At 34.1% G+C, this 69,099-nt stretch overlaps 8 protein-coding genes and 1 non-coding gene across 24 annotated transcripts in view; 4 read left to right on the top strand and 5 right to left on the bottom strand.

The window, feature by feature from the left end:
- LOC130798420 (transcription factor BIM1) overlaps window positions 1-4,372 on the top strand; it is a 10,510-nt gene extending 6,138 nt beyond the window's left edge. For all 4 annotated transcript variants that reach the window (XM_057661397.1, XM_057661396.1, XM_057661395.1 and 1 more), the window contains exons 5-12: window positions 232-313; window positions 395-519; window positions 734-842; window positions 2,042-2,111; window positions 2,195-2,290; window positions 2,490-2,944; window positions 3,307-3,436; window positions 3,778-4,372. In XM_057661397.1, coding sequence (XP_057517380.1) covers window positions 232-313; window positions 395-519; window positions 734-842; window positions 2,042-2,111; window positions 2,195-2,290; window positions 2,490-2,944; window positions 3,307-3,436; window positions 3,778-3,879 — 1,169 coding nt within the window. In that variant the 3' untranslated portion in view covers window positions 3,880-4,372. The remainder of the gene's footprint in view (window positions 1-231; window positions 314-394; window positions 520-733; window positions 843-2,041; window positions 2,112-2,194; window positions 2,291-2,489; window positions 2,945-3,306; window positions 3,437-3,777) is intronic.
- A 2,777-nt stretch (window positions 4,373-7,149) lies between these two features.
- Window positions 7,150-12,079, bottom strand: LOC130798419 (rhamnogalacturonan I rhamnosyltransferase 1-like). The gene is made up of 8 exons (XM_057661393.1): window positions 11,046-12,079; window positions 10,450-10,517; window positions 10,248-10,336; window positions 9,662-9,827; window positions 9,285-9,574; window positions 8,975-9,179; window positions 8,708-8,865; window positions 7,150-8,198 (listed from the first exon to the last, which is right to left on the bottom strand). Exons 1-8 carry the CDS (start codon window positions 11,410-11,412, stop codon window positions 7,955-7,957), a joined length of 1,587 nt encoding a protein of 528 aa, XP_057517376.1. The 5' UTR covers window positions 11,413-12,079; the 3' UTR covers window positions 7,150-7,954.
- A 1,131-nt stretch (window positions 12,080-13,210) lies between these two features.
- Window positions 13,211-21,676, bottom strand: LOC130798418 (uncharacterized). The gene is made up of 4 exons (XM_057661391.1): window positions 21,324-21,676; window positions 15,190-15,242; window positions 14,989-15,066; window positions 13,211-14,685 (listed from the first exon to the last, which is right to left on the bottom strand). Exons 1-4 carry the CDS (start codon window positions 21,583-21,585, stop codon window positions 14,605-14,607), a joined length of 474 nt encoding a protein of 157 aa, XP_057517374.1. The 5' UTR covers window positions 21,586-21,676; the 3' UTR covers window positions 13,211-14,604.
- A 2,463-nt stretch (window positions 21,677-24,139) lies between these two features.
- On the top strand, window positions 24,140-34,518 carry LOC130798417 (protein MICROTUBULE BINDING PROTEIN 2C). Of its 4 annotated transcripts, XM_057661388.1 has the most exons (6): window positions 24,140-24,429; window positions 24,671-24,748; window positions 25,341-25,664; window positions 29,899-30,132; window positions 30,287-30,348; window positions 30,560-30,824. In XM_057661388.1, exons 1-6 carry the CDS (start codon window positions 24,253-24,255, stop codon window positions 30,624-30,626), a joined length of 942 nt encoding a protein of 313 aa, XP_057517371.1. In that variant the 5' UTR covers window positions 24,140-24,252; the 3' UTR covers window positions 30,627-30,824. The 4 variants fall into 4 exon arrangements, with proteins under 4 accessions (XP_057517371.1, XP_057517373.1, XP_057517369.1 ...); XM_057661390.1 differs by lacking the exons at window positions 30,287-30,348; window positions 30,560-30,824 and adding an exon at window positions 34,204-34,518; XM_057661386.1 differs by lacking the exon at window positions 30,287-30,348 and having other exon boundaries at window positions 30,560-31,076.
- On the bottom strand, window positions 30,961-34,223 carry LOC130798416 (uncharacterized). Of its 5 annotated transcripts, none has more exons than XM_057661382.1 (7): window positions 34,089-34,223; window positions 33,516-33,571; window positions 32,421-32,908; window positions 32,050-32,160; window positions 31,641-31,946; window positions 31,310-31,560; window positions 30,961-31,221 (listed from the first exon to the last, which is right to left on the bottom strand). In XM_057661382.1, exons 2-7 carry the CDS (start codon window positions 33,562-33,564, stop codon window positions 31,113-31,115), a joined length of 1,314 nt encoding a protein of 437 aa, XP_057517365.1. In that variant the 5' UTR covers window positions 33,565-33,571; window positions 34,089-34,223; the 3' UTR covers window positions 30,961-31,112. The 5 variants fall into 5 exon arrangements, with proteins under 5 accessions (XP_057517365.1, XP_057517367.1, XP_057517364.1 ...); XM_057661384.1 differs by having other exon boundaries at window positions 33,516-33,556; XM_057661381.1 differs by having other exon boundaries at window positions 33,516-34,223.
- Window positions 34,519-36,481: 1,963 nt separating the features above from the next.
- LOC130798412 (uncharacterized) lies at window positions 36,482-60,500 on the top strand. Of its 5 annotated transcripts, XR_009039049.1 has the most exons (29): window positions 36,482-36,724; window positions 37,920-38,645; window positions 40,711-40,819; window positions 40,958-41,055; window positions 41,251-41,382; window positions 42,581-42,649; window positions 42,939-43,061; window positions 43,133-43,282; window positions 44,053-44,181; window positions 44,302-44,381; window positions 44,556-44,650; window positions 44,789-44,856; window positions 44,970-45,071; window positions 45,164-45,213; window positions 46,557-46,664; window positions 46,921-46,996; window positions 50,149-50,285; window positions 50,371-50,530; window positions 50,643-50,822; window positions 52,602-52,718; window positions 52,976-53,131; window positions 56,296-56,457; window positions 56,551-56,663; window positions 58,154-58,277; window positions 58,639-58,734; window positions 58,834-58,896; window positions 59,163-59,431; window positions 59,635-59,717; window positions 59,821-60,499. XR_009039049.1 is itself a non-coding variant. In XM_057661376.1 (27 exons), exons 1-27 carry the CDS (start codon window positions 36,557-36,559, stop codon window positions 59,193-59,195), a joined length of 3,624 nt encoding a protein of 1,207 aa, XP_057517359.1. In that variant the 5' UTR covers window positions 36,482-36,556; the 3' UTR covers window positions 59,196-60,499. The 5 variants fall into 5 exon arrangements, 2 of the variants coding, with proteins under 2 accessions (XP_057517359.1, XP_057517360.1); XR_009039048.1 differs by having other exon boundaries at window positions 59,635-60,499; XR_009039047.1 differs by having other exon boundaries at window positions 59,163-59,717.
- TRNAI-AAU (transfer RNA isoleucine (anticodon AAU)) lies at window positions 60,442-60,515 on the bottom strand. Its single transcript has one exon. It is a non-coding gene; the product is annotated as a tRNA-Ile (tRNA).
- A 95-nt stretch (window positions 60,516-60,610) lies between these two features.
- LOC130798415 (isoaspartyl peptidase/L-asparaginase 1-like) lies at window positions 60,611-62,690 on the top strand. Of its 2 annotated transcripts, none has more exons than XM_057661380.1 (4): window positions 60,611-60,813; window positions 61,330-61,563; window positions 61,643-61,729; window positions 62,028-62,690. In XM_057661380.1, the coding sequence occupies exons 1-4, from the start codon at window positions 60,643-60,645 to the stop codon at window positions 62,493-62,495; spliced, it is 960 nt and encodes a 319-aa protein (XP_057517363.1). In that variant the 5' UTR covers window positions 60,611-60,642; the 3' UTR covers window positions 62,496-62,690. The 2 variants fall into 2 exon arrangements, with proteins under 2 accessions (XP_057517363.1, XP_057517362.1); XM_057661379.1 differs by having other exon boundaries at window positions 61,640-61,729.
- Window positions 62,691-63,107: 417 nt separating this feature from the next.
- LOC130798413 (hexosyltransferase GAUT11-like) lies at window positions 63,108-67,495 on the bottom strand. The gene is made up of 2 exons (XM_057661378.1): window positions 66,765-67,495; window positions 63,108-64,940 (listed from the first exon to the last, which is right to left on the bottom strand). The coding sequence occupies exons 1-2, from the start codon at window positions 66,957-66,959 to the stop codon at window positions 63,492-63,494; spliced, it is 1,644 nt and encodes a 547-aa protein (XP_057517361.1). The 5' UTR covers window positions 66,960-67,495; the 3' UTR covers window positions 63,108-63,491.
- Window positions 67,496-69,099: the final 1,604 nt, after the last annotated feature.

The raw sequence follows: 69,099 nt of genomic DNA, 5'->3' as shown, positions 1-69,099 counted from the left end.
GATGGATAATAGTTAACAAAGACTTCCTTGATTCTTGACAACTCCTTTTACCCATGGAAAGCAGTGTATTTCAATGATTGGCATAATGAAAAGATTATTGATTCTAGGAGTATTCTAATTTTCATCGTCTGTTAATAGATATTAGGGGGATGGTTACTTGATTCTCTTTGATTAATTACAATTTATTCGCCTGCACTTGTCACTGAGTTATCTCCTGTTTTTGATGGACAGAACCAACAATAAAAATGGGTCAATGGCCATCACAGTCGTCTTCAAACCACCCCAGCAGTGTCAGTCCTCTGTCGTCTGCCCAGTCAGTGACTTATCCCATTTCTTTTTCTCTCTTGTTCACCCGCTAATATGATTAACTGAAAGAATGTTGGGATTTTATTAGGACACATGTTCAGAAGAATCCAAGCTTTATGGAGATGATCAAATCTGCCAAGGGTCCTCATCTGATGGATGAAGAGGATGAAGAGGATATGAGCATCAAAAAGGAAAGCAACTCTTCTCAGAAGGGTTAGTATTCTTTTCACAGTTGGAATTGGGTTCTCTTCATCAATTGCTTTATCTTTTGGTTATTTTAAAAGAAAAAGAGGCATGCTGTAGTAGATGGAATTTGGCCAGAAACTTCTGTTCTCTCTTGTGACTTTGCTTTTCACAGTCATAAAATTAAGTAATAGAATACTAAATACAAATTCCACTGAAGTCATTTGGATTGGTGATTTTACAGGAGAAATACGAGTAAAAGTTAGTGGACAGAGCAGTGATCAGAAACCTATTACCCCTCGGTCCAAACACTCTGCAACAGAGCAGCGAAGAAGATGTAAAATCAATGACAGGCAAGTTTACATCAATCTGTGAATAGATAGATAGGCCAACCGATTTTTGCTCTTACTGTCTGCTTGATCTTTTGATATCTTGTATTTGGCTGTATGTTGACTTTTAACTGACGTTGTGCAATCATGTGTTTGATAATTTTACTCAGCATTCAGATAAGAGAAATGGAGTATTCAATGAGAAACCCATAGTGAAACACTCTATGTACTTGTTTTATGCACACAATGTGTGTGTGTACTATTTCATGACTTGGAGTGTCCTTTACCATCATCAAACATGTGCTTAAGGTTTAGTTAATAATTTTGTTACTTCTAATTTTTAAGCTAAAATTCTTTTATACTTTAATTGTCATTTAACACATGATTAATTGATATAAGACTCAAGTCACACTCTTTCAAAAAAAAAGCCAAAGCTTTTGCTCCAAATAAACGGATCCATGGGACGGCATTTAGAACTAAGTTGAAATTCGTATTGCCCTATTACTATCGATTTTTTTTTTTCTTTTTCTGTTAATGTCAATTGACTACCACTTGTAGGATCGTATGCTTTCGCAAATCCAATTTTTTCATATTCCTTTCCACTCCCAAGTGTTCCAGTCATTATTGAATATAGGAAGTTGAATATAGATCTTTGAACCAACAATTGTTTGGTGCTGGTCCTGCTGGACCTGAACTTTTACCTGAAATCAACCTCACAAAGGCATTCATGTGTGTGAAACAAATCAATTGAGACACTTGTTAGGTGTAATCTCTGGTAATATCTTTAGTGTGGAAAATTATACTTACCCCTTATAGCTTCATTGAACTCTTGTCACGTAAGAGATATTGAGGACTTTGCCTTTAGCAGCACAAACGGCAGGTAGATAGAATCATAGAATCTTTATGGACAAGTCCAGCTTGGCATGGATGTTACTGGGAATTTTCAAAAGTGTGAGACTCATGGTGGCCCACACATTATTAAGTTTTATTTTTTGATTGTTTCTGTTGATTTTTAGGGGTCATTTTCATTTCTTGCAGGGGTTTGATACCTGCGGTATAACGTATATATTGCATGGCAGGTGAATATGAGTAGGCATAGTGTCTAGCTAGTTGGAAAATATGACCCTTGAGAAAGTTTCTTGCAACTCTATTCTAGTCTTACATCAGGCATCTTTTAAAAATTTATTTCTTTGGTTATTGATGGGTATATAGTGCCTTTGCAGATTTCAGATGTTGAGAGAACTTATCCCTCACAGTGATCAGAAGAGAGACAAGGCGTCATTTTTGTTGGAGGTAGAACTCTAGAGATTATAACTCTTGTTTGATTGCACTCTTACTATATCTATGTCACTTACTGATGTCTGATATGCATGTAGGTCATCGAGTACATTCATTATTTACAGGAAAAGGTTAATCGATATGAAGGATCGTACCCTGGATGGAATAGTGAACCCCCCAAGTTAAATCATTGGGTAAGTTTCTTTTGCCTGATTCTTCTAGCAATATGACCTTGCTTCAGAACATCAGCTTTACACAATTCATTCAAATTATCAGATTAGCTGGAGTTTTCACATGCTTGCAGCATTCAGGCTGCTTTCCTTCTTTTTTTTAAAAAAATGTCTAAAACTTGAACAAGGATTATATTGATTATTTTTCATTTGTTTGATACAGAGAAATAGCCATGTAGCAACTGACAGTTTTGTTGATCAGTCTCGAGTTTTGAATGGTATAAGTCCTGTTATGATGTTTGGTTCCAAAGTTGATGAAAAAGCCACAGCTATTTCATTGAACATACCGCGTAATTCCCAGAATCTAGCAGATTCTAGCACAACTAATGCAATCAATGTCAAGACTGCTCATCAACAATCAATAATAAGTAATAAAGCCGGGTCTGTTTGTTCACCATTGCAACCTGATATCAATGTTCCTATCGTCAGTAGTGGTGCTATGCCACAGCCTCCTTTGAGGCTTCCATCTGAGGGAGGAAATGCTTCTTTTCCTCAGCTACAACTATGGCAAAGCAGGAATTCTGCATCTGAGCGGTCTGTTACCCCTGATAAACTGAAGGATCAAGAGCTGGCCCTTGAAGGTGGCACCATTAACATCTCTAGCGTATACTCTCAAGGGTGAGTTTCATACACTTTCTGTGGATCTTCTGTTTTCAAATGAGAATATCTGTCCTAACTCCTATGACATTTGAGATTATAAGTTCATAGCTAGTGTTTCTTTGCGTTAAAAAATCAGACTGGAGGATTCCATTTTTGACACCGGAAACTGTAGGATAAACCAACATTAAAAAAGCCTTCTCTTAAGTCATGAAATATTGTTTTCTAGTTTGGAACCCACTAGATTGCCTTCCTATATTCCGATACGATAACCCTTTCAAAGCTCTTAACTTCTCTGCGGCAAATTGGTAATTGATACGTTTAAACAAACGTTTGAATTCCTTTAGCTTGTACTAACTTGAATGGATGTTAAATTTTAACAGGCTGTTAAGTACACTAACACGAGCGCTGCAAAGTTCTGGGGTAGATTTGTCTCAAGCAAGTATTTCAGTTCAAGTTGACATAGGAAAGCGAGCAAATAACGGACAAAACTCCCATGAAGCTGCTGGAAAGGTACACAAAACCTTTTTCTCTGTAAATATCCAACAAAATTTCTATTGGCTAATGCATCGTATCCTTGATTCGGAACCCCTGCAAAATTTAAGACTACAACAATACAATAATAATGTCGGAACCTTAATCTCAACAAACTTAAAGAAAAAATAAAAAAACTGCGTACGAAATTCGTTAATTGGTATATTGTAATATATTTCTGAGGTAAAATTAACAATAGTTGGTAACGAAATGAAAATCCGAACATCCTCTTGAGCGACGAATTAGATAAAACTAGAGTGCCATTTCAAGTATTGTGATTAAAAATATAAGTGAAATGACATATTATTCTCTCTAATCAGGGCGCTGAAGCTTCCATTCCTAATCAAAATTTGCTTCATGCTAGAGGCGAAAGCACCAGCAGTGAGTCCGATCACACTGTGAAGAGGCTCAAGAAAGGCTAATGTTATTTGAGAAGTTGCGTAAATTCTTTTGCACTGTGATTAGATCATTTTTTGCGGAGCACTCCTGGCTCGCTGGTAACTCATTCATCCCTGCCGCTTTACCAGCTTAACCAGTTGACAGCTCGAGCCACATTGTACATGCTATTAAACTTGAAAATTTCAATTGCTTTTGGTTAGTCTTTCAGCAAGTTCTAATGAGTGAATAGGTAGTTCAAAGTAGATTATTCTTTTGTCTTAAGTTTGGTTTTGCATCTTTATGTAATTTATAAAGGCCACCGAGTGCGCATATAGGAGCTGTCTTTTGCTTATGAGCTTCCATTTTAAGAGAAGCTTTTGTTAAGTTTTGTATTACATAATACCTTAACTTGTAATTTGTATTTTAGGGGGGCTATACATTGATGATAGGAGTGCTCATTTATGTTCCTTGCTAAGGAAAAATCGACATGTAATAACATATTCTACGTTTACTCTTCAAATGCTAGTTTTGCTCTTATTCATGAGCATCAAATTATTGACGATTTGGCATACATATTAACAAAATGATTAGAATTCGATTGCCGATCCGAATCTGAATAGATTTAAATCAAAATACATCTTTGATTGCAATTTAGATTTGCTAAATTTTCTTGGTGGCAATGAAATTTAAATCCCTTATCATTACCTATTGCCTATTGGACTCTCCAATTCAAAAATTTAGGTGAAACCTAAGTGAGTGGAGTTGGCACAAAATTTTCATAATTGAAATACTTGGAAGTTAACTTTGAAGCAAAAGGTTCTTGTATATTTCCTTGTCTTTTATGTATCTATTGACTTCCACAATTGAGGTGTGTAGTCATAATCCCACTTGTGATAAGACCTTCAACACAAGTTTGAATGTTTGATAGTAGCTTATTACCAATACCATTATAATAAAAGTTCATGCATTGCTATTTGGTAAAACAAGTTAATCCATATTCCTCATTTTCAATGAAATATGGAAATTACCTTTTGTAAGTTGAAGTTGAATAGAAAATAAATTCTTGTCTCATTTAAATAAGTTTATTTCTTACAAATAAATTTAGAGTTCGGTTCTCACGTAACACTTTTAAATTACCGTGTAATTTAAAAAAAAAGGTAATTTAAAAAAAAATCAAATTAAATAATCCATCTTACTAAAATTCAAAGTTTATCCATTAGGTTGTGTGTAGGAAAATTTACTCAGCTTGCCTTGCTCTTACCCATTTCCCCATTCGTCCTCCCATTCCCACATTTTAAGACTCAATTTTTATTAAGATAATGGGCTTCTTTAACAATATAAAAACATATTTTAGTTGGCGAATATCAACAATTTTTTTTTGACATTAATTTGTCTTCGCTCTTATAAGTTCTAATAGGAGTTTGATTTTCACCACCTATAAAAAGATTTTATTTCTTTTCTCCCTTACATGTAGATGTAGGATGTCTCTAGCATACCTCAATTTAAAAAAAAAAAAAACTTTTATAAAGTAGTGTTGGCCTTATTCTTGATGGCCAATGGGCTCGAGTTATAAAGATAAAACTAGCTTGAAAGGAGAATCGAATTTTGTTTCAATTAGAACAAGTACTACTTTCTCAGACAAAGATCTTAAATTTAATTTTCACCGACTTTTCTCTTCTATTAGCCTATCCCATAAAAAGACTAGCTTGAAAGAAGCCAAATTAAAAGAAAAGAGGATGACAAGTAACAAAGTTGAGTTTCCATGAGAACCATACAATTCTAGAATGACGATAACTTATTTATGCATGCTATTAACAAATGATAATAGTACAAAATAATATATCAAACACTAGAATATATATGTACATTACAACACTCCTTTCTTATGTAGTAGGTATGTATGTTTGTTTTTATGGCCGCCCTATGTCATGATGTAAACCATGTCCACAGGGTTCCCATAAACAGATTTGACATATTAAAGCTATCACTAATACTTTTTGAGTTCCACAACTTTTACAACAAGTATATATTTTATCCAATTAAGGAGCAAAGGATAAAAAAATATACTTAAAAAAATGAGAAGACTGCATAGATGAGATAAAATGATAAATTAAATATGTAGATGATAATTTAAGAAAATATGAGATGTAACAAAAAATGTAATAAAACCTATACTACTTCCTCGAGTTCATACAAGTAGTTAAATTTCTTTTTTAACAATATTCAATGCATTATTTTAACTAGAGCTGTTCATGGGTGGGCTACCCGTCAGACTCGACCCATCCGACTCGAAAAACGTGTGGACTTGGATAACATTTTTCAAAAAAATTTAAGTTTAGACGGGTAGTATCCGTCCGCTAAGATAAATGGGTGCATAGCTACGCCAAAAAAATACCTACAGGTATGTCCGCCCGCCCGCTAAGTTTAATATATTTATTATTAAATAATTAATTCTATTGATTATGAAACTAGTAGTATACTGTCTAGTGCTACTAGTCTACTATATACCCAACTTTAGTAATTAGAGTCCATGCCTACTTTAATAAATTTTTTAATTTATTATGATTGGAGGGATATATGTCTGGACTTCGTACTCCATAGTAAGATAAATTGATAATGCAATGCTTTTGTTGGATTATCCAACATAATGTTTATATTCATGTAATTTGAGTATTTTGAAACATTTTATGTATTTGGAGTATTTTAGATGATGTATTGTATTTTAATTTTTATTAAAATTTAAATTAATAATTTGTATTATATTTTAAATTTTTATACAATAATACCCGTCTACCCGCGGGTCCCGCCCGCTTTAAAAATGGGCGGATAGCAACAAAAAAATATGCCTGCAAATGCGGACGAGCTTATAAATATTTGAGCTTGCGGATAAATTTTTTAGGTACTATCAGATCCGCTACCCGCCCAAGCCCGCCCATAATAAATAACTCCAATTTTAACCATCAATCTAAATTTCAAATAGTACTTTTTGTTATTATAAATAGCACTCTCTTCATTCTCAAGTGATGAACATAAAGAATATTTACAAAAATTTTAAAAAATAATATCTTTATGATTAAAGTAATAATAAAATAAATATTGAAAATATATATTAGTTTAGATTATAAGTGAAGAACATATAAGAACCATAAGAGTTGACTATTGAGTTATATATTAAAAAAATACGAACAATTTTGTCCAAACATACATATGCAATAATAAGGGTTAAATATGATCAAAATAATGGAATGAAAATACAATTTTTTTTTTATGAAAATAACAAATAAAAGTGTATAAAATGACAAATAGAAATATAATTAAGAAGGGAAGAAATAATATAGATAGAGTACATTTAATATCCAAAGTGAAAAGGCGAAAAGGAAAGTGCCTCATGAAAATAAATGAAATTAATAATTGATAGTACCGTTGGAATATTAGATAAGACACACTACAGCCGTGAACACCACATGCATATGCCAATGCAATTACCGCAAGCTTAGGATACATCACAATTTGACAATGCTACATAATGTGCTACAACCATATTCTCATCTAACACTTTCTCTATTTATGATTCCGTACTTTCACATCTAGGATCCCACCTCAATAGTCGATACGAACCTAACCGCCCCTAAATTCTAGTGAAAATGAAGAAATCGTAAAACCGATATCCAAACAAAGATTATAAATGTAACAATATTTATTAGAAAAGAAGCACAAAAACATCGAGGATGAGCGAGTTATATAAATCTACCTCAAACTCCCTGAATTTAAATTGAACGAATCTACGTGGCATTTACTCCATGTACATCTGATGCATCTATCTTCACCCCCTGTAATGGCAGGGTGTGTTCTATACAACACTTTTTCACTTATATGATCCTCTCCTCCCACCACCCGATCGTTCCACTTTTTTTCCCTCAAAAATTGGTTGCTCGATATATATTTATGTTTATACACGCAACTGCCATAATCATCATAAAAAAGGCAGCTAAACCGAAGCCATTTTTTCAGTGTAGCACCGTTAAGTGTGGATCGAGATCCCCGAGTACCTCGTTTTTGCTACGACTAGTCGTTCCAGAAGAACATAAGGGCATAAATCTTGTTTTCGGGGCATATAGGTCACATGCTACTAAGCTGCTCATCGGATTGGAGACACTCCTGAGGATTAGAGTAGAAATAGTCTTCCTCTTTTGGTCTGTCGGGTATTACCAATCTCTTAGTTAGTTGTCCATTGCGTTGTGCGTGAGTTTCCTTCACAGCAGCTGAAAACTCATCCCAACTTAATGACCCAACATTATACTTGTCTATCAAATCAACTAATAGCCTTCTATCCGGCAAGATAGTTTGTTTGTATCCAAGGTGCCTGAAATTGCATGAACCACTATATTTCAATTCCAACTCGACAAACGAGTAAGAGCATAACTCATGCATAAACATATTTCTAAACTGAAAACAAAACCATCAATGGTGATGGAATGAGCAATTTGCAGTTCACAAGTACTTTTGCTCCGGTTTAACATAATTCACCAACTAATTGCTTTTTGAATTTGCATTTCGCACAAACGGCTCATACATAGTCTAAAACCGGCCATAGTCCGCTTCTTTCGATTTACGATTTGCAATCACAAGCTGATTAACGAATCACATGACGTTGTATCGCAAATCCAATCATCTCCTTGCGAATCACAAATCAAATAAAGCGAATTATGGTCTGTTTTAGGGTATTTTAGGGTCATTTTGATTGAATCGCGAATTCAATAAGTAAATTAATTAGCGAATTATGTTACACTGGTTCCGTTCTAATAACCGAATCTAAAAGCATGTTTATGATGAAGCAATAAAAACAATATATTGATAAGCACATAAAAGTACCTGCGATGTCCCTCAACAACTTTGGCCATATTTCCATCGTAAGTGGGAACAAAGATATCACTCTCTAATGATACAAGGTAATCCAATGCTGCCATCTGGGACGAGTGATTCTGAAAAAATCTCAAGTCCGCAGGATTCAATAATGTCTCTTTTCTGACCTGTCGTATCACATGTCGAGAGTTAAGCAATACACAATATAACATAATAACGATAGTCATATTTGAGTGCCAAAATAAAGTTAGACTATTGTCGGCTTCCATAACTTACCAGCTTTGGGTAAGCTTCAGCAAGACTGGCCATCCTCCTCTCACCACCATATATTTCACCAGCCGCAATGTATATTTGATAACTAGGATCAATGTCCAATGCCCGAAGCGCCAAAGCAGTTTCCTCAGGTGTCAAAGGGCAAAGTCCATCTTTCCTTTTCAACGACGAATTTATAATCTTCTCTTTCCACCATGGATAGGCATATCTATCAATTCAAATTAAGAGGCGCATCGGAAATTGAGAAAATCAATAGAGAACAAAAGATGAAATATAGAATCACCTTGTAAATAGTAAAGAGTGTCCAAAATACCTCATTCTAGTCAATTCTTCTACTTCGTCACTATTGCAACCCTGAGTACATCCCGAAAAGGCGAGCATGTCCATTTCATATCGTAAATGAAGAACAAGGAAGGGACCATTTTGACGCAGCAGCTTAACAACCCTTCTTCCGAGCTCCTCAATTTGTGAAGTAAATTTCAAAGCACCGAAATTTACCCTACATCTAAGCTTTTGAATTTCTATAGGTAGACCATTATTGGCAAGCCGGGCATCCGTTCTGTTTAAATGCACGATCTTGTATTTCTGTATCAAAGGAAGTATCTGCAGAAACCCAATAGAAAGAAAGATGTTTTGAGGAGAAAACAAGCAATAATGTAGTAGAATCAGTAACCACAACACTAAACTAACCTGATTGTTATAGTAGGATATATCAGACCAACTAACAGGGGCCATAGTATGGACCCTTCCTAGCTCCAGTCTTTGCTTAAGCCTAGGGGGAAGCTCCTTCAGAATCCTAACCTCATCTCTCAAGGATGCAATAAAATGATCCACATCAAATATATCTTGAAACTCACTGCCACATGAAGAACTAGAATTAGGCTAACTTCATGTATTGCAGAAAAAATTAAAGGAAAAATTGACATTAATAACCCGCCATTTCGGATGCGGGTCAGCGGGTAGACCTGTCAGGTCAAGGGGGTGGGATTTTTTTGGACACCCCTAGCAGTGAATAATCCCACCTTTGGATTATTTTCTAATAATCTAACCTTTGTCATACATTTGCCCATAATATATCAAATTACTAATAATAGGTAATAATTGGGTATGTTAAAAGCAAACTAAACTATTAGAAAATAATCAAATAGTGGGATTATTCATAGCGGATGAGCAAAAAGTTGGATTATTAATGTCAATTTTTCCAAAAAAAAAAAGACAAAATATAATTTTTAGACAATAGCACACAAGAAAATCTGATAGTAAGTTATTAACATGCCTAGGATCAGCCCAAAAAGATGTTTTATCCAGCTCAGGAACTATAAGAGTGACATTAAGGTGTCTTGCAATGGCCACCATGTCACATATCTGCAAAAAATGAGTCAGAAATCGAATTATTTCATCCATTAAAGCACCTCATTAAAACACACAAGATCACAAACAATCACCATAAATCAATAAAAACATAATTCAACACTCACTGCTGATCTCATCTGATTAAGTCCTCCATTGCAAGAAACCATCAGATAACCATTGTTCTTATAAACCCCTGGCAACAATAATACACTTACCATCAATGGAAAGACAAGAAAAACGCGGTTTAACCTAAGAAAAAGAGCAAAACTACATAATTCAATGATAAGAGCAAAGTGCAAGGACATTATAAGCAAGCAAAAGATACCAAAAGTCACAAATAGAAAGGACATAGCCTCCCTATAAAGCCTTAAATGAAAGTAATTGAATTTACAAGACAATACAACACATGAAAGACAAACTTCCACCAACATAGTTCCTTAATTCCTCACTAAAAGTTGGTATTGATCACCAAATTCAGCTGACAATGAGAGGCATCAATACATATGATTATATGAATACATCAAAATCAAACATAGAAACAAATTTAAAAGCACAAATGCATAAACAAGTGAAGATTACTAAAGGAGGCAAAATCTTATCCAATCACCAATAACTACTACAAACAAGAGAAACTTCCTAAAACACATCAAAATTACCATAATTTAACATACACTTAAAATTTGCTACAATCCAGTATAACATTAGGAAGAAAAAAACTCACTTTTGGGGGGAAGAACACGAGGAGGAACAGAAACAGAAGAAGGCAACTTAAGATCCAAAGCAGCTTCTTGAGTAAAACAAGAAGGCCAACCCTTTAAAACTCTAGGTCCCCAATCATGTCCATAAGAGGTTAAATTAACAACACAAGTCCATAACAAAATTGATGTTGCTGCTTTTACTATCCACATCTTCATCTTGTATCTTGATGATCCAACACCATTATTTGAAGCTAAACATGTTTTGGGTTTCTCTTTTTTATCATCACTTACTACAACTTTAACCCCCATACCAATACCAATCCCCCACCACCACCTTCTTCTTCTTTCTCTTACTTCACAATTACTATTACTCTTTTCTAATTTACACATATCCCACTTTTTGTTTTGTTTCTCAATCCTATCATTCCAACTTCAAATCCCTAGTCGCTAGTAAGAATATATCATTAATGTAACAAAATTGATTGTAATTTGAAACATCAATAAGCTAAAGATTTTGGTTTTTTGGGGATTTATCAATCAATGCTGTTTAGAATTGGTCGCCAGATTGTTGATTCTATAAGATCTGTGTAAATGTAAAAACCCAAAATGAAATTTAGATAACCCACAAAACTGAAATCAAAATCCAAATATGGAAAATAAAATGAAAATAAAAAAGCTACCCACAATAGAACTAAGTAGAATCAATGATACCCAGAAAAAAAGAGAGAAAACCCAAGAAAATAAGAGATCTTGAAACCCTAAAGATGAAGTAAAATGGAACGTTAAGAATGTAGACAGGATCCGAGAAGAAAGGAAGAGAGAGGAAGTAAGATAATGGTTGCCGGAGAAAGCGGGAGGAGAAAGAAAAGAGAAATGGAGAAGTTAAGCTATGAATATGATCATGGATTATGGGTAAGTAGCAGCAGATTGCAGGGGATAGAGAAGAGTAAAAATGGAGGAGAGAGTATGATAATGGAGATGGAGAGACTATCCTTGTCTGTCTGTTTTTATTTCACTTTCTTCTTTTTTTTTGTTTTCTCTCTCCTTTGCGGTGGAATTTCACGAGCCGACATTCGGTGTCAAATTTGTTGATTTCACCATTATTATTACTCCACAAACTAACTTTTTTTTTTTTAACTAAAATACAAACCAACTTATATTTACCACCAAATTTTTTTTGGTAAAATGTTGAAATCTTGAAAAAATGTTGAAAACTTTTGAAAATATTTATGTTTGTTCGTTAGTATTTTTGTTTAAAATTTTATTTTTTTTATGAATTTAGCTGATATTATTATTATTATTATTATTATTATTATTATTATTATTATTATTAGAAATATATAACATATAGCTTTGAAAATAAAATAAAAAAAATAAAAATAGTATTGATAACCTTAAGCTCAAAATTAAATTTGTAATTGATCACTTAAGTCTGAATTAATGACTTTAAAGTCGAAATTAAAGACTTTAAAATAAATTCATTTAAAAAATATAAGTAGAAATTGATCACTTTAATGTCAAGATTGATTAAAATAATTTTATTATTTAATTAATCTAATAAAGTTTACTAAAAGTTTGAAATAAATCACTAAAATGATAGAATTGATATCCTCAAAGTCAAAATTAAATTTATTTTCTTTAATTTTTGAATTTTAAGCCATTATTATTTTTCAATTTTTAACTTTTGGGCCATCACTTAGAAATTATTCCGACTAATTTTAAAGCTAATTTGGCAGTTTGCTATAAGTTGATACAATTACTTGATATTAGCATATTTAAAAGATTTTCCATGCACGTAAAGCGAATCATGTTCTTAAATGAAGAGTTAAAGAGAGGTTTTCTAGAGTGATGAAATGAAATTCTTAGAGATGAAATAAAACGATGACTATGCTTATGAAAGTCTTTGTATATATGCATTTTTGCATCAATATTAAATATTTCGTACTTCATTGGTTTTTCTTTTATTTGTAACATGTAGATAAATATTCTTATGATATCAGTAAAATAACATTAAAACAAGAAACTCATTATTATTATCATCTTCATCATCTTACCTAATATATTCCGTTCTTAGAAAACTAAAACCAGGACTGGGAAGGAAAAGACGGCGGCAACTCATACAAGAGCGCGACCAAAGGAATCCCCCGGCTCGAGGAAAATAACGAGACGTGATTAAATGTGAAAGATAACATAGAGGCCTATAAAAGGTAGAATCACTACAAAAGGAAAACAAAAAACTAATAGAAAAGAAAGGATACAAACAAGAGGTTAAGGACACTAAAAGGTAGACTGAGAGGACATCAGTACTCTAAGACATGGATATGGTGTCTCCAACTGCTCCTATCCCTAGTTAGGTCCGCAAAGAGGCTTAACTCATCAAATTAATTTTTATTTGCTCATCCCAAGTTTTCCTGGGAATTCTTCGACTCCTTTTACCTTCTACTATGATGCTTTCTACCCTTCTCACAGGGGCGTCGAAAGTCTTTCTCTGCACATGACCGAACCACCTCAATTTATTTTCGCGCATTTTTCTAGATATAAGGGTTACCCCTAGTTTTTCCCTAAACTCTTGGTTTTTAATTCGATCCATCAATGTGAGCCCACACATCCACCTCAGCATATGCATTTCTGTAACTTTCATCTTATGTTCGAAAATCTTCTTTACTGGCCAACATTCGGTCCCATATAGTAGAACAGGTCTAATTGTTACCCGATAAAATTTTCCTTTTAACTTGTTTGGGAATTTCTTATCACATAGCACTGCGGTGGCTGCTCACCACTTGAGCCAACTCGCCTGTATACGATGATTTACATCTCCGTCAATCTCCCCATCCCTTTGAATGATCGATCCTAAATACTTGTACTTAGCTATACTCTTAACAACTGTTTCATCTATAGACACCTCTGGTTCACCTACCGGTGATGTCCCGCTAAAGTCACAGCGCAAATACTCGGTCTTCGTACGGCTAATGCGCAATCTTTTGCCTTCTAAAACAAGAAACTCATGTTCTCATATTTTATATTAATTGAACTATTTAATTCATGTATAAAGCACATCTTACAGTAAAATCATCTCATATAGCAATTCATATTTGCATAATAGAAGTACTTACTAGTTATATTCATTTTCTAAAGTAAGGGTGTTGACAAATAATTATTAACAATTATTTTTTTAGTTGACTTGTTAAACTCATCAAAAAACACAACAACAAACAATTAGAATCTAGCTGATAAAAGAACAAAGAAAATATGGTTACCCACTTGCCCAAGCTTAGCTAGTGAGTACTTTAAAAAGTGGCTTTTATAAGGGAGGAGAACCAAACCACCCCATTCTTTTTACTCCAAGCTCCAAGTATTTACAATGGTACACAAATGATCCACAGAAATGTACCAAAATTTGGCAAGAAATATACCTACCTACCCAACTTACTAATAGTAATTCAAGACAAATATTCAAGACATACGAATACCCATACGTACAACATACCCCCAACATAACGCCTTTTCGGAAACATAATATGATAGAGGAAAATAGACGAAATACTTGTACAAACGGATAATGAAATTTACCAAGAATGTAAACTATTCACTCAAAATTTTGCTTATGCCATTAACTTCGGAGTTTCTATCTTGTTGCGGAACCAAGTTGCTATGCTCATCGTCCTGTCAAAAGCGACATTTTCTTTACAATCAGGTGTATAACACAACTTCTGAGCATATCATAGACAGATTCACATGTTCAGTTAGCTGATCTGACTAAATAACTAATATTAAGTTATCAATCTAACATAGGACAAGCATATTCACCAGATGTACAACTTGATATGCCGGTTTATGCATCAAAGCTTATCAGGAGTTCAGTAGTACTCACCGAGCTTCAGCGTGTTTTTCGTATTGAATTACGATCCACAACAGCAATAAATATGAAGCAGTATTAATGATGATACTTATGAAGAATTTACGTACCAAACTCTCAACTGTTTTGTTAAAGTCATCATCAAAGGCATCATCTCCATCATTTGTACAATAAGTAATCTTCATTATCTGTACAGTAAATTGAAGTATGAAAGAAATGAAAAAGAGAGCAAACATAGTAAAATTTTGGATGAGACCATGATTTCATAGTCAATGAGGATGGTTTTGCGTGTGTCACGACTCACGACTTACATTGAGGTCACGGTAATCGTACTGCAGAATATCGAATATCGTCCACATCGCAACTACATTGTAAAAGTTTTAGATATGATCACAACCACAATATAAGACATGATAACAGCGAAACCATTCAATAGTTGCAACCGCTAGTGTCATTTTACACTATCGCGATAAACTCAAAAGCTTTGCAACTGGGTTTTCTTTCAATACTAGATGATCACCCGTGCTAAAGTACGAGACATTTAGAAATTATTATCCATAAATAATATAATCGTTACAAACAAATTAAATAGAAATTAAGAAAGAGAACTATGAATAATAATTTTTAAAAATCACAACAAAGAAAATTGAATAATAAATAACAATATTTACACATTATTAGAACATAATTGTTGATTACTCGTGCTAAGCACGAGCTATTTAATAATCACCATATATTAAATGTATGTATGTAATATTAGTTGATTACCCGTGTTAAGCACGATATATAAAAAGTTATTTTATCAAAAATTGAATAGACTATAAATACTCTAACGTATGTAATAAAGGAGATACACAAGAAAAATTGAAGGATAAATGCTTATTTTAATTTTTAGATTAAACAACTTATACAAAATGAAAATAAAGAGTACTTGTAAGATAGGAAAAATATATTCTTGAAAAACCCAAAACACAAAATCTCTCTCTCCTTTTGACATTCGAACAAAAAATCTATTTCTTACCAATTTCCAACTTATCTTTTAAAAAAACTTCTTCTTGAGATACCTTAAACTTCTATACCATATTTAGTTTTTAACACTTCTTATTCAAATTCAACTATACTTAAAACATACTCCCTTCATTTACCCAATTTAGTTTTTAACATTATTCCTAACACTCTTAATTTGAATTATTCCAAATATATAAATTAAATCATAGCCAATTGAAATCTTATTTGATTCGTTATAATGTAATTTATTAATATCAACTTTTTATAATTTATAATTATGCACATTAAGATGCATTAGAACATCGATTAATATATTTGAAAATTTGCACAAACTAAGTGAGACAAAGATAGCGAAATCATCGTATCATATCATACAATAATCTAAAGAAAGACCTCTTAATTTTAAATGACGCTTTTTCAATGACCGAGTATTTGATGAAATATAATCAACATGGTAATATTGTAAATGTAAAGAAGAATTCTAAACATAGAAAAATTATCAAATTACAATTTTATCTCATTTGCCTTTCTCTTTTCTAAGAGACTTTTCTTTTGAACGCAATATTTATTTCTGGTGTTGATAAATAGGAATGATGTATGAAAGTCATAATCTTGCAAATGACGACATTTTATACACGTTCACTTTGCTACTCACCTCATTTGATTAACTTTAAGCCTTTGAATTACCCTGTTTATTTTTAATCGAAAAATTTGATATTAATAATCAAACCTTTCATCAATCCGCTGTGAATAATCTCACCTTTAAATTATTTTTTAATAATTCAATCTTTGTCTTTAATTTGCTAGCAGCATCTTTTACTTTTTAATAATTCAATCTTTGCCCTTAGTTTGCTATTAGCATACCCTATAAGTATGCTGACAGCAAACAAAGGGGAAAGGTTGGATCATTTAAAAAATAATCCATAGGTTGGATTATTCACATTAGATGAGTGAAAGGTTGGATTTTTAATATCAAATTTTTCGATTAAAAATGAAATGGATAACTCAAAGGCTTAAAGTTAATCAAATGAGGTGAGTAGCAAAATGATGGTGTATAAAATGTCGTCATTTGTAAGATTATGACTTTCATTCATCATTCCTATTTATCAACACCAGAAATAAATGTTGAGTTCAAAAGAAAAGTCTCTTAGAAAAGAGAAAGACAAATGAGATAAAATTGTAATTTGATAATTTTTCTATGTTTAGAATTCTTCTTTACATTTACAAATATTACCATGTGAAAATTCATTAAAATATATCAACAATTTAATTTACTCAAAGCATCTGCACTCTATTTAATTTACTCACTCCTCCTCCCAATTTGCCAGATTTTCCAATTTTTTGCATGCGCAACTTAAGGCCATGTAAAATTCAACTGATATTGTAACTGATTTTTATTTATTAAAACTGATTTTTACCGATTATAACTGATTTTTACTGATTGTAACAGATTTTAGTTATTTATAACTAAGTTTCACTGATTTTTACTTATTTTGACTGATTACTTATTTTTAAAGGTGTACCAAACTGCGCCTTAGTTAGCTACATTTTCACTTACACTTTTTCTAATTCTCATTCACACCATTGTTTTCTCTTATTGTATCATCCACACAGTTTAACATCTTAATTTTATTTCCTCAAACCTCAACAACTAAACTATTATTTAATATTTGTGTCAAACTCTTGGGTAGCAACACTAAATTATTATGTATCTTACCGAACATATCTCATATAGTCACAAATTTAGTAACTAAAAGAGTAGATGAATGCTATAGATGAAAACTAGCAGATCAGAAAAGGGCCACAAAAAACTAAAATTGTCAAAATAGTTACTCCAAAGCACCTGATCCTTCGTCACTGTCTCCAAGATCTCCCATCAGAAAGACATCCAAATCTTGCATTTTAGGCACAAAAATGCTTTTAGCAGCTTCCTTTTCCTTCTCTTTTAACTTTGCCTCGTTGTATCTTTGTCTCAAACTTGATTATAAGAATAAAATATAAGGGACAGCTGACATAGAAGAGAAACAAAAGCGTATTGCTGTCTTCTTGTGCACATTTCAAGCTAATACGGAATCAAGTATACATTTCATAGTGTAAAAGCCATATAATTTAATTCCAACATTTTCCATGGGTAATAGGAGAGAAACTGATAAGTTACTTTGTAATCAAATTATTGGGAAACGTGAAGAATGCTTCAAAGGCCTCACAATTCCACCCTCTATGTAGAACATATGAAAACTGGGTACGAGTTAGCAACCACTTATAAATTAGAATGATGCAAGATAATTAGGTCCATAAGGCTATGGTGAATGCACTGTTAATTGTTTAGACTGCAGACTAACAAGGTAAAGGACATTCTTGGTGGCATAGTCAAGGTAGAGGGGTACTATGGTATCAGCATACTATTTGGTTAGAAGTAGCTTGCAAGTTGCACGAGAAGATATATAGTTAGAGAAAACGAGAGATAGGAAAGGAATCAAAGGATAAAGAGTTCTAAGAAGAAGAGAAGAAAGGAAAATATGGCATCGGAATATTTGAGGTTTTTGGTAGCGAGTTTCTTAAATCATTTGGGAAAGAAGAAAGCCTCTCGAGAGCTTGTACCTATCTATAATTTATGCCTGTATCTGATCTTTATATCTACATCTTCCTCTTTTCTACTTCTCATCTTCTTCAAAAGGTCAGTTTTTTTTACACAAACTTCAAAACCCCACTATGTCCATCAAACCGAGATACGGAGATATTTGCTTTTCTTCCGAGCTTATCTACCATTCTCTCTTCAGTTGTTAATCACACTCAACAAAAGCATGAAGCATAGAAGCCATCACGAAATATGATTGACGAAGTCAATTATTATGTGTATATGCAATGCCAAAGAAAATAGGAGAAAACAGAGGAGAAACCTTTACAGTTGACAGCATAAGAGTGGCATGTCTTGCCTGCCACTCCGTAAGGTCCTGCCATACATTTGAGACTTTGGGAAGATTAGATATTGGAGCATCATCTGGTGAAAATTGCATTACTTCATATTAGCACATACCAAAACTTTAGAGTTCTCCCACATCACTAAGACAATCCAACATGTACTGTTTTCTCACGCAAAGTGAACTCTAGTTCTCTTCTCCTCAATCCCCTCAGCCAAAAATGAAGCACAACAGCAAGCTCAGGGAAAGAAACAAAGACAAGTAATGTTGCGAGGAGAGGTGTAGTAACAAAACTCAGCAAAAAGTGAAAATTTTCATTTATGATGAAACCAACTGGCCAACAATGGCAACTGCAAACCCCAGAAGCAATAACAGAATATCTAGTATTAAACCCAAAGGAGCATACCTAAAGAAAGCATAACCAAACATTTCTTGTCACTGAGATTTTAAATGTCAAAGGAATAGGCTGGACTCTGGATAAGAAGAAGTGTCCTAACCATATTACAAAATCCATTTACACTGATCAATTTCATTTTACTTCATCCATCATACAATCATGTTTCTTGTAACAATTTTGCAATATAAATAACATTTTTCTTTTAAAGAAGTTCATCATCCATCACATCGACTCCTTCATCATTATACTATCTTTAGGTTTTCATTTGGGTTATCGAATCGGTTTTGGGTCTGATTTTTGGTTCGCGTCAAAATCGGATCTTGTGCTTATTGATTAAAGCCACATCTATTTTGATCACCTTTAACTATCTCATCATCCAGTTCCACCTACTTTATTTTTAAAACCATACTTTTAAAATTACAACCAGGGTCAAATGGAACTTCAATGTAGGATGGAGTAAGTATGTACACATGAGAAGATACCAGGAGGAAACAAATCAGAAAAGAATGACCTACATATTTCAAATTGTCATATATTAAAAGAAATTGACAAGTTGGCTCTTGGACATTGCATGAAAGTAGTACGAAGTAAGTTATTGTTTATATATATATATATCTTGATGTACTCCCAAGTCCTTATGTTTCATTAAAATCTCAATCCTCGTCGATTTCATTAGCAAATTTCACTCAAAAGTTTTTCCCACCTCATGTAATTCAACAAAGCAACAATGCCTAAGCTTTAATAATCCCAACAATATGGGCTCGGCTACATTAACTAAAACAAATCAACATGGGAAAAGCAGGTTATACTTTATTCAGACCTATCTAATACTAATCAACTAAGTCCCCCATAATCAAATTCTTACGAATCCTATTTCACTAGCACCATTCAAGTCTAGCTCTAAGCATTCAGTGTACTCTGGAAATCTCCAATTCTTAAACTTTAAAAGAACTGCCATGGTTTTACTATTCACAGATTTCACATCCAAAAATTCTCCTATATATGCTTCCACGTAAGTAAGGTTTAGGAGGTCGAATATATACAACTTTAACCTTATAGTAACAAAGTTGTAAAGTACACGTGAAACTATAACTTTTCTAATCTAATTACCTCCCTTTTTCTTGAGGGAGGGAGGATTCCTCATGTTTATCTTGAAGCTTTTACAAATTCGTATTATCAGACTATATTATTAGACCTTACTCTAGGTTACACTTAAGTTTTGCAAGCAACACATTGATGACCCCTTCTTTCTTACAAATTTCACGTCCATTATTATCACACGATTTATCAAAAATGAAGATGTGAGTTTACTTGTAAAGAACTCCGTGATGGAAAGGTTGCTCCTCACATGATCTATCAAGAATACTAAAGAAAATACCACCTCCAATTTTTATGAATTGCAAAGCATAGTTTGACCATACATACAAATTATTATCAGGTTAGATTCATCTCAATCCACATCTTCATCCTACCAAATTCCAAGTCTCCTCAATTATCACAAGGAAAGAGACTACCACGGAGCATTATGGTTAAACTACATCCTTGCTATATAATTCCTACTCATGAGATTCTAATATAATTTCATATGGATACAAACAACACTATATTAGAAAGGGAAATGCTAAACGGCTTGAGAGTGCTATAGATGATTTATTTATCCCTTCATTTTAAGCCTAGACAACCTAATAAGTAATGAGCATGGAAGCAAAGAAAATTTGAGCCTATTCTTGAATATGCCATCTCCATTGCATTACAAGAATGACATTAATTTCAAATAGACCCTCTACTCTTTTGATACCAATCTATCCAATCAAATACATATTCTTCTAATTCAATTATTAACATTCTTCCTTTTGCCTTTCCTCAATACCACGTGAAGTTACAGCCTCGAGGAACAAAGATAACTACTAGTATTAGATAGGCATAGGCTATTATTCTATGTATATCAGAAAACTCAAACTTCAAAGTTTCAAATTTACTCAGCATTCAAACAACAAAGCAAAGCAATCAAAAATCCCAAATTCAAATATCCAAAACATAAAACACCCACATTTTCAAATTAAAAATTAACATATGGAAAAACAGAACAATCCAGATAAAAAGAATCAAGAATACATACCAAGAAGTGAGGAATCCTGAAAAGTAGTCATAGTAATTTCCTTGACAAATTCCCTCAATTCACCATTAATCCCAAACCTCTCAAGCTCTTGAGCGGAAACCTGCTGCTTCTGATCAGTGGACAAATTAAGAGAATCAAGGAGAGAAAGAGACTTAATCTGATCAGCCCGATACAATACTTGAGCAGCTAACCCTTGTGGGCGTTCATGTGATCTTTTTGCAGCTTCTTCTGCGAAGCTTGTTACTTCGCTCCAAAACTCCATTTTCTTGATGGGTTTGGGTTTTTTATTATGGTGGTGAAATTTGAATGTAAAGTTTCTAGAACTTTTTCGTTTGATGGGGAAGGTTCCTTTATAGTTTATGTCCGATCACACTTACACACGTCGTTAGTGATTGGAGGCGTTTATAAATTATAATTAAATAAAACTTAATCAAAATATAAGATTTAATTTTAGACTGACTCAAACATTTGATAATCTTTTTCAAATGAGTTTTCAACATCAGATCAATGGAAAGACAACTAAAGACCGATAAGGCGATAAGCAATTGAAATATTGTACAATACGTCTATAAGTAAATTATGTACAATAAGTCGATAATTAAATTATTTTTTATGTTGGATGACTTTATATATAGAAGCAAAATGTACACTAAGATACTTTAAATTGCAACACGTTTTTTATAAAATCTAAAATTTATAAAAACTTGTGCTCAAATGTAATTCATGATTATTTATGACTTGTAAATTGAATTTATGAAGTTTAATGACCATTGTTAAAAGTATCCTTTAAAATATTGGATAAATCGAGTTGTAATTTAAAAATTTTTAAAAATTAAAAGATGATAAATATTTTGAACGATCTTATTAAGTAACAAACTTTTTTTATATATAATAGAACGGTTTTCAAATAATTGGGTATAGTGTAAATATTTGTGCAAGTAAATAAATTAAACATATAAGGAAAACCACATATACTAATATTATCGGTAATAATTAAATATTTGATTTACAAAATGTTTTTGGTTTACAGAAAATATCTCACAAAACTAATACATCAAAATTTCTTTTTTATTTTAATAATTATTTATTAATAACTAATGTTGACAAAAAGTCACCCGGATTTATTTTGATTGATTTGGTGTCACTATTAGGCTATCACTAAATGTTGGGTAAAATAGAGAAATTTCTTTTAAAGCCAATGGTCGAATGCATGACCAACTATTATAATAATCCTTATTAGTTTATTTTAAAACTAAGAAATTTACAAATTATCAAATAATTGGGTATACCTAATATTTGTGTATGTAAATAAATTAAGCATATGAGAAAAACTATGTATACCTAATATAACCAATAATAATCAAATATTTGATTTACAAAATCTTTTTGAGTTACGATCTTACAAGAAATATCTTACAAAACTATTATATCAAATTTTTTTATTTAATAATTATTCATTAATAACTAATATTGACAAAAAGTCACGCAATTTTATTTTGATTGATTTGGTGCCTCTATTATTAGGTTGGAGTAATACTAATATAATAATTTTAAAGCTAAGAAATTTATAATTTTATTTTTAAAGACTTGTCATATAGTATTGCTTTTAGGTTGGAGTAATACTAATATAATTATTTAAAAATTCTTTTTGGAAAAAGAAAAAATTTCATTAATCCGGAATAAAACAGTACAAAAAGTACCACTGACAAGAGAACCATTTCCCTACATCAGCATGAAAGGAAGGCACACCTTCTAGGAAGTTATTTATTTTTATTGCTATTATTTTTATTGTAATTAATGTATATTTGTATATTAGCCACTTACTCAATAAAGTTATTTATCAATCTCATTTAGTAAACATTTTAGTATATAGAATGATGACAAATAATATACAGTATAAATAAAGAGGCATACTCAATTTAGAGGTAGAAAATATCACAGTGATTTTTATTAATATATAGAAGCTAAATCTTAAATAGAAAATTTATTTTCAATCTTACTAAAATCACATCTAATATTCCAATGCATATAAAGGGAAGAAAATTCGTTTTCAATGTTACTAAAATTACATATATATATTCCAATACATATAAAGATATAACTTTCCTTAGTCTTAAATAGACAAAATTAATAGTTAAACTTATTTCAATAACATGTATTAATGTATAGTAATCTTGTCGTAAAAGCTACAATGAAGTTATAAGAAAATGTATGTGAAAAGCTAATTTGAGCGAGAAATTTTTTTACCAGAGACTAACAAGTGTCATTAGGTAGTCTTTACTTTAGTACATAGAATGATTAGTTCGATCTTGGTAGCTTGTTCAATGCCAAAAACACATTAATATAAATGACTACATCTAAAGAATATGAAATGCACAAGTTGAATTTGAAGACTAGTAGGTTGAATAAGACACTTAGATTTGGGTAGAAAAAAAAATATCTATTCGGATCTCGAAATAAACTTCAATTCTGATAGCCAATAATTAAAATGAAAAATTATTAATAATATAATAAATTTTATTTATTTGCTGAAAATAAGCCACTTATTATTTATTTTTATATAAACTCACTTATTAGTTATATTTGTTAAAAATAAATCCATTTTATAATCATCTTCAAAGCTTTATTAAGTAAGAAATTAAAAATAAATAATTATTAAATTTATTTTAAATAATTATAGAAAATATGTAAATTTATTTTAAAATGTATAATAAATTGAATTTATTTTTAGCGGATCACGGAGTTTTATTTTTGACAATTTTCACTTATTAAAATTTAGTTTGCGATTAATTTCAGGTGGAATTCAAAATGACATATCTACCCTCACGCCATCGGCAGCCAAGAATCATCAAAAATTCAATCCCTCTTTCGCAGCATCACTCACACTGACACTGTTACTTCCAACATTTCTGGAAATTCAATAGAAAATATGTACTCAACAGGAAGAACAGTAAGAGGACGAGAAGACTACGTGCAAATCAACGAGAACTCTTCGGGAACCTACAATTTCAATGGCGACCGCCTTAACAAATCCGGACCCAATGATCTGGATCCGGTTCTCTACAATGACCTCGTTCAAATTGTTCCTCTCGTTCAATCTCTCATTGTAATTCCCCCCGCTTTCCTCTTTTATCTTTTTTGAATTTGTGTTTTTTCTTGAGGGAAATGTGGGGGAACAAGATCAATTTATTATTCATATGGGGAAATTCTCGAGATTTTGTCTCACATTTTGTGGCAATTCTACCGTGGTATCTTCCCTTTTTCATTTAATTTCTTAATGCATTTTAGATTGCTTTCAATTATGGGGAGTTTTGATTTGAATTGGGAATTTTTAATTTGATTTTTAGGACCGGAATTCTGATAGATCCATCACAAGAAGGGCTTCCATAATTTATACCAAAACTCCTTCTAGAGATTCCAAAAAGGTATTATTTTCCTTCCTTTTCATAATTTCTCCTAGTTTTGGTAATTTCATGAATTGATTTTCGAGATAATGAATAATTATCACAGTTTGATTCTTTTTTTTTTACTTCTGTATTTGGTTTAATGAACTTTCTGATCATGTATGATTGTGGTCTAAAACAAAATGCAGACTAGAATTTGATAATTTTGCAATGTATTAAGTTTTAAACCAAGAATTTGGGATGTTCCATGCATGGAAAACTGAAAATTTGTATTAAATTTTTTCAATTTAATGATAATTTAAATCACATTGCTTAAGATTTCAGAAGCAAAACATGATTCGCTGTTCACCTTTCGAATTCGCTATTTGCGCAAAATGGTTCAAAAGTAGCTAAAAATGATCATAATTCGCTTTTTCCAATTCGCAGTTCGCGACGTGATTAGCGAAGCATGTTACACTGTTCAGAAGTAAAAGATGATGATATGCTGGTTTATTTTTATCAACAGGCGATGCTTATGAATTAAGAAGATTATTATCCAACACAATTAGGTTGTTGTGGGTGAAAATGACTGTTAAAGTTGTGTGCCTGAATTGAGTATTTTTGCTTCCTGCAGAATAATAGGAATGGAGTTAAGTCTAAGCATGGAGACAAAGTGCAAGGCAAGCATATTAAGTATGATGGAGATGAAATACCAGATGACCATTCAACTGTTTCCTCAGCTAGTATGGCTGCAGAAAAAGAAGAGTTGAACTTTCTTAGGGAACAACTGGAGGATCTACACCGGCAATTATCTGAAAAAGATGAACTTTTGAAAGAAGTGGAGGCGGCTAAGAGTAAGATCAGTGCTATGCAATCACAAGTTGATGAGCTGAAACAATTTGCTAATGAGAAGGTTTCTCTTACTAAATCAAGTGAATCCCAGCTTAATGATGCAAAGGTATTCCTTTTCTTGGTTCTTTACTTGTCAAAATTTATGTGTTTTTGCATGTTGCTTATATATTATGCGGTGTTGAACAATTGCTATGCTTGTTAACAGCTAAAGTAAGTTGATGACACTCTTAATTTATTTGCTTATCGTTTTATATTCTATGAAAAATTCACAAATTGCTAAGGTTTGTGAGCACTTATGTTATTTTTTTTTCTGCTGGAGTTGATGAACTGTTTACGCTGGTTAGCTCTAAGGCCAAACACTAACATTATAAGGGTTCTTTTGCGTTGATGTATTGATGGACAAACATGGATCTATGTAGAGCAAAATTGTGATATCCATGCTAGACACAGGCTTGTGTCAAGGTGACCGGCTGTCCTATTTTCAAGGACTTCATTGTTTTCTAAAGACTAAGCGCATTTTAGTGTTGGTAAATCATACCCATGTCAGAGACAAGGATTGAAATTGAGGTGAAATGAAGAGTCTCGTTAAATGGACATGTATTATAACAATAGAAGTTGTTGTGTAAACTTGGTTTTATTTTGAAAAGGCGGTTCTATTTGTTGTCCAAAGCATCACTTAAGTAGGGAATTGAATGCGGCATTTCACCATTTGATGGTGATTCCCTTGGTTCATAGTATTTTGAACAGATATGGTCTTCAATAGACTGACTGGATTGCTTGGGTCTCGGTTTCTTTCATGAGCCTCTTCCCCCTTTGAGCTCATGTGACAAGCTTCATCTTTGGTCATGTGCATGGTGGTTACTGATTGAGAACACAATTTATTTTGGAGGATTGGTGATAATGGAGGGCTTTTCTTGTCAGGACGATCAAATGTTATCTTGCTTAATTCATTAAAGCCTTACAACCCAGGCCCCAAAACTGCTATTCAAAACTTCTGTATCATTGTTTGTTAGTGGAACTCTTTTTGTTTAAAGCAAAATGTGATAATGTGCACATTTTTTTCCTACAAATTAGAGACTATGAAAAAACCTTCGAAGTCAGATTTGATGGAGTTGATTTGTGAGAAATCTGGATTCTGTTTTCTTTGTCAGAATCCTACCCAGCAGAGTTTTGGATGATTCTATGGGTTTTTATTCCTGGTTTTCTTCTTATGATCTCCTCCAAAACACTGAATTTCCGTCCTCATTCTATATTCATTTATAATGCTAAAGTTCAAAGCTAATGGAACTGTTAGCTGGGGTTGATAACTTAGGGAAGCTTAATAAGGGTCTATTTGTCTTTTGATATTCACCTATTTTCTGATTTTGCTAAGGTTGATTGAAGGGTTTATACATAGAGCCTTTGTTTTACCTCACGTCTACGTGTTTGATCCTAGATACTTGGACATGGTTGTTATAGACCGACACTTCATTTTAGACTATCATGTATTTTAAAAATTTCCATCATGCATACTCAAGTTCACACTTGTACGGAGTTCTACCCCATACCCGTACCCCTTTCCGAGTAACATAGGCTTGCTACTTTAGACGAAAAAGTGATGAAAAGAATTATGGTAATTTTTAGCAAGCATCAGAACAAGAAAGTTGAAAATGTATGCAGGACGGAAAATTTTTGCCACCAACATTATGTTCAATTGAAAAGGTCTTTGTGTCTTGATATATATTATATCCTGTATTTTTCTCAGAATATATAGCCTGTAGGCTGTAACCTACGATATGAAGTGCACGTACAGATTTTGGATCTGTAATCAATGACAAACTTTTTTTTAAAATGTGTGCCTAGGCACAAGGCCCTTGAGACTAATACTATGTTTGGATAAAATTTTGAAAGGAATGGAAGGGGAGGGGAGAGGAGGAAAGGAGAGGGAGGGAAAGGGATGGGATGGGATGGGAGATTGGTGTGTTTTTCTTTCAATTATTTCAAATGTTGGAAGGATTTGTTTTGTTTAGAATGTGAAGGAGTACTTCCTTGTTCCTTCCAATTCCTTTCCCTCCCTTCCCCTATTGGTTTTAAAATGAGGGAAATGCAATCCTTCCATGTCCTTCCCCTCTCTTTCCTTTCATTTCCTCCTAGTGTAAGAGTACCTTGAACAAATTAGGGTGGGGTGGTATCGTAAAACATAGGTGGGCTGCGAGAGGTACAACCAAGGTGCAACAAAGCTGACTTATGAACCAAAAAATGTCATGTTTTGCCTCATCTATGCTGGTGCCTAGGCGATGCATATCGCATTGCCTTGGTGCGCCTCGGACTTTTTCTACTTAATATGCAATAGAGTCGAAGATAGATGAGAGGTATATAGCTGAACCTGCTACTTAAGTGCTGTTCAGAATTTGAACACTCCCTGTTTTCCACAACTTAGTTAGTTCATTTCAATTTAAGTTAACTGTTTGCCTACCACTTTCAGTCTCACATATCTCCATGTTTAATACGCTGAGTTTGTTTTACTTCGAGATGAATTTCTCTTGAAGTTACTTTTTCCTAAAGTAGGGATTTCACTATTGCTGATTAGTTCCAACTTCTCATAATATGTTTGCCTTTTTAAAGTGCAACATTTTCGCCCAAAGTCACGGTAGTAATTTTTTTTTTTTTTTACACTTAAAAGGATAGGGAGTATATTATAGAGAGTATTGGATTTATGTATAGGTGCTTGATGAATACAGCATCACAACAACAATGCCAAAGTCTTCCCAACAATATGAGGTCAACTACATGAACCAGAACAAATCATAACGTTGACAAAGATTATTCATCCCTGTCTATACTAATAATTAGTAATCTACAACTAACAAAATAAGTTCCAATAATTGTTTATGTATATGTTCTCCTCCTCTAGTCCTCCCTATTTTTTGTCATATGCTATTACGAACTCCACTTTTTCACAGTATTTTTTACTCTATTTATTGAGGTAAGCTTCGGCCTACCTCTTCCTCTTCTAAACTTCTTAATATTACAACCTTTTGCTCTTGTATCGATGCATTTTAGTTTGATTTGCACATGATCAAACCAACTTAGGCGGTTTTCTTTTGCTTTGTCCTCAAATATGTGGGACTCCATGCTCTTTCGTATGTCAAATGCTATCCTTTAATCCCACTCATTCATCACGCATCTCAACTACCCCTACGTTCTCTTCTCTGAAAGCTCAACTTTTTGATCCCTAGTCTAATGGCAATTTGTTATAATTTTCCTTATAACTTAAGTGGAAAAAGAATTGATGGATGAGAAAAGTTTTAGCTTTGATTATGAAAAAGAAAGTATATCATGTTTGATTTATTATTGGTTTGATATCCACTTGGGTGAGCAGATTGTTCTAGTTTTGTTGCAGATGATGATTTGGGATTAAACAAAACAAATGTTGGGTTGGTCTTCAATAGCATAAGATGTCATTAGCTAAATTTACAAGATTTTAGTAGCTCTGTTGGTGTTGTTTACTCATTAAACCTTTGCATGTAATGAAGTAAGTTGATGTTGTTTTGTGCTCTTTCAGCCGATTCTCTAAGTTATCTAAGAAAATTTCGAAATTTACAAAACCTAATGTGACGACCCAAGTTGAACTTCAAAAAGGATTGATATAATACCCATATAAACAAGATGTATCTTTTTCTCAAGGAGCTCATTTGCTAAGAACTCAAAGTAAGAATGCTTCGTGGGATCAATTTTAGGATGGTGACCTATTAGGAAGTTTTCCTGGGTGCACATGAGTGAGGGCAAAGTGCGCTGAAAAGACTAGTGTTGGTCTTGGGGCCACTCTACATCCTCCATGGGTAGTCATCAGTGGTGTAATGGGGTCGAGATGTTACAAGTGGTATCAGAGCAATCCCGTGGTCGTGACTGATAGTGTGTTTAGTGCATCTAGCGGAGAAAAAATCCTAAAACTAAGGCGCAACGAGGACGTTGCATTCTTAAATGGGAGTGAGTGTGAATGTGTGATACCCCGGGTTGAACTTTAAAAATGATTGATAAAATACCCATATAAACAAGATTCATTTTTTGTTCAAGGAGCTCATTTGCTAAGAACTCTAAAGTTAAGCGTGTTTGGTGGCGAGCAATCTTAGGATGAGTACCTCCTGCTCCTGAGAAGTTTTTCCGGTGCTCACAAGTGAGGCTAAAATGCATTGAAAAGACTTGTGTTGGTCTGTGGTGCCAGTCTACATCCTCCAAGGGTAGTCATAGACGGTCTGATGGGGTCGGGGTGTTACACTTGAAGTAGTTGTTCAGGAACGTGTATTTTGAGCTTTGCAATATTTCGTTATTTGAATATCATCCTGTTTTTTCTCTCTCAGATAAAGTTAGCAGACAAACAAGCTGCCGTCGAGAAGCTACAGTGGGAAGCCAAGACATCCAATCAAAAAGTGGAGAGGCTTCAAGCTGAACTGGATTCTATGCGTTCACAAATTTCATCAATGATGCATATATTTGAAGGCTTGTCCCAGGAATTGGACGATGCAGTAATATTTGTTGATGACTATGATGTCACATCATTCTATACGGATCATCTCCCTAATTTAGTATGTTTGGTAAGTCCATCGAGTGTTCATCTTATTCAAAGGATGTGCTTCATGTCTTTGTTGGATCCTTATGCATATCTTGTTTGAAATTTTATATGATTCATATATTGTGGCTGCCAAACTTACATTACTCCTAACTCAAGCCTCTTTTATTTAAGTGAAGTTGATGAAAATGTTTGCTACCAAGGGTCAATCGAAAGCAAACTCATTGTTATCACTAACAAGGTTAAGATTGCGTACATCTGACTCTCCAAATTCTGCCTAGGTGGGAGCAATCCAAATGGTATTGGGGTAACATAATGTTATATTAAATTAGACCAAACCAAACCTATTTGGATGACTCCTCACCTTCATCCTGATATGATATGTGATACTGAAAATGCTAAAAACACGTTTCTAGATGTTCTTGATTCTCAACCGATAGTGATTTGTTTAGGATGATATGGATGACAATGAGATGCAAAAAATGGAGGAAGCCCGAGAAGCGTATGCTGCTGCAGTAGCTATGGCTAAAGAAAAGCAAGATGAGGATTCACTTCTGGCTGCAGCCAAAGCACGATTACATCTTCAGTCGTTTGTTTTTACGACTGAAACCAATGCTGAATTTTAAAGTCCAAAGCCGTCAAACCAGATCTATTTTAATACTCCATGGAGGCAATCTAGCTTGTGGCCATCACATCTTTATCATGCAAGGCACACATGGAGAAAGCTTCAAAATTGTGCTCCAAATTGTCTTTTGCAATCAGATAAAGCAGCTTCCTATTGTTTGGCTTTTGAACTAAATTTTTAAAATTTCTCTAAAAAAATGGAATGAGCAAAAATTAGCACAAGGCAGTATTTGTTGTAGGTATAAATTGTGCGCTTTGATTTCTTCAGGAGATAATGTCTAATAGATTTGTTAGCAAAAATGTACTTGAAAATTCAATTATTCATAATTCCCTGCCAATTTTCCATTCCATTGGTTGAAGAAAAAAAATGGATACATTATTTCAGAATTTACAACATCGAAGACACGCAGGCCGAGATTTGTATCTCCTGAAACGAGCACTCCCTGATTTTGGCCATGTCACTGGACTACCGATCCAATCCCATTCCAATCTACAACATTAACACACATATTCATCTTAACAAGATCATCACAAACATTATCATCCATCACAAATTTTATTGGGGGTGATCAACTTACACAGGAAACTTAAAAGAGGTTGAGCTCCCATTTGAGTGATTTGAAATACTTGATTTAGCAGACTCGGAAGCCAGTTCTTTATTCACCTTGAGTTGATCATCGTCGTTATCTCTAGTATCTGATTCACTGAAGCCGCTCGATTGATCAGACTCTATGCTTGATAAATCAATATCACCCTTCAAGAGATCATCAATCCTAATCATCACTGCCAGTTGGGATTTCGGACTCAAAAATACTTCTTCCTCATCGACCTGAAAAAATGAGCAAATCTGCATGATTGATACTAAATAGCCATTAAAGTTGTTTATTTTTCTAATAGGATAGATCTTACCTCTGTATTAGGCGAAAAGAATCCTTTTCTAAAATCAGGAAGAACATTGTAATTGTTGGCATCATCTCCTATCAAGTTCCAGGGGGATGATGGATGTTCAAGGTCAAGGCTATGTTCGTTCTGAATTTGCTCTTCATCATCCAATTGACTGGAATCTGTTGATTCAACCGAACCATTTCTGCATTCCATTGATTCAGCCGATTCATTTCTAAGCACAATTTTGTTGTTTTCCGACAAATGATCACCAACATCAGTTCCAACTTGCTGCAGTTTAGGACTCAATTGGAAACTCATTTCTTCATCAGCCTGCATCCATTGTAATTTATAAGCAAAGAACCAGTAAATTGGACTATGCTGAAAACTACTAATGATTTTGTGTTTTTTGACTCGGAAGAGAAATTCATCTGACCTCTTTATTTGGTAACAAACAATCTCTTCTATTTATAATCTTTAAGTGGCTGCCAACCCTGTTTTCATCACTACATGCACAAGTGGCATTGTCATGTTCTTCACATCGAAGCTGCACTCACCCAAGTTCCCATCAAACATAAGAAAAATTGTAACAATATGCTTCCTAATTTGACAACTATACATCTAATACTCCCTCCATTTGTATTGATCAGTGTCATTCTAGACATATTCGTTCTTCTGAGACTTAATTTTGATGGTAAGTTACTCTTAAACTACATATCATCATATTGTTAAATTCATATTCAAATATGTTCTCCTAGTTCATATTGCAAACTTGATACTTCAATTTAGCATACAAAATAATCTAACCTTTCGAGCGATAGCTTTGGGACTGTCTTCCATAACAACATGAAAAGCACCATCCTCTTCAAAGCAGAAGACAATGTAGTCTTCATCCGCAAAAGGAGGCCAATCAGGCTCCTCTACATCACCTGGACCACCACTGCTAGAAGATAATGTGGAGCCAATAGTAACACGCCTTTTAAGTTTCCCTCGCTTGAGTTGGGGGAGGAATATCCTAGGAGTGCTCCCACCACTCTTAGCCTCATCCTTGATTTCCAGGGCTTGTGATGGTCGGGATGATGAAGAAAATCTAGGAGTGTTTGATCCTTCCCTTAGTGATCTCGGAGAGGAAAAGAATGTAGTTGAAATCTCTCTTTGGGACGTCGACGATGAAGGGGAAGAAATCAGATTTTTTGGTGTAGTAACTTGAGAGGATGAAGTTGAATATGGAAGAACAACTCGTTGTCTTCTGGTTTTCAAATCTTCCTCATCTAGATATGAGCATTTGCACATTACTGAGAAAAGAAAAGAATGGTAATGCATTCAGAAATATATATGATTCTGTTATATTGAGTATGAACTACCTAAAATTTACAGAATCTATCATCAACATTTCACTGGGAGATTTTCTTTGTTTGTTGTCTTTGACTCTATATTGCTTTAATTTAGAGTTGTGGATGACATGTTTGGATAATGCTGGTCATAAATTTAGTTTTATTCTATCGGAAGACTGATTAAATTAAAAGAATATTAGCGCAGTCATCAGAGAATAAAAGTATATAACCTCTATTAAATTAATTGTGAATAACAAACTGCTGAGGACCATGCTAGATTGTTTGACCTAATGATGTGCTATTTAATTTGGTGTATGGAGCTTTATTTTACTATGATGACCACAAGAACTGATCAATTGATGAAGGTAGCCGACCATAATCTTTTTGGAATGAAGGTTTTGCCATTGTTGTTGTAATAACTGATATTTGACATAGACAAAAAAACAGAAGATTTCCAGTAACATAAATTAACTGTTGAAAAAAATCTATTAGAAATTCCGTGATAGAAATTATAAATCATACTATGATGGAATACCGAACATGGAAAAGAAATAGAAAGATGGTATACCTTTGCCTTGCAACGTTGCTAGCTTCTTGACGATCCAGAGACTGCACATTATTCATCTATGATTATGTCAAACATTATTATGCCAGTCTTTAGGTTTGTCAGTTTCTACTCATAATTTGGAGAACAATAGAAGTAATAAAAATATATTTGAATTTCGAATCAAAAAAAAAAAACTTATTTGAATTTGAAATATGCAATAAAGAGATAATTATTGTATATTTGAATTTGAAATTGTATAAATTTATGAGGAAAGTTCAACACCTAATTTTAGTTTAAATGACCTCAATAATGACTTGCTGTATAAATGGTAAGAACTAAGGAGAGAGAGAAAATCAAGGACAACAAATTTCTCTGATTATCTTTAGGGTTTGGCACTTTCTGTGACTTCAATTCGTTTTTTCTGATTTTGAGTTTTGCTTCAATTCATTGATTGAGAAATTATATACAATTCGATACAATTTTGCTTCTGTTACTCGTTGATTTGCCCAATCGATTGAAAAACAGGAACAAAAATAGATCAATTTGACAAACCAAAATAGAAGTACAATTAAGTGAAGACTCGAATGAACAAACCTCCATTAACCATTTTTCATCTTGCATTTTATCTCTCTTACATCTTCCATTGAAGGTCCAATCTTATCTTTATCCTCCATTGATGTGAACTCTTACTCAATTCTTGTTGCTTCAGACCGTGAGTAAGACCCGGAGTTCATACGGTTTTTACTTGAATTGAAGATATGAAAGAAAGAATGAAGACATGGACTACACTGCAACTCACTCCACTCATCCCACCAATACTTGTACCTCTGGTTCATATTTGAACATTGTTTTATTGAGAGATTATACTTAACAACATATCTTAATCCTTATGCCATTCTTTGAGGAGCAAACCCGAAGATTGAGGAGTATTGTTTTACATACATTGTATTCTTTGTTTAATTGAGTGACCTAAGTAATTATGTTACTAACATTTTGTGTAATTTATCTTTACATATTTTTATATTTCTATTTTATTTACAATTTATTATATGTTTGACATCTAAAATTTAAAACTTCGATAAATTTATTGTTTTCTGCATGAACAAATATGATTCAATAATTATAGAAGAAAGTGATATACAATAGTGTAGATGATTCACTCATTGTACTAAAACATTCAGGTCAACAACGTTTTAAGAACCTTCACCATGTTGTTTTATTTATCATGGTAAAATTACTGACTTTTGATCACATATACCAAATTACATGTTGTTTTATTTATCATGGTAAAATTACTGACTTTTGATCACATATACCAAATTATCTTTCTTAAATTTAGTAAAACCCATATGTTCACATTTATTTTTAGCTAACTTTCATTCAAACATATTAGATTTTAATTTTTTGGTTGATTTTTTGCATTTTTTTGGACATTACTATACTTCGCCACCTTTTTTTTATTGTGTCGCCACCCTTTAAATATTGAATTTCAATATTGCCCTTAACGAAATTTCATAACTTTATCTTCTAATGACTCTTTGAACTAAAATTCAATATCAAAACACTATGAAAAATGAAAATAATCCCCAAAATGATTCGGTAAGTATCGATAACGATCGTTAATTTTACAAAAAAAATTTTTGTGTTGAAATTTGATACATGATCACTTTTTTGGACAAAACTTTTGATAGGAAAATCATATTACTGCAATGTTTGTGGCATTAGAATCTAGACTTCAATATCTTTCCAATGATATATCATATGCCTAATTTCGATAACCGAGTGAGAAACAACGATCATTTAAAGTTTGTTTGTGTTAAGATTTGATATATGTTCAATCTTTTGCACATAACTTTTAATAAAAAATTGTATTAACTCGAGGTTTACGGCATTAGAAACTAGACTTCAAGAGCTTTCTAACGATATACTATATGCGCAATTCCAACAACTAAGCGAGAAATGACGACTGTTTAAAGTTTGCAGTGATTTTTAACATCCAGTCGCGCGCGACCGGACCGCGGTATTATTGCATAAAACGCGTGAAAGGACTGCAGTGGAGTCGCACGTTGTTGTCGGAATTGGGCATATAATATGTCATTGGAAAGCTTTTGAAATCTAGTTTCTAATGCCGCAAATCTTGCGTTAATACGATTCTATAATAATAAGTTATGCCCAAAAGATTAAACATATATCAAATTTCAGCATAAACAAACTTTAAACGATCGTCATTTCTTGTTCGGTTATCGGAATTGAGCATATAATATATCATTAGATCTTGAAGTCCGGGTTCTAATTCTGCAAACATTGCAATAATGTGATTTCTCTATCAAAAGTTTTGGCCAAAAGAGTGATAATGTATCAAATTTCAGCACAAAACGTGTAACTAGGTTTATTTTTCGATTTAAAAAAATTGTTTTTTCAAAAAAAATTAATATTTTTTATTTAATTTTAATTATTAATAAATTTAGTTTAGTAATAATAATGGTTGATTTTATAATTAAAAATAGAATTAAGAACATTTTAGTAATTTCATTAAAAAATGTGGCGACTTTTAAGGATTGAGTTTTTTATTTAGCATCTACCGTCTTTATTGAGTTTGATTTTGATTGTCTTTCGATACCTCGGTCTACCCGGTACCGAAAAAACGAGAAATTATCAATGATACCGCTGAGTTTTGACACTTTATCCATGGTATCTCTAAGTTTTTTTATTATCAATAATACCCTTGTACTATTGAGTGTTTTACAACTGTAACCTTTATAATACCTCGGGTTTGAACGATTTTGGACGGAAAAATGTCAAAAAGGTTACGACTGTAAATTGCTCAATAACACAATTATACAAGAATTCCATTGATAATAAAATAACTTAAAAGATATCATTAATAAAGTGTTAAAATTCAGAAGCACCATTGATGATTTTTTTTTTTAAAAAAACAAAATTCTCATCGCCTATTGAGTATATATACTGGTACGACGTACGGCTTTACCGTTCCCCCGCCAAAAACCTAACTCCCCCATTCTTAACAGATAACACCACTACTTCTCAAGTGAGAAATAATAATGGAGCAGGACAAAGATGATCGAGAAATTAATGTACGAAGTCTGACTGGAGAATCAATCTCCATTTCTATGTCTTCCAGCAAAACAATTGCAGACCTTAAACTCGTCTTGAAGGACCGCTTTCCTCCCGCTTCTTCTTCTTCTTCCGACTTTCACCTTTTTCTTCGAGTAAGCACTATTCGCCAATTTTAACTTTATTCCTAGTATTTTATGCTTCGTTATCATTGCCATTTCATTCTAATTTTGCTTTTACTTCTAGATTTTTGGATTCTGCAAGTTGATTGAAATGTGGCTTCTTTTTGCTACCAAGGATTCCATAGGATATTTGTGGAACACTGTTGGATGTTAGTTCTTTGACTTTAAACAAGAATTATTATAACTTATTGTGTATCATTTTTGAATGACTCCCAACGAAATTCAAATTTTATTCGTTGATTAGGTCCTGGATAGTGGATAGTCTCAACTGTCGATTGGGGTCTGTGTATACAACAACATTCCATCTATTCACCTGGACACCATTAGTGGCTCTTATCTAGTCGGGGTTTGAGGGGTCAGATGCACACTATCTTACTCTAGTTAACAATAACAAAGAGGTTGTTTTTAATTGGGGTTTGAAATTTTATAATCTGTATGAAAGGATAGTTAATGGTACTGATGATCAAAATTGTGCATGGTAACTGGTAAGGTATGAATGAAAATATGTTGCATTTGTTAATACTAAATTGAATGATACTGTTAAGGATTGGGGTCAAAATATTAACTTGATGGCACAGTATGCTTTCTTGTGTTGTTATTCTCCATTATGATATGATTTTGTAAGCATTTCCGTTTGCGGTGTTCAGTCTCTATTTTTGTGAGAGAAAGATATTTAGCATGACAAGTTCAAGTTTTGAGATTTAGGGAAAGGAAGTCATCCGGTACTTTTAGAAGGGATTTAGGGATTGTTTGGTATGAAATAGAAATGTAATGAAAAGGGAACGGATAAAGAGAGATAAGGGTAATGTTAAGTGCTAACACTTCTAGTTGTTTGGTATAAAGAGAGGTAAGGGATTGAGAAGAAATAGAGAGAACTAAAGAAAGGGAATTGATTTCTAGTGAGAAATGAGTGGTAATAATTTGGATTTATCCATTATCCTTATGAAAGGGATTGGTTTAACCCAATCTTATGACAAACACTTAGTAATGGAATGAGTTATGTGAATCTCTTGAACCTAAAAGCTCACACAAAACACCTTCTTTGTGGGTACAAATGTGTTCCATTATATTGATTGCATTATCTTGATTGTTTGAAATGATCCACTGCATCTTAGTTATGGAGTAATAATATTGTTTATTTCAAATTTTTTGTCTTTGTGTATCTTAGGGCATGAAACTCGGTGTTCAGAGTCAAATAGGAAGTCACCCCATCAATTCAGGAGAATTTATTGCTCTTATTCCATTTACAAAGAAAGGAAAATCGCAAAAACTACAACCTGAGGAAATAGGCGTTACCTTTCAAACTACTCAACAAAGTGTTCCTTCAAATTTATCAGAATCAACATGGCGTGATATGGTTGAAGATTTGTCGTATCTAAATAGTGCATCAAACTCTAAAGAACAACCTACTTGTTCGCCAAATTATTCTGATAAAATTGAAGGTGACTTGGTGAATAAGAATTATACAAGAAAACGTAGAAAAGTTTGCAAAGTTGAAAGTAACGCTAGGCTTGCTGAAGATCTCATATTTACTTTACTGAATTTATCTAGTACACATATCCTTGATGAAGGTTCTTGTAGAAAATTACTCGAGATATTGGAGGATGTGCATTGTTTCTTGGACGGAAAATTTGAAAATTGCATGTTCTTGAGCAAGGTTGATGTGTTGGAGAATGCCCAGCTGACTCAACCCTCTTGTTCTTGCCTTTGTCCACCATGGTTAACGGTAATGATGAAGACATTTACATTCTTGAATGTTCTTACGGGATTTCTGCAACTACATCAAGAAACGGTGACATTTGACCTCGTGAAGGATTCACTTTATAAACTTCATGAACTTGGTTTTTGTGCTAGCGTAGAGGATTTGAAGCGTCTGCCAGAGCTCTGCCCTAAGGTTGATTACGAGACTTTTTTGCATATGATGCCAAAAAGAAACTACTAATTTAATGTATATTTTTATATATCATGCTCTCTTTGTTGACATTCCATGGGTTATGATATTTCGTTTTTAAGGTTTAAGGACGCAAAAGGAGGAAGAAGATTATAATTTCCCAGCAAAGGAATACATTAATAATCTCACTCCCCTTACACGTTAAAACTGTTTGTGACTTGGTCCACCCGAGGTGTACTTAGTCAAACTAAGCATCTGGAATCTACCATTTAGAGTGAAAATGTGTTGATGAAGAGTTTTGTTCCAAGGATTGGATTTAGCCAAAATGAGCTTAACTTTGGGAATCATCAAATTGAGATTTTATCCAAGGTTTTGAAGATATGGCATGTGATGTACATGCTCATCTGGTTAATTAGATGCTTGGAAGAATTTAATTCATGAAAGCAATGCCATATTTATGCAAGTATAGGGAAAATTCATTGGGGTGCTCAACTAATGGCAACCCTAGTAAGTCTCGCCTTGCTGGGCAACGAACACTTCCCTATATTGTTTTCCTACATATACTCCCTTATATCCCTTATTTTAGTTACCCGTAATTCATCTCGAGCTTCCCTAGTCCGTAATTGCTAAGTTTGTATTCCCCTCATTCTCTCTTCTAAACACATTACTTAGCATTTCTATTGTAATATTTTCAAGTTTGTGAGCTTTTTCTCTTATCCTTTAAACACATAATTAAACTCTAGCCTAAGTGAGGACATAGCCATTTTGGTGAATCTCGTAAATTTTTTTCTGGCTTTATTTTGATTTGTTCATTGCTTATTTCATCTTATTTACTTGAATTCTAGTTCATTGATTGCATCAAACATCCACTTCCTCAACGATTCGTACTTTTTTCTTGTGTTTTCGCTTGGTCGTACACCCAACATTCCAGTTTCTTTGATTTCGTAGAATATTGGCTTTGATTCATAAAGTGTGCCTCGGGTGCGCCTAGGCACAAGGCACTCCCAAACACAAAAAATGATTTTCATACTTTAGGACAAGCGCAATGCTTACGTTCATGATGCAAAATATCGATTGCATCGCATGTTCGCATTGTAGAGGTTTTTGAGGTTATCTTATTCACCATATAGGTCGCCATACTGCAAAGCCTCTACATTAAAGACAAAAGTAGTTTTGTTATCGTTAATGTAATCACTATCATATCAGAGATTTTGCACTATGTAAACTCCTTAGGTGCATGATTAAATCTGAAAAATTACAACGTGCTATTCTTTATAACTTTGATTTATTTATGCATTTTTTATAAGCATACTAAGAGTAAGAATTTGTTGAAAGATAATTCCTTAATATCGTCTTGATATCTAATAAGTTGATCTCACGTACATTCATATTTTTATTTATATGATATGATATGTAAGATTTTACAATGATGTGCACTTTGAAATCTGACTTCAATCTTATTCTACACGGATATTCTCTGCATGATGGCATTTGTTGAATATCCTCTTCTCCTATAATGTTCTCTTAAAAGTAGCTCTTTCCTTGGTGGAGTCGAGGGTTGGATGCATAATGCAAATTATCTGTGGCATCACCACATTCCAACTGCATCGTAAAGGTTTTTGAGGTTACTACACAAAATCCTTCGCATTGACTGCGAAAGTGGTTTCATGACCGTTATCACAACCTCGTTCACATTCAATATTTTGCACTATGGTTGGACATATGCAACCTACCCTTGTAATAACAAAGAGGTTTTCTTCGATTGCCTATTGATTGCAAACATCATGGGCAAATTCATATAAATACGAAGCATCCATGATTTAATAAGCCATGTCGATCTAGTAAGTTATATTCGAAACTGAAAGAGCTATAATCTTTGGCTCCACATCATTATATTTTTTTAGTTTGCACTAATCTGTTTATGTGTGAGGAACATTGGTGGATCCTAGATCCAAATGGGTGCGACCCCTTTTATTTGTATCCCTGTGGAGAAATTATCCTCAAAGGCAATCTGCAAGATTTGTTTGTTTATTAGTTGTCCTCAAATCTGAAAGTGTCATCTTTCCAGGTAGTTCAAATTATTAACCAAGAAGCAGAGAGTAATCTGTCACTTGATGTAATTGCGATTATCGATTTCTCAAGAGAAAAAATGGACAGAGCTAAAACCTGTTCGAAAGGTAATGTTAAGACATTAGCAATCCTTGTTTTGTTATTCCTTAGTGAATTATCTTTGACATGTCCTGAAAGCCATTCCTTTCTGCTCTGGACATATGATATCCTGAGATACTAATTGCTTCATTTCTCCATGTTTACAGCTCGAAAACAGGTTTCTGTGTCAAAGATAATCAGTTCAATAAGGAGAAGACATAAACTTTTTAGAACAACTTTAGAGGAAGGTCTCAGATTATATGTGGTATGCTAGTGTAAAAGCCAGTTTACAGCTCAGCTTTTTGAATATTCTTCTGCTGAATCTTAAGAATATCTGATGAGATCACAATATTTAAATTTGTTTTCCATGGTCTTTATTTGTCTTTATTTTGCATACAATTGTTTTTAGTTTTTTGAATATTTATGCAGTCATAACCCACTTAGTGATCGTGTTATGCAGCCTGATGGTAACTCCAAGAATGTTGCTTCGTTGGAAGAATTTATCATGTCTCTAAAGAAAATTCATCCGTCATCGTGCGTAAATAGAAATGCTGCGGAAAAATATAAGAGCTCTTTTGAAGCTCGTTGTTATGTATGTTTCTTTTTTGTTTCTTCTTTGATGAAACACTCGAGATGCAATTCTGGTCATGTTAGTTCTAACTTTTAAATTTTATTCTTGATTCCAAGGAGAATTTCCTTCATAGAGTGAGTGGGAACTCAGGGTCTCAGACCCAAGTGTCATGGGGATTTGAGTGGGTAGTAGCTGTAGTATACCTATTATAGGTCCTAACTATTGTAGTTGTAGCATTCTTTGGTGCATCCTTAATTCCTTACTCTTGTTTCTCACGCCCCTTTTACCCCTCGACACAGAGCTGTTGTTTCACTCTAATATCTTATAATGTTTTTTTAGGCATCTCATGGTTCGTCTTTATCGCAACCAATAGCTTTTGTTGTCCATAAACCCAGTTGTCAACTTGTCACTTTTTCGCCTAAAATTTTTTTTTCGGAAACTTGTGGGTATGTCTAAGCAAGTCAAGTATCAATCACTTTGCAACTCTTTTGTGTTGTGTATATGAGGCTTTGAGCAGGTTAGCCTTTATAAGGAAGTGTTTTGTTAGCTATTTTTTCAGCTGTTCTCTGATAGAAAGATTTAGGACTGCATGCACAAGATTCCAATGTGCATCAATTTGATTGGTTTAGCATTACGCTCTTTCTTATCTTTCATATTTTCTGTTTCTCAAAGGAAGCTTTTAGTCAAATTTTAATGTAAAGAATAACTTTAATTTTGCTGGCTGAGAACACTTCCGATCTGGAAAATAGTTAACTATGAATATGTACATCTGGATTGAGATATACTATCCTCTGTTTTTTAGTTATTACACTTCTCTCAAAAAGGTCTGTCACATAAGAAAGGGAAGTGTAACAATTAATAAAAGACGGAGGATAGTATTACTTGAATATGCTGTCTTAGTTTTTTTGCATTAAATTCTCTAGGCACTGAGATACCCCTTTCCACCTCCATGAGAGACAAAAAAGTGTGCCCTGATTCTTGCTATCAATCCATCTGGCCCTTTTACATCTCTAGCCTTCATAGCTATAATACTTGGATCTTTGTCTTGCAAGTTGCATGGAAATAATTCATCAGCTCACGCCCTGAAAACTATACATTCTGTCTATTGTTTTTCACATTTGTAGATTTTTGTAATCGTGTTTTGTTTGATGGAAGCCAGTGCCTATTTACTGTTAAGGTTGAATCTTAATTTTGATGATTGTTTTTCTTGACCGTGCAGGAGAGTCATCCTCTTTCACCCAGGTCCATGCTTGAACATCTTAAGAAGGGTATCGGGTCTAGAGGACAGGTAATTGTTTTTAATGTATGTAGCTGATTTGTGTGAGAGGCTTTTAATTTCTCCATTTTTGCAGTTTTTTTTTTTAAGTGAGACCTTGCTGTAAGCTTTTTAAATCGTGAAGCTTTTACCTTCACCGACTTTGGTTCCACCCTGTCCCTTTGATTTTCCTTTGTGTTGGTATAAAAGCCAAAAAGCATAGTGTGTCAATTAGCAAAGAGCTGTTGAGGCTGTGTAAGCAAGAAAAATTCTAAAGGGTTCCGTTAAACGCTTGAGGCACTTGTTTTGACTTTGAATGCAGATTATACATGTAGAAGAAATAAATGCGGGAGCAGCAGCCTTCACTGAGATCCCTGATGAATTATCAGAAAATACAAAATCTGCTCTAAAGACTCTGGGAATAACTAAGCTGTATAGCCATCAGGTATGTATGAGCTTTTATATATTATCGCTTGAAGTTGTATAGTTAACATGGACTTAAATTTAATTTTGTAGGCTGAGTCTATAAGGGCTTCTCTGTGTGGTAAAAATGTTGTTGTTGCGACCATGACGTCTAGTGGTAAATCTCTTTGCTACAATGTACCAGTACTGGAAGCATTATCCCAAAATCAGCTATCATGTGCTCTTTACTTATTTCCTACAAAGGTATAGTGTGTCATATATGTGGTGTTTTTTGCGCATACACAAGCATGCATGCATTCGTATCTGCACCCATTTGCACATTGCACAAACAGCTACACATTGAGATGAGTGTCCGTATCTCAAGGATAATCCTACTTCTAGGATTTCATAGGAAAAGGAATAGACAAAAAGGCACCTAAAAGTAAGAAGGAACAAAAAATGATATCTAAATTCAAAACACCTAAAACCACAACATTTTATTATCCTAATGCCATTAAGTGCTTCCACCTAGGCGGGCTTTGAGGGGTCGGATGTACGCAACCTTACCTTTGTCAACGATAACAAAGTTGTCTCCGCCCTTGGTAGCGAATACCATTTGCAATTTCTCATGAATAAGAAGTGCACATATTTAAGCATCTAATGACTGGTAAAGAAAAGAGTTGATTTACCCCTATTGTCTTTTTTCGAACTAATATTTAGCATGCAAATATACCTGAAATGGTCCATTCGTGATCTACACTAACCCTTGATGAAGTCCAATAATATTCTGTCAAATATGTCTCAAAAAAAGTTGCTTAGGATGATCTTTGGAGAATTGGTAGACACACAAAACAGGTCTCTTCTTCATTGGTGTGTATGATGGTGACACACAAAAAGATCTAAATTAATTTCTAGCTGCATTGTTGATTCATTCCCTCTTCTGGATATGTTATGAGTTATGACTTCTACTTAGTACTCTTTCATGTATGAATTCATAGTTTGCTGAAAGTAATCTTCTTTGGCATTTCTTGCAGGCCTTAGCTCAGGATCAGTTACGAAGTTTGCTGTGTATGACTGAACACTTTGAACATTTTAACGTTGGTGTGTATGATGGCGACACTTCCGAAGGAGAGAGGGTTTGGCTACGTGACAATGCTAGACTGGTATACAAGCAGTTTTTGCCTTTATGTCAGATCATGGCTATTCTCACCGGAAAGACTTGCTAAATTAATATTGATACTCTTTTTTGCTATTTTTTTATTTACATTTAATTATTGTTTCAGCTGATCACCAATCCAGATATGCTGCATATGTCAATCTTGCCATTCCATAGACAGTTTCAGAGAATTTTATCAAATCTTAAGTAAGGAAGTTATCATTATTGATCAATGATCTGTATTATCTGGCCATTATGGCGTTTTAATTTGCTTATTTCTTATTGCTTATACATTACAATAACTTTTATTTCTTCTATGTGGATTCTGAAAGTATATGTCATGATGTAAACTAAAGCTGTGATTTCTGGTTAACAAAACAGATTTGTAGTGTTTGATGAAGCACATGCTTATAAGGGGGCATTTGGATGCCATACGTCTCTCATATTGAGGAGATTGCGTCGGTTATGTTCTCATGGTATTAATTATTAAGAGTGCTTAATTTAGTAGTGAGTGTAACTACTTTGCTTAGAGCCTAGAGGTCCTCATAGAAATATCATTTTACTGTAATAGAAAGTATTATCAATATTGATTTGTAGTTGTCTTACGCGTACAGTGTATGGATCTGATCCTGCTTTTGTCTTTTCTACTGCAACTTCGGCCAATCCCCGGGAGCATGCAATGGTAATATACTTGTAGTTGGTGTTTTATATCAATCTGGTTGTTTTGCAGTTATTGGATCATGTTGTTGTTCTTTTTTCTTCATAGCGTCTGGATTTCTTTTTTCTCGTTTTCAGGAACTCGCAAATTTACCAACAATGGAGCTGATTGACAATGATGGAAGTCCTTCGGCTCCAAAACTGTTTACTTTTTGGAATCCGCCGTTGTCTCCAAAAACTGTGAGTTGTCTATCATGCTTTAAGATTTTTATCTTAAGAAGCTCTTTCATAACTCGCATTCTGTTGTTGATCTTGTTTCTGTTGAATTTTAGGTACTAAAGTCTGGGACTACAAACAAAACTGTTGTCATGAAACGGACAAGGTAAATTTTTATCTTCTTTTAAGGTTTGTTATCAAGGGCGAACCAGAGTGTCATTGGCTGTAATCTCTTTGTTGCTACAAGGGTAAGGTTTTCGTAAATCTGACCCCTGAAACCTTGCCTAGGTGGGAGTCAATCAATGGCATTGAGGTAAAAGTGTTGTTTCAAAAAGAATCTAAAATTTTAATTTTCATTTTTTCTATGAAATGGTGTATACTAGGTTAGAGGAAGTTTCTTCTGTTTAGGACCGTTGATGACTGCAAGTGCAAGCTATGGCTGTTATGTAATTGTTGCATGCTGGCTTACAGTATACTCCTAGACCTCTGTTCTTATTGACAACATACAGTTTACTTCCCTCTACATCATGATAGTCCTTTCCGGTGTTCTTCCCTGTATAGCTAATGATTTGATACTTTAATGAATCCTATAGAAAAGTTAGTGAAGGGGTATTTCTGATAGTGTCTGAAATTTGGTTAGGAGGCTTGAGGAGGAAACTGGTTAGGTCAGTTATACGAGAAAGATAGAGAGGAGGGGAGTGACTTTGATTATTAATTGGGAATGGGGGAGAGTTAAGTTATTAGATTATACGAGTTTTCTTGCATTGAGTTTTCTAATTCATTGGGAGAGAAGCGAGCCTCTTGAAAGCTTGTAACTATCTTTATTTTTTGCCTACTTCCATCCTTTTGATCTATATTTTTCTCTTCTATTTCTCATTCCCTCAAAATATCAGCTCCTTACTGATACCCTTCGCCCAAAACATATCACTAATTTACCTTTACTACGGTGTTACACTGGCTCACTGCCTTTTTGTCAAGCCTCTATTGTTTTTCTGATTTGTATGCCTGATTTAAGATGCCTCTTCTAATCTATCTTGCCTCTAATCTTCCACTTATATGTTTGAGTATCAATGTCTTTGATCTCTGTAATGGAATTATAGCCCCGAAAACCCCCAAAGTTTTTCTTCTATTTTACAAGAGGATCTTATTATTTGTACTTAAAGCCATTTTGATGTTGTAGACCTTGAATGTAATTTGAACAAATTCATTCTGCCTACTTTTTACATTTATTGAAAGATCATTTTTGCTGCTGAAATTACCTTTCTGCTAATCGTTCTTGGCAGGTTGAATTTCTAGAGTCAAATATTAACTTACAATATACAGAAAAGTAATTAAATAAGCAATTGAGAGTTTCCATGAGCCAAGTTGATGTTCTCTTTCTTTAAATTTCTAGGTGTAGTTATTCTTTTAATGTTATATTCTTTTGGGTTCATCATACAGTGTCTTGCTTTTTCCACTACAGCTTGAGCGTTGAAACTGGGTAATTACATATTTTCTTTGTATTTGCAGCCCCATACTGGAGGTTTCGTGTCTCCTTGCTGAAATGGTTCAGCATGGACTACGCACTATTGCGTTTTGCAAAACGCGAAAACTTTGTGAACTTGTCTTATCTTACACGTAAGTCAATCTCATATGCTTGTGTTTTACCCTCTATATTCTTTATTGTGTGGATTTAGATCCATAATGGTTCTTTCAATTCTATGCAACTTTGCAATTATGAAAGTCATGTTCATGGTTCTTGCAAAACAGACTTGATCATGCACTTGCTTTCAATGTCATTTGTTTGTTTTTTGCACTATCGCCGAGGGTCTTTTAAACTTAATGTTTTCTAGAGTCAAAAGTTATTCAAATGCTGACTTCATATCTATGGCAGGCATGAGATTTTGCACGATACAGCACCTCATCTTGTTAGTTGCATTTGTGCTTACCGTGGTGGCTATGTTGCTGAGGTTTGTTATTTGTATTCTAAATGTCTGTTATTATTAAACATGTTTGCTGTTCCTTATGAAGGGTAAGACTGATGCCACTATTTTTTTAACCTATGACCGTGTGGGATTGCTCTATCAATACTTGTTGCTAATTCTTATTTCTTACCGAGTTTGTTTCTTGTAGGAGTGACAACTTGAATAGTTTAAGGGGCTGTTTGTTTCAGAGGGAGAAAGAGAGGAAAGGGGAATCAAGAACCTTGCTCTGCTAATTGATTACTGCAAATGACCTCACATCGACTCCCTACCCAAGAGCAAGGGTCCTCCTATTAGTTCAAACTCCTTCACTTCCTTCCCATCACTATAACCCGGAAAATCTGGAGAGCAACTGTCAAAGAATATTTAAAACTGCTGAACCATCACTGGCCAACTTTCACGAAGGTTGGCAAAATTCTAGTCTTTGCTTATCCAATCTGCAGTCTCTGACTGGTTGTGTAAGCGTAATTTAGTCAGGAGGTCTTGTGGGTATAGCTCCTCCAAGTTTTTGGCCCAAAAATTTTAAGGCTCAAGACTATTAGGCAACTTAAAAAGAAAATGTTGATTTGACTTGAGACCAGAACCCAAAACCCACATACCCTGTACCACGTGATTGATGACCGAGATTATTAGTTTCAAGAGGCTTTTTCTTTTTTCAAAAGTAAACTGACACTATATTGAACATTTCTTCTTTTACAATTGATTTAATTCTCCAATCTCCGTCTATCCCTTTCACATAGATTTTTTTGATAAAGAAAATATATTAATAAAATAAGAAAGTACACTTAGGGACAAGATGTCCATCCAAGAAACTAGTTACAAAATAACCCTCAGTTCACTTCGATAAAGATCTCCCAGAATAACATCATTTAAAATCTAAAAGCTTTCATCCATAAAGATGCTAATTTCTATACATAAAAATTGTTCTTTAAAATTCAACGATTTTGTTCTATCCAAATTTGCCAAATGGTAGCCAAGAAACATGTATAAACTTTCATCCCAAGAAATCAAAAATATGTTGTGGAGCAATCCAAGATTCCTCTTTGATATGAAAGAGAATATCCGACAATCCTCTTGCATAATCACACTGAAGAAATAAAGGATCATTGAGCTCTTGACTTTTATGGCACCTAACCTCTGATTTTGCTTGAGAGCCAAATTGGGATGACGAGTCAGAAGATTTCCATTGTGTTTAATTTTCCTAGAGTCGCAAGCCAAGCCAACGTCCTAACCTTAAACGTAATTTATCCTTTCAAATAAAATCAACTGCCTCAAAGGGTCATTATTTTGTGATGGACTCACTTAATGTGAGTATAAAGAGGCACATGAGAAACCTTTAGCAGTATCAGGAAGCTAAATTTTGTTATCAGGATGAGAAGAAGGTTGTATAGAGCAAAGAATTGATAATATATGTGCTATAGAATTTGCATATATTAGGTGGCTAACAACCACTTTTTCTCTACCTCACTTAACACCATCATATTAACCCCCATCAACTCCACGAGAGATCAGCTGACAAAGTAATAATAGAGAGAAGGCATCTCCTTGTCTGGTATTGAACTCTTTCACATAGATTATTTGTATTTTGCGAGTTTTTATTCTTCTTTGTACCATATTTTCAAAAGGCGTGAGGCACTAAAGGTCCCTTGAGCTTAAGTTCTTGAAGATGCTTGCTAATGGTTTTTAGTTGCCCCAAAAATCCAGTGTAAATAAAATTCTACAAAAATAAAAAACAGAAGAAGAGGAATAAGAAATAGAGAAGAGAAATACAAAAATAAGAAAGAAAACAAAGAAGAGGAGAAAACATATATGTTGGTGGATGCTCGCATCAAATTGAGCTCCTTTTGAGACTAAGACCAATAGGCGCTCCAAGGCTTTCTTAAGTGCTTGACTTAAGGCGCTATAGATCGCTTTGAGGCGCTACCTATGAGGAATCTCCACGACCAGCCCAATCTCGGTATTGAAACCTCCTCCTACCTAAGTTGCTAACCTTAGGCGTGTACACTATACAACTCCTGGACTAGTTAGGTGAATTAGCCAATACATTTGTAAGCAACTAGAAAATACATCGGTAAGAGCTCGTTCAATACTCATTTTTCAAGTTAACGTATAGACCTGGATAAAAATTTGTGGCTTGTCTAGTAATTTAGCGTAACTAGAATAGCTTGATGTTTGACTCATTTGTGCCCATGATAATTTTTTTGTATCCATATATAAGCTTGTTCCATAATTTAAAGATGCAACTTTTTCTAAGAAAGTACTTGTCTTGAAAAAAATTTATATCACGCTTTTCTTTTGTATGTAAACTGAAACTATTATAGATGATCTTGTTCTTACAAGAACTAAACAAGCTTTAATTTTAGAAACTTTCTTTGGATTCAAAATCATGAAACATTAAAAATAAAATCTCATTTTCATTATACTAATTTAAATTTAACTTTCGTGTGTTTATATGTTTGTTGAATTTCTGCAATACTTAGAAAGCAGAAGAACAATGCTATTTTTATTGACTTGGAAATAGAAGTTTCACTTATGTTAGGTCTTTAAATAAATTTTGTTAGTATTTAAGTTCATTAGTTGCCTCGAGCGGTTTGCAAAATGTTTTTCAAGTCCTACCATCTCTAACCACCAACGAGTCAATGACTGAATCTAGGACATTATTGGAGTGGATAAATTTTGTCAGATTAATGGATGATTTCGTAGGAGGCGAACGTGGTGGATGGTTATGGAGGAGAAGAAATATGGTGGATGATAATAGTTCTATGAAGGATACAATTAGGGGGATGTTGGAAATTTGAAACTGACGAATGTGATATACAGAGTGGGCATGGGGAGAAAGGGGGGTCGGTTTCCCTTTGATTTAAGTGAACCATTTAAAAATTTGAAGATCGCAGGATTGAAAAGGGAAATGAAAAGCTTGGATTTGCAAGAGCGTATAGTAGTCAATAGAAACTAATTGTAAAGAAGAATATTTTTGGATGATCACAAGAGTTGAATTCTTAGTTCTTGCAGCTGCCCATGTGTTTGGAATCAAGAGTTTGGCTTTGTTGGTGCTGTTTATATTTGCCAAGTTCCTATTTGGTGTTTTATGCTTATTGTTCAAATTGTGTTCTCTCATGTTTACCCCTATGATGAATCAGGACAGGAGAAGAATAGAGAGCGATCTTTTTTGCGGGAAGCTCTGTGGAATTGTGGCTACTAATGCTCTTGAGTTGGGTATCGATGTGGGACACATTGATGTCACATTGCATCTAGGTTTTCCTGGTAGTATTGCAAGGTAAAATATGTATATGTTAATATGAAGATCTTTGTAGCTTGGTGTTTGTTTTTGCTCTCATCAATTGGTTTGACATATTATTCAGTCTGAGGCAGCAGGCAGGTAGGTCTGGAAGAAGGGGAAAACCTTCACTTGCTGTGTACGTTGCATTTGAAGGACCTTTGGATCAGTATTTTATGAAATTTCCACTTAAATTATTTCAAAGCCCTGTAGAATGCTGCCATGTAGATGCTCAGAATCCAAAGGTATCGTTAAATCAAATTTATGCCCTGGAAGTGCAGTAATTAGCATCAAGATATCACTTACCTTAACTCCTCAGCTTGATGTGATAACTTCTTGACCTTGCCATGCATGCAGGTTCTTGAGCAGCACCTTGTCTGTGCTGCCATAGAGCATCCTTTAAGTTTGATACATGATGAAAAGTATTTTGGTTCTGGTTTAAATGCTGCTCTATCAGCACTTGAAAGCAGGGGATATTTATCAGCTGATCCCCCTCGTGAATCAACAGGAAGGATATGGAGCTACATTGGGCAAGAGGTATGATTTTTGGGTCTCAGTGTAAAACTCCACTTACCATGAATTATACGTCACTACCAATTTAAGGCTGGTGATGAATTATTTGGGATCAATATCTGTGCAATATTGACCAGAAAGTATCTTGATTGAGAAATGCCTCATTAATATGAATGAACCTTTCTCATGGAAAGGAGAAAGGTAGAAAAAAACGAAATAAGCTATTTATATATTGTATATCCATATAAAAAGTCTGATTCTACTTTTTTCACCCAAAAAAAGTTATTTTTCTCTCTGAGGAGTTGCTCAATCAATTTCTTTTGAAGCAGAAGGAGGAGGGTGGCTTATTTGGTGGGACTGGGGTGTGAATTGCTTTTGCTTTTGGCAATTTTTACGTGATTTATTTGTTGCACCAGTTGTTCAGTTTGGATCCTATCAAACCACTGCTGTGCTTTTTTATTTTTTTACAAGTAGAAAGATAGACATGAGACCACCTTTTAATTTACTATCAATCATCAATTTTTAAATATTCTGAATTTGTTTCTCTTTCCTGGTGCCTCTGTTTTCTTTCGCCCTTTCAATAGTGTTACTTTTCTTTATGTGTTTTTTTTTCTTTTTTCTATATGTTCCTATGTGTTTCCTTTTTCCGTTGGCTAATCAAGACCTGTTAGCTTAATATTTTATTAAGAAATGGACAAAAATGTTTGACTAGCGCTTTTATGCGTGCATCCCTGCCGTATTGCAGAAAGGACATTTTGTGAGAAACAACCTTTCATAATAGCTTGTGAGAAACTAGCTTTTGTCAGAATTGTTTTGTGATAAACTACCACTTAATGGAATATGATGTATTGACTTATTTAATTAGGTGTGATGCATTTTCTTACTAAACTGTCATAATGTTGGGCTTCCAAAAGAGATCATTGTATGGAAATTGGAGCAGCAGAGATATTTGTGTTAAGATGTATGAGTGAACATATCCTAAAGGATATAATTCAAAATGAAGCCATAAGAAAGGGTCATATATTGAAGATAAAATAAGATAAAATTGTTTACGTCAATGTGCTTGTGTTCAAAGAAGATTAACAAAATGCATTATTTAGAAAAATGGAAGGTTGGAACTTTGAGGAGCTTGAAGAGAAAGAGGTAGGCGAAAGATGATTAGACTAAAGAACAACATGAAATTTGGGATTTGTTAGAGTATGATTATAGATAGAAATGAATAAATGAGAAAAATATCTTTGGTATTGGAACTGACTTTCTTAGTTGTAGAATAGAATTAGATAAGCCCATTAATTTAAATCTTTGTTACCGTCAATCTCACGTTGATTTGTTTCAATTCATGTAGTTGGCCCTATGTGCTGGAATCAAGGCTTTGACATTGTTTTTGTTGATGCCTTTTCTACTTCGTACATTATTAATGAAATTACCTTTGTAAATTATTTTCTCACGAGAAACAAGACATTTATTTCTATTTATCTATGTATTTGCTGTAAGAACTAACAAACTTCCTTTTGAAAGGTAGTTTGTTGCGTTCTTTAAGTAAAAAATGGTTCATCGTTTGAGAAAAAGTCAACTCTCCCAAATTCGTTAAGTGTTAGTCTCTCGTGAAAAGATAATCAATTTGTGGTTATTCTCTCAAAATAATAAATAAACAAAATAATGTTAATGTTGCAAAAAATTATTCTTAAAGGTAATTTGTAAAAAAAAACTCCTAGAAGAATTTAAAAGACTCCATACTGATACCTTATTTCATGCAGAGGTTCTACTAAACCATGTTATTCGTTGTTTATATCATCTTACCAGAAATCACCTTCACATTCAATTAGCATTCGAGCTATTGAGTCCGAGAAATATAAAGTAGTTAATGGTATAACAAATGAAGTTCTGGAGGAGATTGAAGAGAGTAGGGCTTTTTTCCAGGTTAGTTATAGACTATTACACTTATACTGGTAGTTAACAATTTACTTGATCATTTTTTCCCTACATCTTGCTTGTTGGGGGTTTGAAAAAAATAAGATCATTGCTACGCAAACAAATACTTTATCAATTCAATTGATATTCTTGACATGGAGAGGGTGGTAGTTGATGTTATTGATGATGATGATTGTCTTTGGCTTACATTTGTTGATCGGAACTTTGTTTTTGACGTTTTTTTTTCAAATCTTTGTGACACTAAGGTATATGAAGGGGCAGTCTATATGAATCAGGGGAAGACATACCTTGTGAAGGAGTTGAATCTATCAAGTATGATTGCAGTTTGCCAAAGAGCTGATGTTAAGTATTATACCAAGACTCGCGACTACACTGACATTGATGTCGTTGGAGGTGAACTGGTATGTTCCCTGTCTTCAGTTCTAAATTTGTTCAAATTCCATTCATATTCCTTACAATTAGAACATTTCAAAAGGCCATGTTGATTGTCATAATATTGCTTTCACTTGCATGTCTATCTGTTCATTAAATTGGTAGTTTCTTGGAAGTGTATGGGATGCCTTCAAATGGCTTCTTGGTACCTGACCTAGATTGGTAAAAGTTTCCCATTTCCCATGTTAGGACCCACTTTTTGTCTTCAAATTTATTTTTATTTACATTTATAGTGTAAAGGATAATATTTTAGAAACGAAAGGAAGGGAAGGGGAGTGAAGATTGATGTGTTTTCCTTTTAAAATTTTCCAATATTGGAAAGATTTGTTATGTACAAAATCTAAAGGAAAATTCCCCTCCAATTCCCCTCCTTCCATTTCCCTCTGCCACTCTTTTGGCCTGTATCCAGATTTAGGAAATGCCATCCCTGCATTTTCCTCAACATCCTTTCTCTTCATTTCCTTCCATCCAAACATAGCATTAGAACTCGGTCATTTCTACAAAGTTTGGGATGATATATGTTGAACTGAAATCCATCAATTCCATAGGAGCTTCTTCACTAATTTTTGAAGTCTACATAAGCATATCATCATTTGGTGTAGACATGTGTAACAATTCCAATGCTAACCTTCTTCTTGGATCTGCCTGTACACGCAGAACACTATACAACTTTTCCTCGTCTGTTTCTGTTTAGTTCCACAAAGGTTGAGATGTTATCGGGCATACTTCCAGACATTGTAGTTTGTAAGAATTGAATCTGTCACTAACCTGCTGGCTTAAGATCTCTCTCCCCAGTAAATCAATGTAGGCTTTTCTCTGTTTGTGTTGGTGAATTGGTTAAGTGTTTTGTTCTAACAAGTTCTTCTAGGTAATTTTATTTATCCCTTCTATCTTTGGCCTCTTCATGCAACCATCCTTCTAATCTTTTGATACATCTTCCCAAATTATGCTGTTAAGCTGTTTACAAAATGATCTTGTTTAACTTTGTAATATTGTATTGTTCACTTGGATGATTTGTGAATTGGTCATTACTTATAATGATAATAGTCTGATAGCTACTACAATTATCATTTTATGTTCTGAGAGCTTGTTAAAAATTGTCAGCTTCATCTCCTTGGAAGAATTTATGGATTTTGTTATAGTGCGGCCCTAATTTGTTCTGGCTGCTAAATCACTTTCCTTTCATCATAGTGCATAAATTTGATTTTCATATGGTTCTGAAGTCCAAGCTCTTCTCACTTCATAATGCAGTAATTACTCACTAAACTTTTAGATTAATGTTTAGGAATGATTGAATAAGTTCTATGCTCCATAGTCGCTTGTTTTGTTTACCGCTCACAGGAAGTGTGCTTATATAAGATACGTGGGGGATGCAAGTTTTTAAATAATGGAGATGAATACAAAGTTGGCTATGTTCACCAGATCTTATTGGTGATCAGGGGCTTGATCAAAATTAAAACATTCTTGAAAATGTGTCAAAGGCTCTGGCAGACAAAATGAAAATAAAAGGATTGAGCAAAAGAAAACTGTTGAAAGGGGTTCAAAATGGTTTGAAGTAGTGTTACAACTTAAACTGTATACAAGAGTGAACATTAGTGGACAAGGAAGAATTACTAGTTCATGACATTAAATTTTGTTTCTGGGGCTAGAAATACCTTAGACATTACTAAAGTTGTTAGCAACCAATATTCGAGCTATTCTATTACAAGATTATACTATCAAGAAAATACTAAGCTTACTTATATGAACCCTATATATAGCAAGTGTACAATGAGAGTTGACGAGTTTCCCCCAATAATTAGTACATGTCTCCAAAAAGCTGAGTCTAGTTTCTAATATTCCTTTAAGTATACATCCATCATGTTGAAGTGTATCATTTGAACTGGGCTTGCAAAAAAATAAAGGATGATAAAGGTTATGATTGTACTGAAATGTCAATGTAAAAAGAAGAGCGTATTAGTGTAGTAACTGGTCTCTCCTATTGGATGAGTAGTGAATATGAATAACCTTGTCTGTTACACCCAAAACGTATATAAATAGAAATTGTGCACTTAATTAGAAATTTCCAACTTAAACTGTTGAAAGGGGTTCAAAATGGTTTGAAGTAGTGTTACAACTTAAACTGTATATAAGAGTGAACATTAGTGGACAAGGAAGAATTACTAGTCCATGACATTAAATTTTGTTGCTGGGGCTAGAAATACCTTAGACATTACAAAAGTTGTTAGCAACCAATATTCGAGCTATTCTATTACAAGATTATACTGTCAAGAAAATACTAAGCTTACTTATATGAACCCTATATATAGCAAGTGTACAATGAGAGTTGACGAGTTTCCCCCAATAATTAGTACATGTCTCCAAAAAGCTGAGTCTAGTTTCTAATATTCCTTTAAGTATACATCCATCGTGTTGAAGTGTATCATTTGAACTGGGCTTGCAAAAAATTAAAGGATGATAAAGATTATGATTGTACTGAAATGTCAATGTAAAAAGAAGAGCGTACTAGTGTAGTAACTGGTCTCTCCTATTGGATGAGTAGTGAATATGAATAACCTTGTCTGTTACACCCAAAACGTATATAAATAGAAATTGTGCACTTAATTAGAAATTTCCAAAAAGGGAAAATGGTGCATTTAAAAGAACATTGAGGAAGTATAATAGACGTGTTGGGTTCATAAAATATTCCTTGGCCTGCCAAAAGCAGTGAACTGAAGTTCCCGGATATGTGTCTAATGTCTATCTCATCCTTGATTTTGCTTAAATGGTATTTCAATGACCACCGATTTGCATCAGAAAATGAAGTGAGATCATAGGTAAAATAGTCTACAGCGTTCAACCATTGATGTTTCTAATTACAAAAAAAGTAATTGAATCAATACCAGATAATCAACCATCAAAATATTACATAATTTCTTTAACTAAAAGGCATCATGATTGAAGCTACAGTTCTCAATGTCGCAGGATGAGAGGTTTTAGTGTTTTTGATTATTGGAGTTGAGCATTGTGCTATTAACACTTCTATTTTGTGTGCACCTGGCACCACACATCATTGATGTAGTGTATCTAAATGATAATTTTAGATCTAGCCTTGCTTGAAATGGTTTAACTAACTGCTTCAATTATGTTATAGGCTTATCCACCAAGAGCCTCAATGCATCATGGAACAACTGCCCTAACAAATATTTGTACAGTAACCACAACTTGGTTTGGTTTTCGTTGCATTTGTAAGCGAACTAGTAGAGTACTTGACACAGTTGATCTTGTACTTCCAAAATATTCATATAAGTCACAGGTGCACAACAACGACTCTTATTATATAGCTTCTTAATTTTTCTCAAGTGTGTTTCTGGAGTTTTTACAATGCTACCACGATTCTTTTTGAAAGGCTGTTTGGGTTCGAGTTCCTACATCAGTAAAGTTAGCAGTGGAGAAAAAGGGATTTTCATTTTGTGCCGGCTTACATGCTGCATCTCATGCTGTTCACAATGTAGTTCCACTGTAAGTTATTGTCAAGTGATCTGTACATTTTAGTTGTTATTTTTACTTATTCAAAATTCCTACATCTTTGGCCATCTACTGCCTTTGTCCAAGAATAAAACTTACACGTATATTTCCATATACCAAGGGTTAGTTCTGAATTTCTGATAATCACCTTTTCCAAGACCTGATATCCCTGTAGGTCCAACCCATCCTGCCGACCTCCGCCCACGTTTCAGGTTAAAAGGCTTTTCAAATCTGTTCAGGGCTCCCGGATGGGCTTTGGATCAGGCTATGGGCTTTCCAGCTCGGTATGCAGACTTATATAACACCTATTTTTTGCTTAGGAGGTGACATTAGCTTCCTGCACTCTCCAAAATGGATTCACAAGTTATTCATGAACATTAATAAATTTTCTTGCAATTCATGTTTACATTCAACTGAGATAAATTTTGTAATATTTTGAGATATAACATGGCAGCCCAATTTCTGTTGACATTTGAGAAAAATGGGCTAATTGATACAAAACATGATGTATCTCTTGGGTGTCTCCACTTATGCAGTGCCTTGCTAGTTGCTAGTACGAGCAAGTCTCCTCTTAGGTTCCATAGCCAATTCCCATGTCTAATCTGCATACCTGTAAGAAACTGCATCCATACTGGGTGATCTATGGTTATATCTCTCAAAAGTGAGGGCTTTCAGTTTTTATGATGGAGGACGAATTTTTTTATTTTCAATATGGAAGTTTCTTTTTTCTTATATTTTAGTGAACTTGGAACTCAGTTATGATACTCTTGAGGGCTTGTATAGAGTATTTTTGTCCAAAAGAATGTCTACTTTCTTTGGATCTGATAGACTAGCACTGTCATATTCTACAGAACATTTTCATTTTGTGATTCTACAAATAATCATTCTGTTAAATGCTTCCAGACACAGAGACACCTGCTTTATAAATTAAATTGATTGTATTTATCGTGCCAACCACTTATGGAATTTTAAACTCAATTTTGAGTTTCGATAAAATTCATAGAATTTGATTTTCGTTATCATGGCATAAAACAAAACAAGGGACTCTAGTATAAAGCTTAACTTAAAAAACATACTGCCCAGTTGATAAAATTTTGATTGTGACCTAGAACCGTATGGACAACGATTTATCATATGAGTAACCATGTGTCTATTGTTTTCTTGCTTGATTTTTTTTTCCATTAGAGCAACACCCGAATTCTGCCTAGGTGGGAGCCACTTAATGGTATTGGGGTAATGGAACTATTGTTGTGCGAGAAACTCTTGCAAAGTTGCACCTTTTGGTTTTAATTGATATGTTGGCAATTATTTTAAGGAGCTTAAAGTTAGTCGTATGATATTCATAATTTTCTCGTTGAATAATGTTCAATTTTTACACCAAGTGCTTGCTCTTATCTCTTCATTTTCTAAAACCTTTTTTGTCTCGAGCAATACTCCCTGAACAATTTGTTAATTACATGATTGTTGATCTTGTAACTGTGTAGATACATGATATGCGACTCGTCAGATTTGGCTCCTGAGTGTGCAAATCCTCATGAAACTCGAATTGCACCAGAAAGAATCTTATTATACGACCAACGTCCTGGAGGAACAGGGGTTTCAATGCGGGTAAGGGACATTAAAACCTTTTCACTCTTTATACTGTCAATAATAATCAATTATGCAGCAAAAATGTCCCCACTTAAGATGGATTGTAAGAATGAAAGATGTTGCAAATTAGAGTATATCCTTTCACCAGTTGATATCTTATTTGATAGAGGAGGCTAATTATGATGCTGAGAGGATTTTTTTTGCCAACTGTCAATCCTCATGTAATGTTACTAGAAACAACATTTTCTTACACCAACTTAACTCTGTTAAGCCTGTTTTATTATAGCTGCAGTTTTCTTTTGCCCTCAACTTTATTGAATAGGAATTTTATGTTCAATTTATATTTTTTGTGTAATTTTAAATTTGTTTATGTGGGCAGATTCAACCACTTTTCAATAAGTTGTTGACTTCAGCATTGGATATGCTTTCTTCGTGCTGCTGTTCAACAGATGTCGGTTGCCCCAATTGTGTCCAAGTATGTCATATCTATTACATTTTGTTTTAAACTGACAAGTTAAACAATGAAAATTTCATTGCCCATCGTGACTTGATATCTGCATTGTGATTGTTACAGACACTAGCCTGTCATGAGTATAATGAACTGTTGCACAAGGATGCCGCAATAATGATTATCAAGGTTGGCCAATAATTTGTAACCTACTCCCTCCGTCCCACTGATTCTGCTGTATTTTCTATTCTTAGATGTCTCTTCTATTTTGCTACATTCTAATTTTGACAAAGGAACTACACCACCTCTTTCACCTATTATTGGCCATTAATTTCTAAACATATCTTTGTTGACTTTCGGAAATTTAGCAATTGACTTAGGACAGAGTAGCATGTAAAATTTTGTAATAGTGCAATTTCTGACATACATATCTTCCACCACCTCGTCATCTGCAGGGTGTTTTAGAGGCAGAAAACTTGTTCTTGTAACACCATTCTTTATTTCAACTTCTGAAGATGCTCAAATGCACCTTATTTGATTCTTCTGGAATCACCTACATTGCATGACTTAAGGTCTGGCTCCTTAACTCCTTTAAAAGCCGAAAGAGGAGTTTCTTTCTCCGTTTTTTGAAGTTCTATTCGAGTTTGAAAGCTCAGTGGTATGACTGGTTTGCGAATTCCATCTCCAGAATCTGGACAAGTTGACAATTATCTTCATCTCATAGGTATTTATTGTCAAATTCATTTTGATATTTTGATTTCTAACTTCTGTACCCGGAAAGATGGGCATGGTTCGTATACCCATGTAGAAGCTATTTTATCAATGGTGCTGCCTTTTTTAGTCGTAACCTTTTGAACGGAATATATCTGGATTGTTTGCAAGTTTGCATCTCAGAAAACTGACCAGTCGAACTGTGCGCTTTGAAAGGCTGAAAGCTGCTGGGCAAGTGCTAGATTTGCCGGACTACAAGAAACATGCATCTTACTGTGGCTTTACATGGTCAAATTCATGTGTGTTTTATTGTTACGATCAAAATTTTGACATTGTCTTTAAATGGTATATATATGTTGTATGACAGTTTTGACGCTGTAGATGTGCCTTTCTTTTTTCCAGAATGGGTTTCTTGAAGAAATTTTGCACAAACAGCTCAGTCATGAGTTTTCACTTGTACGTTCAGGCTCACATATTCGATATATGTGATAAAGGCTAGGATAGGTGATCATACAAGTGTGATTTTGTGATATTTCTGATTGAATGAACTCGAATTTTAGACTATCTAAAGAAAGCCTAGTTTGGCCCATAATCTTGTATGGAGACTCAAATTAGAATCAAACTAAACGAGTGCAGAATCGTTTATTGTGATTGATTGCACACCATATAACAAGGTCTCCAGAAGGATAGAAATTCATGAGTACTAATGGCAAAATTAATGTGAAATTGTGATTGATTGCACATTATATAACGAGGACTCTAAAAGTATGGAAATTCATAAGTAAAAATGAGACATTTATGATTTAGAGGAGTAAAATTAAGGTGCAATAGTTTTTAAGCCTAATAGCTTGAAACTTAAATTGACACTGACTAGAAAAATAAACTATTACTTTGATATAAAAAAGACATAATAATAATAATAGGAGTAATAAGAAACTCAGTGCAACGATGACTTTAATAAAGGATATATATAGGTCTTGAACCTGCGACCTAAGCACAACGCTTTAAGCTAAAAAAAAAAATTGGCCCATGCAGGTTTCGAACCTGCGACCTTCGCGTTATTAGCACGACGCTCTAACCAACTGAGCTAATAGGCCATTGATATCTAAATCCCACCTTATATTTATTATTTACGCATTTCAATAATTCAAGGGAGAAATGAATGAGAAAAGCTTTATGATCCATGAATAATTGAAATTGTATTGATTGGAGTAATTATTAAGGATGGGAAAAGGGCAATGGGCGATAGCAGTGCAAGGAGGAGCAGGAGACATTCCGATTGATCTTCCAAAACATATAAAAGAAGGTCGTGAATCTGCTCTTCGTCATTGTCTTCATATTGGTTCTTCTGCTCTCAATCATTCCCATTCTTCTCTACACGTCGTTGAACTTGTGGTAACCTTTTCTTCTTTTTTTTTTCAGTTTGTTCGTCCGCCTGTTTGGTAAATAGTTGTTATGTTTTGCTTTTAGCTTGTTGCTTAATTGCTGAGAAACCTAAAAAAGATTAGTTGCGATTGAAATTTTGCATTAAATTAGTGATCTCAACATTTTCGATGTTGAATTCACCTCCTATATTGTTTTGTTACACAAATGATTAGTTGCGATTGACTTGAGAGAGTTTAGTTTAGAGAAAAGTCAGGAGAAGTTAAAAGAGATAAAGTCCTGGGGCAAAAAAAGTCAAAAGGGATGGGGATATAACGAAAAAGGTGGCGTCATTTAGTAATGTCAAAAAAACCTCACTCACATGTGGCCTAGTCCCATCTCTACACGAATACGGCTCAACTCGACCTGTTTTTAATGTCCTAGTTCATAATGGTCACTTTATTATGCAAATTTGACAACCCTTTTGATCTATTGGTAAGAACAAACATGAGGCGGGAGTAATTTTAATGGTATGCGGGTTCTAAATAGGTACGTGAACTGGAAAACAATCCACTGTTTAATGCTGGGAGGGGGTCTGTCTTAACTACTGAGGGAACTATAGAAATGGAAGCCAGTATAATGGATGGTAAGACCAAGAAATGTGGTTCTGTTTGCGGTCTTAAAACTGTTGTCAATCCGATTTCTCTGGCGCGTTTGGTTATGGAGAAGACTCCTCATGTGTATCTTGGATTCGAAGGAGCCGAGGCATTTGCTAGGGAACAAGTCGGTACATCACTCCCCTTTTCTGTTAACTGTTTGCAGTCTTAAAATGTCTATGTTCGATCATCTTCGTATGCAGCAGGGCGTTGCAACTCTGGAACCGTGTGATTTCATCACACCGGCAAATGTTGAAAGGCTAAAACAATTCAAAGAATCGATTAGGGTTCAGGTAATCATGTTTAAAAAAGAGAATAAATTCTTACTCGATTAGTAGTATTTGATGATTGAGGGATGCAAGTTCCACCTCGGAGATGGACAAAATCAAACCTGATCTTGATGCAGATTGGAAACTTTCTATATCTCTAAATATACATATGAATTTGTCGATCTCTGAGATGAAGTTGTTATGATTCTAGTGTTATAGGTCTTGACAATATTCTAATCGATATTGTTGAAACATCTATTTCACTCAGCATGGATTCTTCGAAATTGATGTTTGTTCTATGAATGGTTACATGTTTTTGTAGCTAGACAACGCTCATCCAATCCAAAACGAAGTGAAAGTGGAAGCACGCAATGCTGATGGTGATAGCCAATTAGGCACAGTTGGGTGTGTTGCTATTGATCTTGACGGTCACTTGGCTGCCGCAACCTCAACAGGGGGTGTTATCAACAAATGGGTAGGAAGGATTGGAGACACCCCAATTATTGGTTCAGGCACATACAGCAACACCTATTGTGCTGTCTCTGCTACCGGAAGTGGGGAAGACATCATACGTGGTACTGTTGCACGAGATGTGGCTGCACTTATGGAATACAAAGGTCTTTCTTTGAAAGAAGCTGCTTCGTCTGTCGTTAAAAATGGTGCACCGGAATGCAAGTTTGGGCTCGTTGCTGTATCGGCCACAGGAGAGATTGCTATGCCTTTCGGTACTACTGGGATGTTTCGCGCATGTGCAACTCAAGATGGTTACTCTGAGGTTGCCATACATTGAACTAGGTGCAAGATATAGGGTTGGTTACTGTTGGATGGAGGGGCTTTCTTTGATTCTAAATATATACCTTGGCTTCCTTCTAATTGAGTAATATGAATGTCAAAGTGTAACATGTGCATCCTTTTGATCACAATGTAAATAAGGCTGCACCAAATCGTATCCATCTGAGTTATAAAGTTTTTAAAATTTATTGAACTGATACTATCTACAACTTTAAGTTGAAAATTTGCTTTTTATCTAATAATCTTGGCATATATTGGAATTACGACTTACAACAACTGCATCATTCGTTGGTGTTTCACAGTAATTGCTATTGCAATAGCGACGAAACTACAAATTTACACCATGGAAGTATATGCCTACAATTACACATCCTTGCATCTTTTTTTAACAAATCCAAGTTTATTAACTCCAGTTGAACCCTATTATAACCCCCCTTTTATCATCAGTGATAAAATAATAAACAAACTAAAAACGCGGCTATCAACTGCCTGAACTATGACTCCAAGGCGGCGGCCAAGACCTGAGAACCCCCTTGAAAAACGCGCACACATGCAGTTTTCATTGGAGTTGGTAGAAGTATGGAGGTATTACCATATTGAATGCCAAAAGTAGTAAACAAACCATTGTATAAAATTGGTAATATCTAAAGCAAGAGGGTTGTCCATCTATCAGAAGTACAGTTACAATTGAGATCCAAAATTGCTATAAATTTATTACACATTGCTATAAAAAAATAAGAATCTACAACTATTAAAGGCCAAAAATGAATTCCACCAGCCAAAAAAAATGAAAATTCAATATTTTCTCCCTATTACAATCTATGGCCACCTAGATCTGTAAAACCAACATCCTGTATCAGAATATTTATATATATGTAAATTGAGGAACTAAGACCATACCAATAAGAGAACCTAGTGAAGGCGAAATCCCCTTTCGGACTACAGCTGGTTGAACCGTAAACTACATAAAAATGCGCAAAAACATTCCTGCTATTCAACTTGCGACACATTCCCGAAGGTATGTATTGCTCTGATTCACATATCTATCCCACAAAGGTTTATACCGACTAATGGCTAATTTTAGCCATGGCTTCATGTTTCCATTAAAATGAATTACAGCTGCACTTTCTATCAAACGGTTATCAATGTTCGGATCATACCCCAATCCAAGTACATGCCATCTGCGATCAAGTGGCTCGGTCAATCCATAGAAACTGAGAAGACCGGGAGGAAGAGTACCTAGCTTCCATAATGAGCGGTCTAGATTTTGCTCCATCCAGTAATGATAACGTCCTGTAACATTTGCTTTTCTCCATGCAATCAGATCGAAAACATTCATGCCAAATGCCCACCCACAAGCCTGCGGATCAAACTTCGAGCTGATGATTGGGTTTGAAAAGTTGAGATATTTATAATATCGATGAAACGCTTCAAGGCAAGTTTCTACCGCTCCATTCACATTTCCGTGCAAGTCCAACGAGAAAAGTGGCGTCAGATCCTTTTGGACGACCGCATCATCATCAAGGAATACTATTTTTTCTAGCTGGGGATAAATATCGGGTACATAAAACCGAAGGTGATTCAATAACGACACGTATTTTGGGTTCCGAAACTTGGGCTCAACTCGGAAATCTTGTGATCCGCTAAAGTAGTAGGCAACTGAATCCGGATCAAGCAGTTGTTTTAGAACAGGAGAGTATGAGGAATTCAACCAAGTGAACTCTTCGATGTTCTGAACCTCTATTGTTGCGCCTTTCAAGTCGTTATTAAGAAACCAAGTCTGCATAGCACCGTAAGTGACACTATTGGTAACTACGTGAAAAACGAGTTGTTTCGGATGGTCGGCATTGGAGATGGTAGAGTTGACAACCACAGAAACACCGAGCAAACTATCGGAAAATATGCAGAAATGATACAGGTTGTTATCCACAAGGCGAGGCGAATTCTTGTTCTCCTTTACTAGTGTCTGCAACGACGGCTGCTTCAACCAGTCAGTCATTAGTTTGATGCTTAAACAATGAAGGCTCTTCGGCAATGCTTCAGCGGCCAGCTGTCCGAAAACAATGCTCTGAACAGTTGCCGCATGTGCACGCTCCTCGAGTGCTTGAATGTGAGATTTCATAGTCATTATTGTAGTAGCTAAGTCATAGTGTGCATCCTGGGACTTGAATATTAGAGAGGCCAGGCTCTTAATTATGGGTTCGGCTTCATCCGGTGAAACAGGTTCTCCTCGCATAGCGGCTTTAGAAAGCAGAAGCTGACAACTTCTTATCTTTGAGCTGAGTTCCCAAGCAAGCTGAAGGTTGTTGTGCTCTTTTGCAATGATAACATATGCTTTGGCAAGAGTCATTTGATCGGCTAATTGCCTTGCAATGGAACCTGAACTTAACTGATCCGTGAAGTTTACTTGTTCGCGAATAGGTTCTACTATGTCATCGTTTTCCTGTCAATAAATCCGTTAACTACTGGTTAGACACTGCAAGTAATACAAAAAATCACATAGAAGTATCCACTATCTAGCACGGTATTCTCCTTCGTGATTCCTCAATTGCATGTCAGGTCATTCAGCTGCATCTTTGAACTTCAAAGTTCCCGGTTCAGACGAAAAGTCAAGAGGATCTTACAAAGATCTTTGCAGGTAGAATGTAGATACATGAGCTATTAAGTTAGGGTGAACGGTATGCCTTTTGAACGATTAACCCAAAATACGTATCGACAACTTTAGTCATGTGCATATATACACAATGACACATAATTAATAAAAGTACATATGTTGAAAGGCATAAAGGATTAGAAATTGTTCACCCAACCCATCCTCTCATATACATGACGATTGTTTCCGGCAAATCATTGGACACTAGCTAGGGAGCACCAAATACATGAAAATAAATCTACATGATAGGGGTTACACACAAAAGAGAAATTTTCTCCATTTAGACTAATAATACAAAAGTTAGAAAGTTTGCAATGATTAGTATTTACTAGAGAAGAGAAATGAACAGCACCCAACAAAACAAAAGGTACATTTCATAACCTAATTCATCAGCTTCTAATCTAGCTCCTATATCAAGAAAACTTGATTCACAGTCCCCGTACACAATTACACACGGTAAGTGACTAAGTGCAATTCTTAACCATCCACTTTTGACAATGAAGGTACGACCGTATGAGCTTAGGGAAACATTATGGAAAACCAAACCAAAAAGGATAGATTACAATCTACGTTACTTGGACTCGAGTACTGATGTCAGATACTGGTACGTGTCCAAGTGTCGGATATGTCTAAATATTCAATTACGCCTAAAATGAAGTGTCTAAGTGTCATACCAATGTCCGAGGATCAACAATCGAACACGGATACGTGAAACAAAATGAAGAATCCGAGTAACATAGCTTACAATGAATGCATGAGGTTGTCATAAGATGAGGAAAAACTTTTAGCTACTTAAAACAGAACTCTACAAATATAAAGAAACTGAACCCTGCGCACACACGATCATGAACATTCACGCAGCATCACAACTACACTTTACACACACGCAGCATCATAATTACACTTTACACACGATAATGAACAACCGCGGTGAACTACAAAGCTTGAACTTTACATCCATTAGCATCTTCGTTGCAAGCCCTAAAGCCGAAATACCTATATGTACAACATGGAAGCTTCCTCAATATTAAATGACTATACTTATGTCCTAACAGGGCCAATTCCAAAATGGTGGGGAAAAGATCATCAAAATCAAAATGTTTAGAAACAATCCTTCTCAAAGAAGACCCTTAATTACATTAAGGCTTAAACAATTTCCATGAAACATTGTATTAAGGCAACCATTCGCGCTACCTTCATCCATCTAGACTATAAACACAAATAACAACCAAAACTCATGCCATTAATGAACTCAAAAACATATCTAAAAAGTAAAACAAGAGCTTTATAAACACATTGATACAATGATATTACAACCAACCAAAACTAGTTGTTCTTGTACTATATCTCAATCCCACCAACCAAGATATTGCCTATTACATCACTTTGACCCACAAACAAAATTGACAAGCAACCAAAACAAAACTTATATCCATCAAAATTCAAGTATACTAAAAAGTCAATCAAAAATAATTCTACTTCAAATGATGAACACCCAAAATTCAAATTAAATACATAGAATTATAAAAAATGATGTGATCCAAAATCATAACAAGTAAACAACTTATTAGACTAAAGTTAACAAACAAAAAATAATTGATTAACGAAACCTACCATTGTCGGCTGAGAGACTTGATCTTGATTATGATTATGCTGAACTACAAACAAAAAAATCCCAGCAAAGAAAAACAATCCAAGGAGTATCCAGATCCAATTGGAAATCCGTCGTCGGCGCCGGAATTCGGTAGCCCTTCGCCGCATTTTCCGCCCCAAAAAACACCCAAAATTCAGCAATCTAAACTGACACATGTACCCATGATTTGAATCACCATCAAATATTATCAAAGCTATTAACTTTTTGATTCAAACTGTTACTTAAAAACCCAATGAAAATAACCCAGTACAGTATTTGTGTTGAAAATTGTGCCCAAAAGTCTAATTTGGCAAGATTATAAATCAAAATCAAAATCAGGGCAATGATTCCTTTCAAAAATATAAAGTTATCTTCTTTTTTACTTACAGGGTTACTGAAATGGAAAAAGAGAAAAGCAGATGATTTAATGTTTGTTATGAATCAGAAATGAATAAAAGAGGATTAGATTTGGAACGAGACAGTGAAGAAAGAGAGCACATTTAAGAATAGTATGTGGGCAAATTAATTAATTAATTAATTATTAAGGACTAAAGAGGGGTTTCAACTTTCAATGGAGGGACAAAAGGGTGGTCTTTGGTCACATTGGCGGGGAAGGAGAGGAAGAAGTGGGAAGACAGAAAGGGTATCATCTCCACATGATTACATGTGCAATTGTGCTCTTGCCCACTAGGAAGTAGGAAATAGAAATACTCTTTTTAGTTTAAACTATACTAACTAGTAACTAGTGTTCATTTGAGTTTGCACTTATAAAAAAGTCTAGTATGAACTTAATTTATATTGTTTTAGTGTAGATTAGTGTATAGGAGTATTAAAATATCAAGTATTTTTAGTTAACAAATATAATTATTGATAAATATTTATTGTTATTATTAAAATAGTGTGAATTAAGTCTATACAAAATTTCTACTTTCACTGTAAAGTCCGGTTGTATCAAGTTGGGTTTTTTGGAGCACAAACACTATTTTAGGGTTTATTTTCGTCATTCTTTTTGTTGAATTTTGCATATTAGTGTTCATTATTGATTTAATTTGTGTTGAATATCTTGTATTGTATTCAGTTTTGGATTATTCAAACAATACGCAAGTTTAATAGGGGATGATGAACCTCTATTGTTGGTATTTCAAAAAAAAATAATTTCGGTTGTGTATGTGTTTGTGTTATTGTGTGCTTGCAAAGTTGTGATTTTGAGTTCGTCAAGTAAGCATTTAGGAGTTGGGACTTAGAGTTTAACAAGTTGGTGTTAGGGGACATCAAGTAGGAATTTAGAGGACATTAATTAGGGTTAAGGAGTGTCAAATAAGGATTTAGAGTACCTCAAGTAATTGGGATTATGGCACCTCAAGTAGTGATTAGTGTAGATGAAGTAGGGATTAAGAGCATGTACTCAAGGTGTCTGTTGATACTATGCTAAGTTGGAGTTTAGATTATACCAAGTTGGTGTTTAGAAAACCTTATGTAGGAGTTTAATATACTTCAAGTAGGGGTAAAAAGGTCTCAGCGTATATTTTAATACTGCAATTGCAAATTGTTAATCATATATTTTTTTTTATAGATTTTAATTAGTTTCCATCCTAGAGTCTATTAGTTCAATTGTAGAGTACCATGTAATTGCATAGAAGATGTAGGTTTGACTCTTATTTAGACTATTATTAGTCACAAATTTAAATTAGTTACATTTTTAGTGATAAGATTTTATCTCCCCTATTTGAGGTATCCTAAAATCTTACTTGAGGTATTGTTTAATGCTTACTTGAGGTATCCTAAATATCTACTTGAGGCAAACTAAATGCCTACTTGAGGTACACTAAATGTTTACTTGACATACCGTGAACCACTACTTGACAACATACTCTTAACCGCTACTTGGTAGACCATAAAAGCCTGCATGATATACCCTAAACCCTTACGATGATACCAACTTTTGTTTATAATTGGTTTTTTGATAAACAACAATCAACAAAGGCAAATTAGTCGTTAAACAAACGTTGATATTACTATAGGAAATCAATTCCTAAGTTTGTATTATTCACGGTTAATCAAAATTTAATATTGTTGTAAAGATATTATTAAAAATTTGTATTATTTACGATGATTTTTCTTTGAATTTTTTGATTTAAAAAAGCCATCTCCATTTTTTTGATTTTTTTGGATTTTTATTTATCGATTCAAAAAATGTATCTCAATTATTTAATTCAAGAAATATTTGTTTTGATTTCTATGATTTTTTTTTTTACCATTGTGATAATTTTTGATAATTTATCTGTTGATATAAAAAATCCATCTTAATTTTTTTGT

Source organism: Amaranthus tricolor, chromosome 13 (assembly GCF_026212465.1).
Source record: "Amaranthus tricolor cultivar Red isolate AtriRed21 chromosome 13, ASM2621246v1, whole genome shotgun sequence".
Taxonomy (NCBI): domain Eukaryota; kingdom Viridiplantae; phylum Streptophyta; class Magnoliopsida; order Caryophyllales; family Amaranthaceae; genus Amaranthus; species Amaranthus tricolor.
The sequence above is the reverse complement of the archived record's forward strand: the minus strand, read 5'-3'. Positions and strand labels throughout refer to the sequence as shown.

Excerpts from the sequence above, each read along its gene's own strand:
- LOC130798417 (XM_057661386.1), top strand. The coding sequence starts at position 24,253 with ATGTACTCAACAGGAAGAACAGTAAGAGGACGAGAAGACTACGTGCAA. Across the intron at positions 24,430-24,670 it reads CTCTCGTTCAATCTCTCATT|GACCGGAATTCTGATAGATC; the intron begins GTAATTCCCCCC and ends TTTGATTTTTAG. Across the intron at positions 30,133-30,559 it reads TCCCTAATTTAGTATGTTTG|GATGATATGGATGACAATGA; the intron begins GTAAGTCCATCG and ends TGATTTGTTTAG.
- LOC130798416 (XM_057661381.1), bottom strand. The coding sequence starts at position 33,564 with ATGTGCAGTCTCTGGATCGTCAAGAAGCTAGCAACGTTGCAAGGCAAA. Across the intron at positions 32,161-32,420 it reads CCAAAGCTATCGCTCGAAAG|CTTCGATGTGAAGAACATGA; the intron begins GTTAGATTATTT and ends GGGTGAGTGCAG. Across the intron at positions 31,222-31,309 it reads ACCTCTTTTAAGTTTCCTGT|ATTGGAATGGGATTGGATCG; the intron begins GTAAGTTGATCA and ends TTAATGTTGTAG.
- LOC130798419 (XM_057661393.1), bottom strand. The coding sequence starts at position 11,412 with ATGTGTAAATTAGAAAAGAGTAATAGTAATTGTGAAGTAAGAGAAAGA. Across the intron at positions 10,518-11,045 it reads TCGTGTTCTTCCCCCCAAAA|GGGTTTATAAGAACAATGGT; the intron begins GTGAGTTTTTTT and ends TATTGTTGCCAG. Across the intron at positions 10,337-10,449 it reads TTAATCAGATGAGATCAGCA|ATATGTGACATGGTGGCCAT; the intron begins GTGAGTGTTGAA and ends CATTTTTTGCAG.
- LOC130798412 (XM_057661376.1), top strand. The coding sequence starts at position 36,557 with ATGGAGCAGGACAAAGATGATCGAGAAATTAATGTACGAAGTCTGACT. Across the intron at positions 45,072-45,163 it reads CGCCGTTGTCTCCAAAAACT|GTACTAAAGTCTGGGACTAC; the intron begins GTGAGTTGTCTA and ends GTTGAATTTTAG. Across the intron at positions 56,458-56,550 it reads AATATTCATATAAGTCACAG|GCTGTTTGGGTTCGAGTTCC; the intron begins GTGCACAACAAC and ends TCTTTTTGAAAG.
- LOC130798413 (XM_057661378.1), bottom strand. The coding sequence starts at position 66,959 with ATGTGTCAGTTTAGATTGCTGAATTTTGGGTGTTTTTTGGGGCGGAAA. Across the intron at positions 64,941-66,764 it reads AAGTCTCTCAGCCGACAATG|GAAAACGATGACATAGTAGA; the intron begins GTAGGTTTCGTT and ends ATTTATTGACAG.
- LOC130798415 (XM_057661379.1), top strand. The coding sequence starts at position 60,643 with ATGGGAAAAGGGCAATGGGCGATAGCAGTGCAAGGAGGAGCAGGAGAC. Across the intron at positions 60,814-61,329 it reads TACACGTCGTTGAACTTGTG|GTACGTGAACTGGAAAACAA; the intron begins GTAACCTTTTCT and ends GGTTCTAAATAG. Across the intron at positions 61,564-61,639 it reads AGGCATTTGCTAGGGAACAA|CAGGGCGTTGCAACTCTGGA; the intron begins GTCGGTACATCA and ends CTTCGTATGCAG.
- LOC130798418 (XM_057661391.1), bottom strand. The coding sequence starts at position 21,585 with ATGGAGTTTTGGAGCGAAGTAACAAGCTTCGCAGAAGAAGCTGCAAAA. Across the intron at positions 15,067-15,189 it reads ACGATTACCGTGACCTCAAT|ATAATGAAGATTACTTATTG; the intron begins GTAAGTCGTGAG and ends TTTACTGTACAG. Across the intron at positions 14,686-14,988 it reads ACAAAACAGTTGAGAGTTTG|GACGATGAGCATAGCAACTT; the intron begins GTACGTAAATTC and ends CGCTTTTGACAG.